The 63,793-nt window shown below is 43.6% G+C and overlaps 1 protein-coding gene across 1 annotated transcript; it reads right to left on the minus strand.

Moving 5' to 3' along the window:
• Positions 1-39,008: 39,008 nt before the first annotated feature.
• On the minus strand, positions 39,009-50,828 carry LOC126232132 (uncharacterized). Its single transcript, XM_049942440.1, has 2 exons — positions 50,286-50,828; positions 39,009-39,526 (listed from the first exon to the last, which is right to left on the minus strand). Exons 1-2 carry the CDS (start codon positions 50,685-50,687, stop codon positions 39,494-39,496), a joined length of 435 nt encoding a protein of 144 aa, XP_049798397.1. The 5' UTR covers positions 50,688-50,828; the 3' UTR covers positions 39,009-39,493.
• Between the last annotated feature and the right edge of the window lie 12,965 nt (positions 50,829-63,793).

Consider the following 63,793-nt stretch of genomic DNA (forward strand, 5'->3'; position numbering starts at 1 on the left):
CGATAGTGAATCCCTAATTGCCACAGCGACTTAATTTTTAATATTTAGGAACAGCAGAATCTTGCGTTGCAGCCAATTGCGAGATGCGTGTCCATTCCCACACGTGAATCACACTCCTAGTCGCTGGCAGTTGTACCTTTGTAATGCATTCGGAGTGTGCTGTTTCGCACTCCGCACCTACATGGATAACCTCCTGTCTCAGCTGATCTTACCCTACACCCCCGAGAAGGAGGAGATTCTGTGAGTAAATCTTCCGGAAAACACGTATACTAATCGTAAAAAAGTACCGTCGAAACGTTTTTATCCAAGCCAATTACCGCATGTGATACTTTTATTATGCTCACTTGCATGACATGCGTTGTGTGGAGTATGCGTAGCGATAAGGGATGGAGCTCCACGGTTTTGAAGACGTACGATGGCTAGAAAAATTCCTCTCGAGTCAAGGCGAAACCTTAAACACGTACATAGGATTAGCAGATATGTAGTCACCACCCATCGATTGTCAAGACATAATAAAGAAGTTGACAGCGTCGTGTGTTTCGTATCGACGCGGATTATAATCGCAGTGTCAGAACGTGTTTTACTTCGTACAATGTGTCCAGCTATTGTCCTTCCGTTTCTACAGATTGCGTTCGTAACTAGTAACGGATAAGAAAAAAGATCTATCGTCGGCTTTTACACACTGCATATGTGAAGACGAGAACCGCAGTGAGGGTCACAACTGATTTACTGGAAAGGCGATAAAAACAAAAAACAAAAAAATCTTCTGTCCGCGATATTACTCTGTCATGTCGCCGGAGAGCAATGATCGCGAGAACAAAAGTCACCAAGGCTTTATTTTACGGTGCCTGACTGCGTTATACGCTGCTCTTTGGCGCATGCGGACACACACCACGTTTCAAAATGGTTCAAGTGGCTCTGAGCACTATGGGACTCAACTGCTGAGGTCATAAGTCCCCTAGAACTTAGAACTACTTAAACCTAAGTAACCTAAGGACATTACACACATCCATGCCCGCGGCAGGATTCGAACCTGCGACCGTAGCGGTCGCGCGGTTCCAGTCTGTAGCGCCTAGAACCGCTCGGCCACTCCGGCCGGCACACCACGTTTCATACCTTAGGCCATAGAGATACACATATTAAGGCACGTGCATCTATCCTTACTGTGTTGAGGTTCGAAACCAAGGCAGTTGCAGTATTTATAAAAACTTCATTCTGCAGTATTTATAGGTAGAATCAAGGACTGATTTCAACAACTGATCTCCTTGTTGTATTAGTATCACACACGTAGTAATGAAGTTGAGCTAATTTCCCCAAGATTCGCAGTGTTAATCCGATAACTGTCCTTATTGCAGTTGGCCACGTGAAACGACATCAAACGTTCCAAACACTGCCCTGACAATTCTTTGTTTTCACAAACGACAGAATACAGTAATACGACGAATTCCTCTTCTTGTTGGAATGTGGCTCATTTAGCTGGCCGCTTCCACAGAATCGGTTTGGCGGGGAGCATATAGTTTTCTGGCCGTTTCATCGGGAGTACGTGTGAGGTGTGTTATTAAGCTTTAAGAACATCCGTGATGTCCGAATTTACACAGAATACGAGGCTATGATCCCTGCATAATCCAGTACAGATACCGACACAGTATCGAGATATGAAGCGTGATCTACCGAATATGTCACTCATGGAAGACATTAATATACCGAGTTAGAGATCAACATCCTGTCGTCTCATAATCTTCGCCATTCGTAGCGTTTTAGACCTGACGACACGCATCACAACGATTTTGAAACATGTTTGGTGCGTAGCTTGTGGAGTCAGTTGGGTTAAAATTCTCCCTATTTAAAGAGTGTGTCCAAACATTCCTCAGTGTTCCGCCACCGGGTAGACTGCAACGACTTTTGTTTCACGTGTGTTTGAGACGGTCTGCAAGCACTTGCATAGTAAGCAGTGCTGATAATTCACTGCCGCCCATCCATCCCGGGAAACGCACAATATGCAGATGTAGAGACACCTACTTTGGAAAGTGTACGCACATTCTGTACCCATCGCGGCAGGCCTCGTTACGTGGTACACAACCGTGACGTCACAACACGGACACACTCGCCCTGTTTATTACGGCCGACTCTGCAGCGCCACACGTGCAGCCCCTGCCTTCCACAGAGCTCGGCCTTACAGTATTCTTACTAAGACGATGCGTTTAGTATTGCAAAATATTTGTCCTATTATGAAGTTTTAGCATCTAAATGGTGTACTGCTACTGCTTTAATATACTATCAAAACATATAAATGGCGTACATCTAATCGATCGCTGGGAAAACAGAGATTACAAGTTCCAAACGCACAAATTACCATAGCTTTGTTTTCTGCATCGACAATCGAATCGCATAGCCTTTGTTACCAAAGAGTTTTCCTTGTAGTTTGCTTCTTCCTCTGCGAAGTAGTACTGTGATTTCTTACACATTCCAGCCACGTATCAGCTCAGTCGCCTTGATGACAATAGAGAAGAAATTTTTCATTTCAGGGTTCTCGTACGAAGTTTGGTGTCCGCTACTCGACGTGTCCGAAATGTCCATACTACTAGGAATCTGTACTACAAATTGGCACACGCCGTATATGTAATGCAATTCTTTGGAAACCATGTCCCAATTAGGGCAAACGGAGTCACTGAGTCGAAACTACTGTGCACTGTTAGAATCTTTCATCTGCCTGACCCTACATAGGTAGCGTCACAGGTACTCTGAACATTTCAGGGAATGTCGCCTACTACTTTTGTTTCGTTCAGAACGATGCTTCGAAGTAAATATCAAAACTTGCAGGATGAAAGAGCACAGTGTTGTACTTAATCCACAGAAAACACGATAAGAAATGTTACGCTCCTCCGATTACGCCGCAGCTAAGAGAAGCCTGCAGCTCATCATTGTAATCGCATTTCTCTCCGCGTCACACCTCTGTCATTCGTCAGTACGAGATAAACGAACAACTAAAATGACGCGGTGTTTATAAATTGCCACGAAACCTGCTGTGGGCAGAGAATTCCGTTACAACTGGGAAGGGAGTTGCTCGCAACGGCATTCCTGCGTCGGACGCTGTCCGTGTTCATGGGAACGGCTGGTTAACTGTAGCCATTGTACGAGGTGGAACAGGTGTATCAAGTGTGTCTGGATTGGAAAGCTTTGTGGACAGAGACATCATAGCTTGTAAAACCTATCACCTTACGGAATTAGCAAATAAGGATTTCGGCAAATCAGCATACATGTCACCTTCACCTTTCGTCCTGTATACTCGTAATTGACGTAAGATTAATGTAAATGAAAGTGTGTATATTTGGTGTAAAGGAAAAGGAGTTTGTGAGTATGTTAAATTTGTTGGAGATTGTACACTGTATTTTCATAAATAAATTGACCTGTAGCGTAGCCCGGGCGAACGCGTTATGCAGGAAGTTTTTTTTTGGCAGGGGGGGTCAGGGGGGGGCTGCGCCCCCCCCTGCAACGCATAGAGTTTGCTACGTTAATGGCGGCCGCGCGCTTTCCGCGCCAGCCGCGCGGTTGCGCAACGCACTTGGCAGCGCCTCACGAGCACGGCCCTTAATATTACTAGGGCCGTGCCGGCGAGTTTGCCATGTAGTTATAACATGGAGATAACACAGGCCGGCGAGCGCTGTGTTAACGAGACAAACAATATACAAGGCAGTGGAAGACGTCGAAATGACAACATCCGCTGCGGACAAGAAGAAGAATACTATGAAACCTGTTTCAGCACACGCACTGCTGGATGGACCATCTGTGTTTTGTGGATGCAGACTGAATTTCAGCATTGATGTGAATGACACATTTACACATGGGAACGGTTGGTTAACTGTAGCTATCGTCCGAGGAGGTACAGGTGTATCAACAGTGTCTGGATTGGAAAGCTTCGCGGACAGAGACATCGTAGCCTATAAAACCTATCGTGTTACTGCCGTCGTTCTGCCAGGGAACATGCCGATGTCCACGACTCTGTTTCCCCGCGCCGGGACGTAAATGATTCGACGAGTTGCTCTGGACTACAGCTGCCGTCCAGGTTGTAATTACTGTCGCAAAATCTGACCTGTGCGGCCCCTTTGAAGGCAGAATACGTAAAGCCTTTGTATGAAATAAAAAAGTTTGCATCCCTCATTTTAGCGTTGATAACAGTACTTTAATTATTTTTGCCTAAAACACAAGTGCGAAATATTGTACAGAGTTGTTGCTGGTCTTCAGTTATGAGACTGGTTTCATGCAGCTCTCCATGCTACCCTATCCTGGGCAAGCTTCTTCATCTCCCAGTACTTATTGCAACATATGTCCTTCTGAATCTGCTTAGTGTATTCATCTCTTGGTCTCCCTCTACGATTTTTACCCTCCACGCTGCCCTCCAATGCTAAATTTGTGATCCCCTGATGCCTCAGAATATGTCCTACCAACCGGTCCCCTCTTCTTGTCAAGTTGTGCCACAAATTCCTCTTCTCCCCAATTCTATTCAGTACCTCATTAGTTATGTGATCTACCCATCTAAGCTTGAGCATTCTTCTGTAGCACCACATTTCGAAAGCTTCTATTCTCTTCTTGTCCAAACTGTTTATCGTCCATGTTTCACTTCCATACATGGCTACACTCCATACAAATACTTTCAGAAACGACTTCCTGACATTTAAATCTAAACTCGATGTTAACAAATTTCTCTTCTTCAGAAACGCTTTCCTTGCCATTGCCAGTCTACATTTTATATCTTCTCTACTTCGATCTTCATCAGTTATTTTGCTCCCTAAATAGCAAAACTCCTTTACTACTTTAAGTGTCTCATTTCCTAATCTAATACCCTCAGCATCACCCGACTTAATTCGACTACATTCCATTACCCTCGTTTTGCTTTTGTTGACATTCATCTTATATTCTCCTTTAAAGACACTGTCCATTCCGCTCAAGTGCTCTTCCAAGTTCTTTGCTGTCTCTGACAGAATTACACTGTCATCGGCGAACCCCAAAGTTTTTATTTCTTCTCCATGGATTTTAATACCTACTCCGAATTTTTCTTTTGTTTCCTTCACTGGTTGCTCAATATACAGATTGAATAACATCGGGGATAGGCTACAACCCTGTCTCACTCCCTTCCCAACCACTGCTTCCCTTTCATTCCCCTCGACTCTTATAACTGCCATCTGGTTTCTGTACAAACTGTAAATAGATTTCGCTCCCTGTATTTTACCCCTGCCACTCTTCTATACACAAGCCGAATACATTTTTCCGTCAGTTCTCCGTCCCTGCGGCCGACAGAGCTTTGCCACTGCCTCAGCTGCTGACTGTCGCTGCTGGCGCTCCTAAATGTCGGCAGTTCCACTCCCTCGCGAGTGACGGCGGTTTCCTGGCCTAAAGGAAAGCGGGAAAAGTTTTTCGAAAATGCCCACAGAAGAACGTCGCGTCGCCTGCCATTTACGAGATGCGTAACCATTCCCACATGCCATAATCACACTCCTAGTCGCTGGCTAGTTGCACTGTTTTAATGCATCCGGACACTGCTATTTCGCAGTCCGCACTTTCATGGGTGGCCTTCTGTCACAGCTGCCTCCAGCTGATGGTATCCCAAACTTGTGAGGAGGGGGGGGGAGGAGGTTTTGTGAGAAAATCTTCAAGAAAACACGGATGGAAATCGTCAAAAAATACCGTCAAAACATATTTATCCGTGCCAGGTAACGCATGTGATTCTGCTTTATTATGCTCACCTAGATGACACGCGATGCGTGGTAAGAGGTGTAACGTATTTTTACGCTCCAAGATTATGAAGACTTGCAACCGCTAGAAAGATTCGTCTTGAGTCGAGGCGAAATCTTAATCATATATGTATTATCAACGTGTATTTTATAAACAGGCATCGATTGTGAAAATGTAATAAAAACAAATATCATGTGTTTTGTGCCGATGCGGAATTTAAACGCCGTATGAGAAACTGTTTCCTTCCTTGGGGCAATGTGTCCAGCAGTTGCTTCTCTGCTTATACATGTTCCATTAGTAACTGGCAACTGAAAAAAAAGATCTATCCAGGACCTTCGCACACTGCATCTATGAGAACAAAGATCACGTTCAAGACAAACGGCGGTAGAAAATTAGAATAAAAACTTTGTGTCATCCATATTCTTTTGTCCTTTTGCTGGGCAGAGCCGGTCGCGTGATCGAACGCCACCAAAGCTTCATTCACGGTGCCTGAATGCGTTATTTGCCGCTCGTTGGCCAGTGTAAAACTTTGGACTCACACTATTTTCCGTACCTTCGGCCGACCTCGAAATTCTGCCGTAGTGCCCTCATATTCCTGCCATTTATTAAAGCACTCTGACATTTTTTTTTTGTTATCACGTGAAACAAAAGTTACCATTTTGATTTCCTCTTATTGAATTAGCTGTCCCACAAGTCAGTGCGATTTGTATACCTATGTACTCTTTCTAAATCATTCCCCAGTGTGGGACAAGCACATCTACTGTTTGAATCTCTGATTTGTTGGTAATATACATATTTAGGGATGTGCGTGAGGTCTTCAAATCGTCTCTTTGACAGTAAAATAGTAGGACTGTTAATACATTCCACATAGGGCCGTCATTGCAAATCGATCGGCCAGTAGCAGTTCTGTCTTATCACGGAAACACTGCAATATCGATGCTGCAAATGTCCTTATAACCACAGCCAACCTCTCGCTTAGGGGCATAGGCCCCATCACACAACACTGATTGATTATCACAAGTTTTCTGGCCATCCCTAAACGCCTAATCTTTTCAGGTGCAAAACGCTTCCACCAGTGCCCGCCTCGTATTTCTTTCGACAACGAGCGTAATTCCGGCCTACTAATGAAGCAGCCACGAACGCTTTAATGGGCCTGGATAAGACTTCTGGACATCCCTTTACGTGTGATCTGCTCCTCACACTTCTCCATCTTATATTTTCACTGACCTCCGTAAGGAAGTCGTACTCTACATTACATGTTGACGTCTTCCTTTCACAATACGAAAACACCACTAAGTTCGTTTCATTGTCGATAGTTTGCTCAGCGGAGACCATGGGTCTGAAACGTATGAATCTTGGAACGTGCTGCAGACGTTCGTTCCGGCTAGTAGAATCGATTAAGGTTTAACATGTAAACACGACTATCGAAAAGTGGTTTCCGAAATTTTGGTCATCCCAATGTTGTGTCCCGCGTGGTCGCCGTCTGTGTCGCGCCGTTCGTCTTGACTGCTCAGTACAAACATGGAAACTCGCAGCAGGTATCCGATTCTGTTAGCCCACCTTGATGCAGGGCTACAAGCAATATTCACCACATTTCAGTACTGTCAAAACAGTTAATAAGTAGAATGGTGTTTGCCTCTGGTCGGGAGAAGGAGTAGGGGCTACTTGGTTCCATAGAGTATCGTTCTTGTGTCGTAGATATATATCGAACTAAGAAAGAGTAATCAATTTCACCGTATTCATGCTGCTCCGAAACATGACTTCAACATCATAGACGGTATAAATGTATTTCGTCTTTAATTTTAAACGCTTTGGCAACCGACCAACGGTGCTTGCTTTCACTAATGTGTTCTGTGGGGCCTCACGCGTTGCCCTACAATAGCGTGACAGACACTCTTGTCACGACATTTCTGCGTCCACCACTCTACTAGAGGACTTTTTGTAATCACGAAACGTATTTCACGTCTAATTCAGTAGTGCTTCGTTATAAGTGTCACATTTCCTTTTACGTAGTTACTGTCTACTGAATTTTAAAGTTACTAGTCGCTACCAACGTATTCCCGCCATTTTGCCGTTCTTAGCACTTCCTACCAAAGATTAAGTGCACTGGACTCGTGAGAATTCGAACAACAGAGTGTAATGCATCGTCTGGCGTACACAGGACGCGGAAAACCAGTCTGACGAAGACAGTATCAAATGAAGGAATCTGAGTATAGAAAATACAGGTCGCAATTAAATCTTTGAACCACTATGCCAGCATGAAAACGGTGGTCAGTTTGAACATTTTCTATACATACTCATGTTAACTAAGTGGTGCCTCATTTTTCACTAATTTTGACCTTTTTGAGATATATGACATGGACATGTGGGTGTCCTCATTCCTGAAGAAGTACTAGACGTGTTAGTGATGTTTTAAATTTATCTTGTTCCCATCGTGATGACTGGTTAGTCCGAACGTTCTGTTTATGTATACATTTTCTGTAAATTACCTATCATTTTGAACAAGGATCTCCGTATGTCAGATTTCAATTACGTTCCCGTAGCACTGAAAATATGAATTTACGACTTTTAGTTCCCATATACAAATTCATATGTTACATACTGTCCTTCCGCCCTGCAATCTTGGTCAAATGGTTTCTCCACGCCCTGTATATCGGTGCTGGATGGCAAAACTAGCTCAAACAGCACTGTTTAAGTTATTCACTTCATACGTTCGTTACAAGTATGTCACTGAATGACACCCAGCCAGGTTGTCCCCTTATGTTCCGCCACGTCTCTGGAAAGCCTGCACGCGATCCACAAAACCACGAAACCAGTTCCGGATTCGCATACTGACACTGTACTGATTGTAAGCACATTCAGACATTAATCGCAAATGCAGATCATAGTAATGTAGAAGCCGAGTTTATCTTTCCGTTAATTCTCCGTCTACTGCAGTCCACAGAGCTCTGTCGCTGCATCAGCGGTCGATTGTTGCTGTTGGCGCCACAGAATGAAGGCAGTTACGTCCAGAGTTACTCCGGAGTAACTGGGCTTCTATTAAAGCAATGAAAACAAAGAAGTAACGGACGGGGCCACTAGGAATCAAACAGTACGTTTCTCTTAGTTTAATGCGGTGACAATTTTGAACGATGAGCTTCGTGATGCGATTCTGTTAACAGCAATTACACAAGCCCAAGTTTTAAGTTGGGCCCTCCACAGACTAACTCACTATAGTTATCGTCCTTGCCAAGTTTCATTTTACACGCAACTAAATTACACTATTTCTTATGAACTACACATAACCGAGCCAGTAATTCATGACGAAGCTGACTATTTCTACTACCACTCTCGTATTTTTCTTAGGGAAGGAATGAGCAAAATGCTCACACGAGACAGCAGTCTTGCAATCATCCAGGAAATAATTCCTCCAGCCACAGCAATTCCTTTTGCGACACAGGAATGACTTTACAATTACCTTTGCATGTAATTCATAGTTTACTGTATAAACTGAATATTTAGTAAAAGGGCGAACCGAATTACGTACTGCATAGTGTGAATGAATGCTGCAATTTTGGCGGCAACAAAGAACAACGAGCACAAAATACTAAGACTCGGCTACAGATGTCTGCCATCATAGAGCCGTAGTGCCAGCTGAGACGTCCGTCAAGTCTTAATGGCGGCCACAGCGGCTGATGTCCGCTACAGACGTAGCGGCAGCCCAGACGGACATGTGACGTCACACGGCACCCCTGTCTCCCTGGAGCACGCGCGACGTGTCTCGCTGTATCTAATCATTTATTTCGCCTTATCGAGCATATCGTCACATTCGAACACCAGTATATTTTGTAGGTATCAATATAACCAATTTAAACCATCTTTATAATACCTTGTTACGACCAGAATGATTATTAACAATTTTACATTCGTTTTTTGTCGGGTACTTATTCGTTAGTTCCTGTCTTTCCTCATTCTACGATGATGAGCCTACAAACCAATTAGCTTTGGAAAGAGAACGATTATGTAGATTATTGTGCCTTTTATCAGTTAATATCATTTTCTAGTGATCAATACGGTAGGTAGTTTCTGTTGAAACAAACGACGACTTTTGCGATTCACTTTCCACGTCTGCAATCGAGTTTTAACCGCTATTTCACAGCAATAAAACGTTATCACCGCATGTTAACAAACCGGTGCTCGAAGCTCACATTACGTATGAGAATGCCGACATGATAATTAAGAAGCGATAAATCTTTATAGTTCGCCCATTACTACTGCGAAATATTGAAGTGCTTTTATGTGCGGACAGAGTGTGTAAAGTAGTACACAATCGTTTGCTGTCGAAAGGTGGAAGTGTTATGCAAGTATGACACCACAAGTCATTAGTAGAAGTCAGTAGCATTTTACATTGAAGAATACGACGCGTAATTTCGATTGGACAGAACGATACCTTTTCGAGTTTGTGTGTAGAACCAGGTTTTAAACCTGGTTTGCGATGATAGAATTATTATCTAGTATTCGAATCTCCGTTTTCTCAGTAAAATAAAGACGTAGGGAAGCGTATCTGGTACTCAGTCTGTTTCTGTGACAGTCAAATAGTAGCTTCCTGGCAGATGAAAACTGTGTGCCCGACCGAGACACGAACTCGCGACCTTTGTCTTTCGTGGAAGGCAAAGGTCCCGAGTTCGAGTCTCGGTCGGGCACACAGTTTTAATCTGCCAGGAAGTTTCATATCAGCGCACACGCCGCTGCAGAGTGAAAATCTCATTCTGTCAAATAGTAGGACTGCTACTGCGTGGCACATAGGGCCGTCTTAGCAAACCGATCTGCCAATAGCTGTTCTGTCTTATTACGCAAACTCTGTGATATCGATCCTGGAAATGTGCTAATGACCACAGCCAGCCTCTCGCTTAGGGCCAAGAGCTCCGGCAAACAGTGGCCGTTGACGAGACACCCCCTAACTCTGAGCACAGCGGTCTGAATGGGTCTTTGGTCTTTGAGAAGTTTTGTCGCCGTGCCTAAACGCCTAACGCCTTTTGGTGAAATGTGTCTGCAGCAGTGCCCATCGCGCACTTCTTTCCACAACGAGCGTAATCTTGATCGCTTAATAAGTCAGCTATGAACGCTTCACGAGGCTTTTGAACATCGATCTACCCGCAGTCCCTTCCTCGCCTTCCACCACACCATGACTCCACTGGCGTCTGTCAGTAATCCGTACTCTGCACTATTTGTTGATGTCTCCTGTTCATATTACACAGAGACTGATAAGTTCGCTTCGTCAAGGACAGCTGGACTGCAGAAACCATGCGTGTAAAAATTATGAAGCTCGGGACGTCGACGTTTGTTGACCCTAGCAAAGACGATTAATGTTTAACATGTAAGTACATGATTAGTGAAAAACGGTTTCCAAAATTTCATCTGAACGTTGAGATTCGCGTTTGCCGTACCGTTCATTTTGACTGCTCAATACAAACATGGAAGCTTGCAGCAGGTGTTAGATACCTACACAGAGGACTTCAGCTAAATTTCAGTACAGTTAAAACCGCCAGAAATAGAGTAAATGAGAGCAGCTGGGCTCCGTAGGTTACTGTGTCGCAGGTATACATCGAGATACAGAGAGCAGCTGATATCACACAATTCATCGGTCTCTGAGTCGTCACTTTCACATCACAGACGCCATAAAATTATTTCGTCTCTAGTCACGATGATAGGAGCAATGCAACCGCGCCAATAAAAGTTGTGTTTCATTGTCAGTGCATTGGGAACTGCCCAGTCGTGCATTGTCTCTCGTTTCATTAATACCGATGCTGTAGGGGCTCATAATATGTTGCCCCATAATACTGTGACAGACGCTTTTGTCACGACATTTATACATTCACTACTTCGGTCGAGGACTTTTTGTAATCAAGAAACGTATTTCACATCTTACATAGTAGCACCTTGGTTAAACGTACCGCATTTTCTTTCACGTACTTACCGTGTACTAAATTTTAAAGTTGTATATCGCGCTACCAACGCATTCCGCCATTTTGCCGTTTCCAGCGCGTTCTATGGACTGGTGATAAGTCGACTATCGTTATTTGCTACGACATACTTACGTTAAGTAGTGGCTCATTTTTCATTTACTTTGACCTTTCTTAGACATCTTGAAACATTAAACATGGACATATTACTGTCTTCATTTCTAAAGAAGTACTGTCTGGTAGGTCGGCTAAGTATGATAAACGTATATGTGGTGTTTTAACTTTTTCTTGTCCTCATCCTGAAGACTGGTTAGTCGAAAGTCTGTGTTCCTGGTAGATTTTCTGTCAATTACCATTCATTTTGAGTGAAGACGTCCCTATGTCAGATTTTAATTACGTTCCTGTAGCGCGGAAAATACGCTTTTGCGACCCTTAGTTGCGTTACTCAAATTTATATGTTTCCCACTGTCACTCCACCCTGCACGTTTGGTCAAATTGTTTTCTTTCACCCCGTGTAACGTTGCTGGAAGGCAAACGTCGCTCAGCCAACACCGCTTAAATTATTCACTTTTTCACATACGCTACACACATGTCATTGAGCGACTCCAACGTCCATCGTCCGCCTATATTCCGACACGTCACTGGAACGCAACCACGCGACACATAAAATCACGAAACCAGCATCAGATCCGCATAACTTAACTGTACTGATTACGAGCACATTTCGACGGCCGGCCGGTGTGGCCGTGCGGTTCTAGGCGCTTCAGTCTGGAACCGCGTGACCGCTACGGTCGCAGGTTCGAATCCTGCCTCGGGCATGGGTGTGTGTCATGTCCTTAGGTTAGTTAGGTTTAAGTAGTTCTATGTTGTAGGGGACTGATGGCCACAGAAGTTAAGTCTCATAGTGCTCAGAGCCATTTGAACCATTTTTGAACCACATTTCGACGTTAATCACAAATGCAGATAGTGGTAATGTTCAAGCTGCATTTATTTTTTCGTTAATCTTCCGCCTCCTGCAACTGAGAGAGCCTTGGCGCTGCCCGAGCGACTGTTGCTGTTACTGTCAGCATCGCGGGACGTTGGCGGTTTTAGCTCTCCCGCGAGATTTGACGGTTTCTGAAGTAAATGAAAACGGGAAACAAATGTTCATCGTCGAAATCAGAGTGAATCCGTACTTGATGCACCGATTTAATTTTTAATTTCTACCCGCAGCAGAACCTCGCGTATCCCTCCAGTTGCGAGAAATACGTGTCCTTTCCCACGTGTGACTCACTCTCCTGGTCGCTGGCCAGTTGTGCCATTGTAAGCACCCGGACTGTGTTGTTTCGCACTCCGCACATTCATGGATGGCCTGGCCTTCTTGCCACAGCTGCCTCCAGCCGATGTTACCCTACACTACTGAGAAGGAGGCGATTGTGTGAGAAATACTTCCGGAAAACACGCATAGAAATCGTCTAAAAATACCGTCGAAACGTTTTTATCCAAGCCAGTTAACTCGTGTGATGCCGTTTTATTATGCTCATCTGGGCATGCGTTTTGCGGAATAGGCGTAGCGGAAAGGGGTGGGACGTGTCTACACTCCATGGTTTTGAAGACGTGTAATGCCTAGAAGAATACCTCTAGAGTCAAGGCGAACTCTTAATCGTGTACTTAGAATTATCGGATATGTTACCAGCCACTGGCTTGTAAACATGTAATAAAACAGTTGACAGCATCGTTTCTTTTTTATCAGTGTGAAATTTAAACCCAGTGTGAGAATCTGTGTTACTTCGTCGCAATGTGTCCAGCCGTTCATCTTCTGTTCCTACAAACTGCATTCGTTAAATGGTAACAGATGGAAAACGATCCGCTGAGGGCCTTTACACACTGCACATGAGAGGAGACACAGCGCATTCAAGTCAACAGTCAATCCACCGAAGAGGCGGTAAACAGGAAAAAGCTTGCGTCAGCGATGTTATTGTGTCTTGCCGCTGATCAGCGCCGATCGCGACATCGAAGACAGTGAAAGCTTCATTTTACGGTGCTCGACTGCGCCGTCCGCTCCCCGCTGGCGAGTGTGAAGCTGTGGACACACACCACGTTCCATACGTTCGACCATACAGATACACACATGCTCGGCGCCTGCCTCTACCCCTGCTGTGCTGATGTTCGAAACCCAGTGGACTAGACAATTACATTATCAATGCCTGCAATCAAACACTGACTTCAACATCTCCTCTTGTTGTATTTCAGTTAACCTAATTTTCCCAAGATTCGCAGTGTTAATGCGATAACTATCCTTGTTACGTTTGGCCAGGTGGAACGACAGCAAACTTTTCAAACACTGTCCTGACAACTCTTTATTTTAACAAACGACACAACTGCAACAATTCGAGGAATTCCTGTTCTCGCTGCACTGCGTCTCATTTAGCTGGCCGCTTCCGCGGAAGACTGAATATCGGTTTGGCGGGAAGCACATAGCCACCTCACGTGTGGCATTATTCTTCAAGAAGTAGCATCCGTAATCTCCAATTTTTACACGGAATAAAGAGCTATGACTTGTGTTTCATCCAGTACAGATATCGACACAATATCGAGATAATAAGCGAGATGTACCAGAAAACGTTACTTGTAAATTCATAAAAGTGGGTCAGAGGTTAACTTTCTGTCGTGCCAAATATCTTCGCCATTCGTAGAGTTTTAGATGTGACGACCGACATAGCCTACATCCCTACTTCCATCCAATCCAAGGATTTTGGAATACGTTGGCCGCGTAGCGTGTGCGGTCGTTTGGCTTGAAATTCTCTCTCTGGAAAGAGACTGTCCAGACATTCCTCAGCGCTCCGTCAGTGGGCAAACTGCAACGACTTTTGTTTCACGTGTGTCTGTCGTGGTCGGCAAGCACTTGCATCTTAAGCAGTACCGACAACTCACCACTGTCAACCGAGCCGTGAAAACGCGTATGCAGGTGTAGACACCTACTTTAGGGAATTTAGTTGTGTTCCATGCGCATCGCGTTCCACGACAGACAACCGGGCCGTTACAACATTGGCACTCGCGTCCTGTTTGTTACGACCAACTCTCAAACCCCACGTGTTCAGCCCATACTGTCGCCAGATCTTGCCCTTATACTCTCCTCACTAAGATGATACGTTTAGTGTTTTGAAAGATTCCTCCTGTTGTCAAGTTTACGTGTTTAAAAAGCGTACTTCTTGTTCTGCTACAGCTTTAATAAACTTTTATAACAAATAAACTAGCCGGTCGTTTGGAACACGGCGGGTTACAAGTGCCAAACCCACAAATTTCCATCGCCTCGTTTTCTACCACAACAATCGTATCGCGCAACTTCTGCTGCCAAAGTGTTAACTTTGTAGTTGCACCTTCATCCGCGATGCGGTGCTGCAATATCTTACACATTTCGGCCACGTATCAGTATTAAAGTTGCCTTGATGACGACCCAGAAGAAATATAAAATTAATATCTGCTTTTACCAAAAGTGTTCTCCACTCTCTGCTGCGGTTAGTCCATACTAGAAAACTGTACTAGCATTGGCGGGAATCGTACATGTACGTAATCTTTGAAAACTGTGACCCAACTACGGGAAACAAGAGTTATTCTGTTCTATTAGAATTATTAATTCTTTAGTGATACAATGAATTTTTGTAGTAAAGCGTTTCCCGTACTCAGAACATTTCTATACTACGACTCTTGTTTCGTTCAGATCGATGCTTCGATGTAAACATCGAAACATCCAGCTGCTATTAAAGATTTGGAGCCAGTGCAGATACGGTTATGGAGACAGTATTTCGGTGCTTCCAGTTTACTCAGAATTGGTAACATTTGAAGCCACCTTCTCTTCTGGTCAGGAGAAACTATAGCACCTCTTTGTTCCGACAGATTATACTTCACCGTTCCTGCATGTGGAACCACCACGAAAGAATAAGAGTCGCTTCGTGTCAGTATATTTAACGACGGCATTCGTTTCTGTGTATGTCATTCACCTCTCGCAATGTGTACTTCTTTGTCTCAGAATTAAGGAAGCGTCTCTAGTTAGTAACGGTAGCAAACTTTTCTCGACGGCTAAATCTCCGTTTTCAACCCGGAGGTCTCCCTACTAGCGACACGATGAAGTGATTTGCCAACTCGTGTTACATCTTCTGTTTTTTAAATATACTTCCACTGCTTAGGGGAATAGACTGAAACAACATTCACAGCAAACACGACAAGAAATGTTACTTTTTTACGATGAAACTACACCTACGAAAAGCCTTCACCTCATCATCGTAATAGCAGTTCTTTCCAGTTTACCGCTCTGTAATACGTCAGTATTATATAAATGGACAATTGCAATGACGCTGTGCTTATAAATTGCCGCGGAAACAGCTTTGGACCGAAAATTCCGTTACAACTGGGAACGGAGTTGCTCGCGACGGCATTCTTGCGTCAGACTCTGCCCGTGTTCTTGGGAGTTAAGCTTTACTTAACAGGTCTAGATTATTTTGAAAATGTCCATCGCCTTTTTTTCGGCACCGTATCACTATCCTCATGCTGCCAGAGAAGGTGTCGACATGTGCGACGCTGTTTCCCCACGTCGGGACCCAAATGATTCGACAAATTGCCCTGTACAACAGCATCTGTACAGCTTGAAATTATTTTTGCGAAATCTGATCTTTGCGGCCTCTCTGATAACAGAGAAATGTGAAGCCCCTTTTTTATGTAAAAGAATGTCTGTATTCCTCGATTTTTCGTTGATAACAGTACTCTAAAGATTTTTGCGTAAAACGCTTGGCTAAGTATTACACTTAGATGAGGCAAGTAGAATACTACGGAAAAAGTTGTAACTGTGGCTCGCTTGGCAGAATTAACTGTTCCCTTCGCTTCAGGTGTGTTACACATCTTCAGGTCTCGGGAGGGCGTCTCTTGCTGATACACTACGGAGACGTCGCAACATCGACACTCGCGACTCACTCACTACGAACGAACCTGCACTGCCAAACACGCCACCCCTGTAATCGAGTGACCCTGGCCTCACATTCTTATTATTTTTTAAGTCTCCTGCGAGTAATGGCGGTTTTCCGAAATAAACGAAAACGGCAGAGAAATTTATATGCACGTGTGCGTCGTGGAAACCATAGTGAAGTCCTAATTGACGCAGCGCCTTAGTTTTTAATAGTTACGCACAGCACAACCTCGCGTAGCCCTCCAGTTGCGAGATGCGTGTCCATTCCCACACGTGAATCACACTCCTAGTCGCTAGTAGTTGTACCTTTGTAAAGCATTCGAATTGTTCTGTTTCGCACTCCGCACGTTCGTCGGTGGCTTTCGGTCACAGCTGTCTCCAGCTGATGTTACTCTACATTCCTGAGGAGTCGATTCTGTGAGAAAATCTACACGTATTGATATCGTCAAAAAATACCATCAAAACGTTCTTATCCAAGCCACTTATGCTCCTTGGATGACACGCGTCGTGCGGAATATGCGTTGCAGTAAGGCGTGGAACGTATTTACTCTCCATGGTTTTGAAGACGTATGATGGCTAGAAAAATTCCTTCGCGTCAAGGCGAAACCTTAAGCAAGTACATAGGATTAGCCGATTTGTTGTCACCACCCATCGATTGTGAAGCTATAATAAAGAAGTTGACAGCGTCGTCTGTTTCGTATCGATGCGCAATATAATCGCAGTGTGAGAACCTGTCTTACATGTGTCCAGCTGCTGTCTTTGTGTTTCTACAAACTGCATTCGTATCTGGTAACGGATAAGGAAAAAGATCTATCGTCGGCCTTTACACACTGCACATGTGGAATACCTCATTGAGAGTAACAACTAATTTACTGGAAAGGCAATAAAAATAAAAAATCAACTTACGTCACCGATATTGTTGTGTCTTGTCGCCGGGCAGCGCCGAACGCGAGAACGAGGGCCACCAAAGCTTTATTTTACGGCGCCTGATTGCGTTGTACGCAGCTCGTTGGCGCGTGTGAAACTTTGGAGACACAACACGTTTCATACCTTAGACCATAGAGATACACTTGTAGACGGCACATGCATCTATCCTTGCCGTGATGAGGTTCGAAACCAAGTGGTTCACACAGTTGCAGTATCAAGCAGTGATTTCAACATGTGATCTCTTTGTCGTATTAGTGTCACACGTGTAGCAATTCAGATAAGCTAATTTCCCCAAGACTCGCAGTGCTAATCCGGTATCTATCCTTGTCGCGTTTAGCCAGGTGGAACGACAGCAGACGTTTCACACACTGTCCCGACAATTCTTTATTTTCACAAACGATGGAATTCCTGTTCTTGTTGGACTGTGGCTCATTTAACTCGCCGCTTCTACAGAAGAACAAATATCGGCCTGGCGGGAAGCATACAGTTTTCCGGCCGTTCTCTCTGGAGTACGTGTGACGTGTGTTTTTATGCTCTAGGAAGTAACATCCGTGATGTGCGTATTATGACCTCTGCTTAATCCAATGCAGACGTCGACACAGCATCGACTTATGAAGCGTGATGTGCCGAATACGTTACTCATGGAGTTAGAGATTAACAACCTGTCGTCTCAAAATCATTTTAGATCTGACGACCGACGCGAATTCCTACTATAAACCAATACAAGGATTTTGAAACAGGTTTGCTGCGTAGCTTGTGGAGTCGTTCGGGTTACAATTCTCCCTTTCCAAAGAGAGGTTTCAAACGTTCCTCAGTGCTCCGTCACTGGGCCAACTCTAACGACTTTTGTTCCACGTGCGTTGTGACGGTCTGCAATCACTTGCATACCAAGCGGTGCCGATACTTCACTGCCGTCAGCGCAGCCCTGGAAACATAATATGCGGATGTAGACACCTGCTTTAGAAAATTTCCACATATTCTATACCCATCGCGGCAGGCCTCGTTGCGCGAGACACAACCGTGACGTCATAACATGGACACTCTCGCCCTGTTTATTACGGCCGACTCTGCAGCGCCACACGTGCAGCCCGTGCCGTCGACAGAGCTCGGCCTTACAGTCTTCATACTGAAGATGATGTGATTAGTATTGCAAAATATTTGTCTCATTATTATGTTTTAGTAATTAAATGATGTACTTCTTTTTCTGTTAAGCTTTAATATACTCTCAAAATCATATATATATATGGAGTACATCTTATTGATCGTTAGGGAAACGGGGGTTACAAGTGCCAAACGCACAAATTTCCTTCGCTTTATTTTATGCATCGACAGTCGAATCGCACATCCTTTGTTGCCAAAGACTTTTCGTCGTGGTTTGCTTCCTCCTCTGCGATGTAGTGCTGTGATGTCTTACGCAATCCACCCACGTATCAAATCAGCATGAAAGTTGCCTTGATGACAATACAGAAGAGATTTATCAGTACTAGGTGCTCGTACGAACTTTGGTGATCGCTCTCCGACGTGTCCGAAAAGTCCATACTAGGAAACTGTACTACAAATTGGCACGCATTGTCTAGTAGCTAATCTTTGAAAAACTTGTCCCACTTGCGGCAAACAGACTTACTAAGCTAAAACTACTGTGTACTAATAAAATGTTTAATTTATCTTTAATACACTGACTTTACATAGGAAAGCGTCCCATCTACTCAGAATATTTCTGTGAATGACGTATCCTACTTTTGTTTCGTTCTGAATGATACTTAGAAGCAAATATGAGACTTGCAGTTACTGTTTTGGAGTTTATCCACATACGATTCCCGAGGCAATATGTAGGAGCTTTCAGTCTACTCAAGGTGGGTAACAAATGAAGATGCGCAGTCTTCTGGTCTTAAGAATAGCACCCCTTTGTTCCGACAGATTATCCTTAACCGTTCCTCCACGTGGATCACGACGTCACACATGGTTTGCTAGTCTTGTGCCGCAGTTATTCATTGAGACCAGAAAGGAAAAAAATAATACGATTAAATCATTATATATGAGGTCCTCTCATTCATTTCTGTGCACGTTATTCACTTATCGCCTTACGCAATGCTTCATTTTGGAAGTAAGGAGCGTCTCTAGTTAGTGTCGGTAGCAAACTTTTGCCCACAACTGAAACTCTGTTTCCAAACCACAGCTGCCATGAAATGAGGTCGCCTTTACTAGTGAGGCGATGAAGCGATTTCCCAGTTGTGGGTAAATCTTCTGTTTTTCTACTTTCATTGCTTAGGGGAATTCACTGAAAGAGCATAGTGTTGTCTCCCTTAACCCATAGGAAACACGATAAGAAATATTACGGTCTTCCGAGTAAACTACAGTTAAGAAAAGCCTTCAATTGATCATCGTAATCGCAATTCTTTCTCGTTCACCGGTTTGTAGTTCTTCAGCATGAGATAAACGGACAATTAAAATGACGTGGTGTTTATAAATTGCCGCGAAATCTGCCGTGGGCCGCAAATTCCGTTACACCTGCGGACGGAGTTGCTCGCGACGACATTGTTACGTCTGACGCCGTCCATGTTCTTGCCGAGTTAACTTCAGTAGCAGTTCGAGATTATTTTAAAAAGGTCCGTCGCCCTTTTTTTCGAGACCGTATCGCTGTCGTCGTGGTGTCACGGAACATGTCGATGTCTGCGACGCTGGTTCCCCACATAGGGACGTATATGCTTGGACGAATTGCTCTGGAGAAACGCCGCTGTCCAGGCTGAAATCACTGATCTGTGCGGTCTCTCTGGTAACAGAAAACGTAAGGCCATAATTATGATATAAAAAAGTCTGTGTCCCTCGGTTTTGCGTTCATAACAGTACCGTAAATATTTTTGTCTAAATTGTAAGTGCGAGATACTATACATAGATAAGCGGGGTGTATTTTCGCGCCACTTCTCCGTCTGCTGCGGCCCACACAGCTTTGCCACTGCCTCAGCGACTGACTGTTGCTGTTGGCGCTCCTAAACGTCGGCCGCTCGACTCTCTCGAGTAATGGCTGTTTCCTGGCGTAAACGAAAACGGGAAATTTTTTTGAAATCTACCCACAGCAGACGGTCACGTCGCCCGCCATTTACGAAATGCGTGTCCATTCCCACGTGTGAATCACACTTGTAGTCGCTGGCCAGTTGCACCATTTTAATGCATCCGGACAGTGCTATTTCGCACTTCACACATTCATGGATAGCCTTTGTCACAGCTGCCTCCAGCTGATGTTAACCTAAACTCCTGAAAAGGAGGTTCTGTGAGAAAATCTTCCAGAAAACAGGTATAGAAATCGTCAATAAATGCCGTCAAAACGTTTTTATCGGCACCGATTAACGCATGTGATACTGTTTTATTATGCTCACCTGCATCACACGTGTTGTGTGGTAAGAGGTGTAACGTATTTACGCTCCAAGGTTATGAAGACTATAGTTCAATTCTTTTATCTTGGCGGCTCGCGCATGCCCGCCCAGACGCGGGAGATTGATGCGTTGCCACTTGCACACGACGCACGCACCAATAGAAGCAGCGCCGTAGTATAGCATAGTTCGCAAGCTTACGTGTAGGGGGGAGCGCGCAGTTCATGAAGTAAAGCAACCGAGGCCGCATTAACCCTTTCGCTGCTACAAAGACGTGCTCCCTGCATTCCGCGCTGTGCGCGATTTTGTCACTGCACTGCTCGCCTGTGCAGACACATCGAGTTCCGACTGCTTTGACACTCTTATCAATCGATTCCACAAAAACTATTTGGCCCAAAAATTAGATTTTTACACATCTTGTTGACTGATACCTTCCCCCCATAAATGACTTAATTTTGTTTCGATGTTCAACGCAGTTATTATGCAGCATTAAATATAGTAAACCATTGCACGAAATTTTGAAGAGTTTGCAGAGGTAAAAGCCCATAGAGTATATTTTTCCGTATGGTCGATTTTAGTTGCCACAATGTTGAGAATGAAATGTGGACAAGATACCTAAATTTCATATAAAATTTACTGTATAACAATAGCTCATTTACGTACCACATAGGGGTCGTATGTAATATTGAGAAATATTCCGTCTTTCGCGACTGTAACAAAAGTTTTATTTACACTGAGCACGTTTGGCTATATTTTAAAGCACTTCAATCAATCAGAAGGAAGTAGACGAAATACATTAAACAAAACTGTGGACTTACAAAAACATTAGGACTTGAATATACCGTCTATCAGTGAAGTGCTCTGAGCTATGTCAAATATAATTTTTGTGTGTGGCACACACAAACATCATTTATTTGCTAAAACACTGATCTGCCAACACAAACGTTGAATATTGTGTTACCGCAGCACAAAACTACGAAAGGTGACTTGGCAATGGAGGAGACAAAATACTGTCCACTGAAGATGCTCCAAAAGAGAGAAACGGGTCTGGTCTAAATAAGTCCCTTATTACAGTTGCAGAAGAGGAATATATTTCAGTACCATTGGTAAAACTGCGACTGTGGAACAAAAACGAGAAAGAGAACATGAGTACCATTGTGTATGTGCCATACCTCTCCTTGATTGAAGTGCTTTAAAATAAAGCCAATCGCGTCCGGTGTAAATAATACTTTTATTACAGTCGCGAAAGACGGAATATTTCTCAGTATTACATACGACACCTATGTTGTACTTAAATTAAATGAGATATTGTTATACAGTAAATTTTACATGAAATTTAGGTATCTTGTCCACATTTCATTCTGAACATTGTGGCAACTAAATTCGACCATATGGAAAATATACGCTATGGACTTCTACCTCTGCAAACTGTTCAAAATTTCGTGCAATGGTTTACTACATTTAATGCTGCATAATAACTGCGTTGAACATCTAAACAAAATTAAGTCATTTATGGGGGGAAGGTATCAGTCAAGAAGACGTGTAAAAATCAAATTTTTGGGCCAAATAGTTTTTGTGAAATCGAATGAGAAGTGTGTCAAAGCAGTGGGAACACCATGTGTCTGCACAGGCGAGCAGTGCAGTGATGACAAAATCGTGCACAGCGCGGAATGCGGGGAGCGCGTGTCTGCAGCAGCAAAAGGGTTAATGATGAGACAAAGCACTAGAAATTTCAAAAAATTGCATTCAAACAAATATAATTCGTGAAGTAAGGCACTTCGATATTGTTTTTAAATAATGAAAATATTAAGCACCGCATAAGGCTCGAACTCATAACCTTTCACGTAGCAGCCTAATACCTTAACCGTTACGCTAACGCACCTCGTGTGACTACCTGATGCCATGAGGAGAATAACACGTGAAGCAAAATACCGACAAACACTGTTGGTATGACTATGAATTACTCACGCTTCGTCGAAATACAGTAGGAAATAAACAATTATTGCGAAAAAGCGGTTCTTTGCTATCGCCCGAATTAGGAGTCTTATTGCTTGTTTGGTTTAATTAATTAATAGAATATGAAGCAATTGGTATAAAGAATGCTTTTTCCAAACTTTCTATAAAAGAATGTCTATCAAGACATTGCTTTTGTTCTATTACTTTATTTACGACTGAACGTTTCTAAAACTGAAGACACTCGTCCATGCTCTGCACTGCAGTCGAGATGTGGCAACGTCGTTCTCTGTTCATTGGCTGACTGTGTTTTGTGACGACAGATGCGCAGAACGAACCTAAACTCGGCCGCCAACATAAATGACGCGCACTTTAGAGTCAAGGCGCAATCTTACTCCCATACACATTATCAGCATATATTTTGTCAACAGGCATCGATTGTCAAGATCTAATAAAAATAGTCGACAATATCAGCTGTTTTGTGCAGATGCGGAATTTAAATGAAGTGTGAGAAACTGTTTCCTTTGATGGGGCAATGTGTCCACCTGTTGCTTCTTGGCTTCGTCATATTCCAATCGTAGCTGGCAAGTGATAAAAAAGGTTTATCAAGGACGTTCACACACTGCATCTGTGAGGACAAAGAACACGTTCAAGACACACAGTAACTGACTGACAAGGCGCTAGAAAATTAAAACATAAACCCTGTGTCATCCATGTTCTTTTGTGTGTTGCTGGGTAGAGCCGGTCGCGAGAACGAAGGCCACCAAAACTCTATTTTACGGTGCCTGATTGCGTTATATGCTAATCGTTGGGGCGTGTAAAACTTTGGACACACATCATGTTTCGTACCTTCGGCCAACCTCGAAATTCTGCCTCAGTGTCCTTCATATTCTTTCCATATATTAAAACAATCTGACAATTTTTTTGTTTATCACGTGAAGCAAAAGTTATCACATTGATTTCCTGTCATCGAATGAGCTATCCGTCCTGTTTCAATAGTCGACATCGCAAAGTCAGTGAGATTTGTGTATTAGCGTACTCTTTCTAAATCGTAGCCCAGCGTGCGACAAACATATGTGCGGGAAATTTGTTATGATATAACTATTATCTAGTATTCGAATATCTGATTTGTCGGTAATGTACATACTCAGAGAGGTGTGTGTGGTCTTCGTATCGTTTCTGTGACAGTAAAATAGTAGGACTGCTAATACATTCCATATAGGGCCTTCTTTGCAAATCGATCTACCAACAGCACTTCTGTCTTATTGCGTAAACACTGCGATATCGATACTGGAAATGTCCTTACAACCACAGCCAACGTCTCGCTAAGTGGCAGAGGCTTCGGCACACAACAGTGACTGGTGACAAAAACATGCCCTAAGCCTTCGTACAGCGGTGTGAATGTGTCTTTACTGGACCAGAAGTCTTCCTGCCTTCCCTAAACGCTTAACCTCTTGAGGTGCAAAACGCTTCCACCAGTGCCCACCTCTCACTTCTTTCTACTACGAGCGAAATCCTGGTCGGTTAATAAAGCAGCCACGAACGCTTTAATGGGCCTGGATAAGACTTTTGAACTTGGCTTTACGTGTGATCTGCTCATCACACTGCTCCACCTTACATTTTCACTGGCGTCCGTAAGGAATTCGTACCCTACATTATTCTACATTACTTGTGGACTTCTTCCTTTCACAACACAAAAACACTGCCAAGTTCGTTTGATCGTCCACAGTGGTTCTGCAGAGACCACGGGTGTAAAACGTATGAAGCATGGAACGTCCGGCTAGTAGAATCGACTAAGGTTTAACGTATAAACATAACTACAGAAAATTTGTTTCCGAAATTTTGGTCATCTCAATGTTGTGTCCCGTGTAGTCGTCGTCTCCGTCGCGCCGTTCATCTCGACTGCTCAGTACAAACATGGAAACTCGCAGCAGGTACCAGATTCTCTTAGCCCACCTCGATCGAGGGCGAGAAGCAACATTGACCACATTTCAGTATAATCAAAACAGTTAATAAGTAGAATAGTGTTTGCCTCTGGTCAGGAGAATAAATAAGGGCTACTTGGTTGCATAGAGTATCGTCTTTGTGTCTTAGATATATATCGAACTAACAAGGAGGAATTAATTTCACCATATTGATCAGTCACTGAAACATCACTTCCACATCATAGACGCTATAAATTTATTTCGTCTTCATTCACGATGATAGATGCTATGTGATCGACACAGTTAAACGTTTTGTTTAATTTTAAACGCTTTGGAAACTGACCAACGGTGCATGCTTTCACTAATACCTGTTCTGTGGGGTCTCATACGTTGCCCCATAATAGCGTGACAGACACTCTTGTCACGACATTTCTGCGTCCACCGCTCTACTAGAGGACTTTTTGTAATCGAGTAACGTATTTCACGTCTAATTGCTTAGTGCTTCGTTATACGTGTCACATTTCCTTTTACGTAGTTACTGTCAACCAAATTTTAAATTTACAAATCGCTACCAACGCATTCCGCCATTTTGCTGTTTTTAGCACCTTCATCCAAAGATTAAGTGTACTGGATTCCTGAGAATTCGAACAACATAACGCATCGTCTGGCATCTACAGGGTACGGAAAAACAATTTGACCAAAAGTGTAAGGCACAAAGACAGTATCAAATAAAGGAATCTGAGTATAGAAACTAGAGGTTACAGTTGAATATTTAAGGTGCTATGCCAGTATGAAAACGGTGGCCCTTTTGAATGTTTTCTATACATACGCATTTAAGTGGTGGCTCATTTTTCACTAATTTTGACTTTTTTAAAGATATATCAAAACAAGAACTATGGACATGTGATTGGCCTCATTTCTGAAGAAGTACTATCTGGCTCGTCAGCTAAATACAATACATGTGTTAGTGATGCTTTAAATTTATCTTGTTCTCACCGTGACGATTGCTTAGTCCAAAAACATACTAGTTTCCACAGTGGAATGAAAGGAGAGTAACGGAAAGTGTTTAATTTGTAACTACATAAGACGAAAAAGTAGCCGATTCCCGAGTTTGTGTAATCCACTCGAACACCATCTCGGGTTACTCAAAATCGGAATACCAGCGTCGGACTCCCATTATGACACGGTACTCACTTTGAGCACATTTAATCGCGCTTGCAAATCATAGAAATATAGAAACTGAGTTTCCGTTTATTCTCTGTCTCCTGCGGCCCACAGGGCTTTGTCGCTGTCTCAGGGAGTGATTGTTACCGCTGGCGCTCCACAATATCGGCAGTTTAGAACTTTCTCGCGAATAATGGCGATTTTATGGAGAAAATGAAAACGGAAAAAATTATAGTAAATGCACAACCACCAGTCAAACTTTACAATTTTCGGCGTTAGAAACGGGTAAACCTTTAAACGATAAATAACGTCAGTGGGGTACCCGTAACTGTATTTCGTCTGTATAAGACCACATTTAAAGTTAGGCCTTCCACACAAACTCGCAAAAGTTATCGTTCTGTCGAATCGAAATTACGCATCGTAATCTTCAATGAAAAATGCTACTGACTTGCACTAATCACTTCTGCCGTCGTGCTTGCATAACAGTTCCACCTCCCTACAGCAAACGATAGTGTGCTGTATTAAACACGTCCGCATATTAAAGCATTTCAGTAAATCCGCAATAGTAGTGGGCGAGATATAAAAGATTATCGTCTTCTTACTTGTCAATTATCATGTCGGCAGTCACATACGTTATGTGAGCTTCGAGCAGCGGTTTGTTAACATGGAGTGGTAATGTTTTATTGCAGTGAAACAGCGGTTAAAACTCGAATGCAGACGTGGAAAGCGAATCATATTTAAATTCATTTTATTATTATGTGTGGGGAGGTTACAACGTGTCGCATCTTTCCCAGCCATAGTTTACGCAGGATAAGGTTAAGAAGAAAATCAGCATTCTACGCACAACACGCAGTAAAATAAAAAGTCGAAATTCTTCCAAGGGCGATGTAGGCTTCACGTTCCCACATTGTGGTACCTTAATAATCTGTCATAGAATACCAAGTAGAAGAGAATAAATCTTCTCATACTTGTGTCTTCTTTTTCAATGTGAGCGGGAAGGTGCTCCAAACAAGTTATTCGAAGTTTCCCTGTCCATTCGCAGAAAGCTGACGTAGCCGTCACGTTCCGAGTGTAACATTTCCCTTTAACAGGTTACAGCTCGTGTATTTCTCATTCTAAATCACCTCTCGACCAGCATCTTGTTTTCTTCTTCTTTAAAGACAGTACCAGAGTATGTTAGAAATGTTTTACCTGCATTTGGAGCATAGACAAACAGCGTCTGCTCCAAAAGTGAGATTAAATTAACAGACTCGTCGGTTCACGATTGACAAATAAGTGCGCGGGCCTTATATCGACACGGCAGCCGCTTCGTGTTCTCCTGTCGGCCGGTCACAGCACGGGACACGTGACGCCACACGGACGTGCTTCTGGCGGTACGACACAGCACCGAGGACGTTCACCGCAGTATTCGTGCGGTATTATTTTCACTGTTCTGTCAAATGAAGTTTCTGGTGACGGCCTGATGTGTGGCAAACCGCGGCTGGCTGAAAGAAGCAAAGCGACGCGCCGCCACGTTTGTTTAAGTGTTTGCATAGCTAAAGTACCTTATTTGGTGGACCTATACTTGCATACTACGAAAATATGCAGTTTAATTAATGCACCGCACTAGAGACCTGTCCAGAAAGCGACGTTTTTTCTGCGATTTGTCGTACTGTAGGGTGAGGAAAGTGTGTTCAGCAGTTGTCGCCACATCACTTTTATAAACTGAAAGTGAAAACCACTTTAATCGCAAAATTTAAAGTGTTCGTCTTATGATCCATCAAATTCGGATGACGTGGGACCACTACGGAACGTTTAGACTCGCACTCAATTTTAAATATGCAACAGTCTTGTAGCAATAAAGTAGACACTGTTGATTAACGTGCGGTGTTGTGTGCACTGCTTACTATTACTGTCGAGAAAAATGTGCGAAAAGTCCGCACCTGGACGTTTTAGCGGGTCGCTATCGACTTTTCTGTCACGTCTGCTATGAATTGACGCATTTCATCATATTTTCTTTTCTAAGGTGTAATCTGTTAATTACACTCCTGGAAATTGAAATAAGAACACCGTGAATTCATTGTCCCAGGAAGGGGAAACTTTATTGACACATTCCTGGGGTCAGATACATCACATGATCACACTGACAGAACCACAGGCACATAGACACAGGCAACAGAGCATGCACAATGTCGGCACTAGTACAGTGTATATCCACCTTTCGCAGCAATGCAGGCTGCTATTCTCCCATGGAGACGATCGTAGAGATGCTGGATGTAGTCCTGTGGAACGGCTTGCCATGCCATTTCCACCTGGCGCCTCAGTTGGACCAGCGTTCGTGCTGGACGTGCAGACCGCGTGAGACGACGCTTCATCCAGTCCCAAACATGCTCAATGGGGGACAGATCCGGAGATCTTGCTGGCCAGGGTAGTTGACTTACACCTTCTAGAGCACGTTGGGTGGCACGGGATACATGCGGACGTGCATTGTCCTGTTGGAACAGCAAGTTCCCTTGCCGGTCTAGGAATGGTAGAACGATGGGTTCGATGACGGTTTGGATGTACCGTGCACTATTCAGTGTCCCCTCGACGATCACCAGTGGTGTACGGCCAGTGTAGGAGATCGCTCCCCACACCATGATGCCGGGTGTTGGCCCTGTGTGCCTCGGTCGTAGGCAGTCCTGATTGTGGCGCTCACCTGCACGGCGCCAAACACGCATACGACCATCATTGGCACCGAGGCAGAAGCGACTCTCATCGCTGAAGACGACACGTCTCCATTCGTCCCTCCATTCACGCCTGTCGCGACACCACTGGAGGCGGGCTACACGATGTTGGGGCGTGAGCGGAAGACGGCCTAACGGTGTGCGGGACCGTAGCCCAGCTTCATCGAGACGGTTGCGAATGGTCCTCGCCGATACCCCAGGAGCAACAGTGTCCCTAATTTGCTGGGAAGTGGCGGTGCGGTCCCGTACGGCACTGCGTAGGATCCTACGGTCTTGGCGTGCATCCGTGCGTCGCTGCGGTCCGGTCCTAGGTCGACGGGCACGTGCACCTTCCGCCGACCACTGGCGACAACATCGATGTACTGTGGAGACCTCACGCCCCACGTGTTGAGCAATTCGGCGGTACGTCCACCAGGCCTCCCGCATGCCCACTATACGCCCTCGCTCAAAGTCCGTCAACTGCACATACGGTTCACGTCCACGCTGTCGCGGCATGCTACCAGTGTTAAAGACTGCGATGGAGCTCCGTATGCCACGGCAAACTGGCTGACACTGACGGCGGCGGTGCACAAATGCTGCGCAGCTAGCGCCATTCGACGGCCAACACCGCGGTTCCTGGTGTGTCCGCTGTGCCGTGCGTGTGATCATTGCTTGTACAGCCCTCTCGCAGTGTCCGGAGCAAGTATGGTGGGTCTGACACACCGGTGTCAATGTGTTCTTTTTTCCATTTCCAGGAGTGTATAATGTCTCAAACAGAAAACCGTCCCCAGTTGTCGAAAGAGAGCGCAGGTAAGGTGGGCAGCAGAAGCGATTCATAAAACTGCCGCCAAATATCCTCCACATCGATTTGTTGTGCAATTTTAGCAGATAATCTGAGTTAAAACATAGTGAGATGCCTCTAACAGAATGAGGTCCTCTACGTCAAGTAGCACGCATTTCGGAAACGTCGATCTCGTGAAACCCATCTCACTTATTTCTCTCACGGCATACTAAAAGCCACGAGTGGAGGCAGTCAGGTAGTCCCAGTACTTCTCGATGTCCTAAAGTCATTTGAATCAGTACCACATCTACTCTTAATATCAAAAGTATAATTGTACGGTGTATCGAGCGAAATTTGTGACTGGATCGAGCATTTTGTGGTAGGGAAGACGAAGAAAGCTGTCACGCATTGGAGATTCATCGGCGGATGTAGAAGTAACTTCTTGCCTTAGGAAACTGTGTTGAGATCGTAGCTGTTCGTGATGTACCATTAATGACCATGCAGGCAGTATTAATAGTAACCTCAAACATTTTGCAGATGATGCAATTCTTTGTATGGAAGTAGTGTTTGACAAAAGATGCATAAAATACTCAGTCAGGTTTTTAAAAGATTTCAAGGTGTACAAAGATCGGTAACTTGCTTTAAATGTTCGGAAATGTAGTATTATGTACTTCACAAAACGAAAAAAACGTAGTATCCTGTGAGTGTATTATCGATGAGTCACAGCTGGAATCGTTTACAAATGGCTGCTTGTCACACGTTGTAGCGATACGGAATGGAATGAGCACGCAGGCTCTGCAGTGAGTGAAGCAGGTGGTGGGCATCGATTTGTTGGTAGAATACTGAGGAAGTGCAGCCGGTCCGAGACTGGTTTACGAATCACACGTGCGACGCATCCTGGAGTGGAGCGTGGCCGCCCTGGTAGCGTCTGTGCTACCCGCCGATCGAGAGCTCCTCCGCGAAAGGGTCGCCTCAAAGAGCGGCGTCAGCATCTCAGTGTTCAGAACAAAAATCCAGCACTATCGGACTTAACTGCAGCGGTCATCAGTCCCCTAGAACTTAAAACTACTTAAACCTAACTAACCTAAGGACATGACACACATCCATGCCCGAGGCAGGATTCGAACCTGCTACCGTAGCGGTCGCGCGGCTCCAGAACGTAGCGCCTAGAACCGCTCGGCCACTCCGGCCGGCCCGTGAAGAGGAATCCACAAAGTGTCACGAAATAAGCAATGCCACCAACTTACCTTGGTTTATACTATATACGATACGCCACCCTTTTGACTCGAATAAATTGTTTTTGGAGGTTATGATCTATGCCTAATATTTCCAATAAAGATTTTGCTACCTACGAATAAACCTGCGATTGCAGTCCATATATTCCGGATTATATCCCGATATATTTTGATCCTCAGGATGCCAGAAACTCATCCTTATCAGTTTCTGACGCTCCATATTTAGAGCGTGAGAACATCAGTCGGTTTGACCGAAGAAAACCAGCTCATCTGAACTTCACCGATTGTCGTCCGAAGTCTGTACGTTCGGGAGAGAAGACGTGCCGTAGTGTGACGGCGCACGCAGCGGCGGACTGATTTGAAAAGATCGGCCGGCCGCCTCCGGCCGACGTCGGTCGTCGGCGGAGTCCACCGACACCGGAGCCACCGCGGGCGCCGCCTGACAAGGTACGCGGGTGCGTGCGGTGCGTAGCGGGGCCCGCCCCCGCACGGCCTGCGCGGCGGTGCCTCGCACTGCCGATGGCACCAGCGCCGCTCTGGAAACATGTTTTCGAGGTGACGTAAAATACTGTCCAACTTCCAGCGTGCTGGAGCAGCTCGGGTCAGCAACTTCCGTTACTCAGTAGAACCAGAAAAACCAGTCCGAGTTGCAAATTTTTACCCCTCACTCATTCGATGAATCATCATTACCATTTTCAAATCATAACACATCCGAAAATTGTATTTCCGAAAACGCCAAAAATATGCAATGGTCAGTGCATACAGATAACTTATCTGTACGCACTGTAAATGTTCATTGCACATTTTTTTTACTTCTTCGGAAATGCCATTTTCGACTATGTTATGGTGATTTAAAAATGAGTCTCGGCCCGAAACTAGTCATCGAATGAGTAAGAAGTAAAAATTTGCAACTTGGACTCGTTTTTCCATTCCACTGGTAAAATGTTTTCCGAAGTGACACAGCACTGACCTGCAATGCTTTACGTGCTTTAAGGGATTAAATATTTGTCTGCTATAAAAGAGTAATAAATTAGAAACTTAACGGGCCGGCCGGAGTAGCCAAGCGGTTCTAGGCGCTACAGTTTGGAGCCGCGCGAGCGCTGCAGTCGCAGCTTCGAATCCTGCCTCGAGCATGGATGTGTGTGATGTCATTAGGTTAGTTAGGTTTACGTAGTTCTAAGTTCTAGGGGACTGATGACCTTAGAAGTTAAGTCCCGTAGTGCTCAGAGACATTTGAACCATTTTTTAAAAACTTAACAATTCATTCATAGCATTCAGTAAAAATACAAGGTAGCTGATCTTTTCCCAGTGTCTACATAACACGCCTCCATCTGTTTGTAACCCTCGCGCGATCCTAGATTTTTGAGCGGAGTTTCTAAAACTTTGAATCGTTAGGCGAATACTGATGTCTTTTGGAATTCAACCACCCATCACTTTTCGATAAAAGCAGGGAACGGTTGACGCTCGGTGTTTTCTTTTGTTTGCTTATTTCATTGTTTTGATTCTATGTATCACGAAACTAAGAGAGAAAAATTTTTCAGTGTTTGTTCGATTTCTACTTTATTACAGGACGTAATAGGAACGATAAACCGACAATCGGTTACTTCAGAAACAGGTTAGTTTGAGCGCTTTTCAAATTCAGGTTAAACTGGAGTGGAAAAAATTTATACAGCCGCAAACCGGTTGTTTCAGCGATACACGTCCACCTGCTCGATACAATTTGAAACGAAACTCGTCCGACCAGGCAACATGCTTCCAGCCATAAACAGTCCAAAGGCCTTCGGCTCCGGAAGCCCATATCGATGACGTTTCGCTGAATGATTCGCACGCTGACACTTGCTGCTGGCCCAGCATTGAAATCTGCGGCAATTTGCGGAAGAGTCGGACGTCTGTCACGTTGAACGATTCTCTTCAGTCGTCGTCGGTCCCGTTCCTGCATGATCTTTTTCCGGCCGCAGCGATGTCGGAGATCTGACGTTTTACCGGAGTCCTCATATTCACAGTACACTCCTGAAATGGTCGTACGGGAAAATCCGCACTTCACCATTACCTCGGAGATGCTGTGTCCCATCGCTCGTGCGCCGACTGTAACCACGTACAAACTCACTTAAATATTGATAATCTGCAATTGTAGCAGCAGTACCCGGTCTAATACATGCGGTAGACACTTGTTACTTATATAAGCGTTGCCGACCGCACCGCCGTATTCTGCCTGTTTACATATCTCTGTATTTGAATACGCATGCCTATACTAGTGACTTTGGCGCCTCAGTCTAAGACAACAGGTGTCTGGCGCACTTGTCAAATAGGTTACTACTGCTAGAATGGCAGTTTATCAAGATGTAAGTGAGTTTGAACGTCGTGTTATAGTCGGCCTACTTGCGTCTCCGAGGTAGCGATGGAGTGGAGATCTGCGCGTACGACAATTTCACAAGTATACTGTATCAGGAATCCGGTAAAACATCAAACGGAGCCGTGACGCATGTGGCCTTCCACAACAGAAACCGCGAGCGACCGTAGGAACTATTCGAGACGAGCGATCGTCGTTTAATGACCGTGTCGGCAGACGGTGGAACGAACACAGCACAGTTCAGAGCAACAGCGTTCTACGATTATCGTTCCACGATCATTGTTGAACGATAATGGCAACAGTCGCAACAAGGAGAACGTACCTTAAGGAAGAACAATCGTTTACACACCGTGGGCAAGTCGATCTTCGCAACACGCTGTAATCGTCAGTTGAAAATTTCATATTACTCGAGGAAGTCGACAAAAGCGACACCATCGGTATATTGTCATTCAGTGCGTGTTTTCGAGACCCGCATCGTGGTTTGCGGTCTACTGACGGCAACCTAAACACACCCGGGCATCTCGAGTTCCTCAGATGTGCTGCCGCCGCAGCTACTGGGGGACATACGGCAACCAGTGTTTCATCATCGTGACCCCCGCTTTCTCACGTCTGGCGGCGGAGCCTCTGGAGAGAACACTTGGAAAGCACTGGAACGGTCGTTCAGAAAACGCGAAATGGTCTGCTCACTCGCCAAACTTAACACTACCATGATATCATCTGTGGCAAAAATTAAAACAAGCATTCTATTAGGAAACAGCAATGACTGCCAAAGGCACGAAATGCCTTACAACACGGGCCTGTGCTGGCAATAAATGACATACCTCAAATGTTACCACTCTCATTGTTACGTCGGATACGTAATGCACGTAGTACGTTCGTCATATTCATGATTTTTTCTTGAAAGTAACATAACCGTACTTATTATTTAACGCAAAATGGCATTAAAAATTTAAGTTATTCACGAGCAGCTAGTTGAGAATATCTATGGACTTCAAATGACACGACGAACCGTCTCGTTCTGCATATGGATTCAAACCCAGGTCATGTAGACTAAGCAAAGATTTCGTGACTGACGGAAACTAACAGTCATTCCTGACTAGGCGTACAGAGAGTGATATACCTCGATTTTAGACAGCATCAGTTAGCAAATTTCAACTATAAATTACATAACGTAAACATTTTTAATGGACGCGGATTCCTACCCAGCATGTGTTGTCCTTGTTAACGAACTACGAGAGATGTTAAATATTGCTTCTTCACATGCAACTTATTTGAAATGTCGTGACGTGAAGCTTTGTGTAGGACTAGGGTTCGAACCCAGAACCTATTCTCAACAACATTTCTCCTCATACTGTCACCCGTCTACTCCTGTTCCGCTCGCGAATGTCGCGTGGTTGGGGCGATCGTCGGCAAGGCCTCTTATATTGGCTGCAATTCCTCAATTGTTCTCGTCGTGGCCATTTCGCTGCAAGCCTGAAAGCCTCGAGGAGACGCGTTGGCACGCCACTTTTTCAATTACATGCCACACGTCCTGTGGATACATTCAGTCGAGACCGTTCGTAGCGACATCACTTTTAACGACTTATTGGCTATAACATCGAAATCTAATGGTTCTATCTAAACCGTACATGAATGCTGCATTTAGGCTATATCACAGGAATCTAATGGTCTCATCTAAACCCTATATGAACGCTGTATTTATAAAGTCCCTTAGGACGTCCCTTTTTCCGACTTACCGAATAAAACTACGTATTTTTGTTCCATTTTCGGACAAATGTATCGGCTGTAAGATCCAATGTTAGTTTTTTTTTGTCGCTTATTTGGGGAGGTAACTCTTATTTTCAAACATTCGATTTCTGCAGATTGTTCGTTTCAAATCAGGCGTCACAACGAATACATCGTCAAATGCAAAGTGAGTACGTACACCTTAGATGCTAAAAGCAAACTAATGTAACATAGTACGTTAAGTAGGGCAGTATATTGTAGTATGTGTTATTGTACAGCGTATAGTTCAGAATTGCTAACAAGAGATCCATTTTTTGCATTCACATGATACAATTGTATCGTCAGTTACTTTCCTAACCATTTCAGGAGTGAAAAGTTTTTTTGATTGATTCAGATACTGCTTTCCCAGCTGTACTTCTTCGCTGAGGTTTATGGGCCAAGTTCGCAGAACCACTTTTACGTATTCTTGGAGCTGCTTCTGGATACACTCTACCAGAACTTGTAGCATATTGGGAGTGTTGTCGTGTGCATTGTTTCTTCATTGCCCCCACTCCTCCCCGTATCTTCTTTATTTTTATTCTCTTCAATGTCTATATAATTCGACTCGAAATCCGTTAACTCTGATACTTGTTCGTCTATTAGATGTTAAGCGAAAATTTCCGCCTCGTTCAGGTCTCTATGACTCATTGTAGAAAATCTTCCTGAAAAGAAACACGTTTGCTCAACCGTGACAAACTGCTAATAATAGTGTGTAGTCTATAAATCAACCATGAAAATGAAACCAAGCAACTAGACATTCAACAATGCGCCATCAAACTTGCATTCTGGGTTGCCAAATGAGATTTAGACCGAATTAGAATTGCGGTCGCAGGTGACGTCAACCCAGTGCAAAATATGCCCTTGGGCACAAAAGGGATGATGGGCGATCTGTTATGTTAAAATGTGTGGATAAAAGTCGTATTTCAAGATCGCTAAAACTCCTCTACTGATTACTAGTTTCAGATCATTGACGAGACTTCCTCAGATATAAAATACAAAAAGGTAGCATAAAAGAGGGCAACTATAGCATAACACGTTTTATTTTTAAAATTCCTGCATCATTTTCAGTTTCGTGCAGGCCTATGAAATTCTTTTAAAAAAGTGAACAATTTTTTTTTTACTTTATTCAGAATGGGTTCAATGTGCGGAAGCCCATTCTGAACAATTAAATTGAGTGTGTGCGCAAAGCAGGCGATGTGTTTCCAGGCTGTGAGTCTTATAGCTGCCACAATATTAGCAGCATTGTCACTAACAACACACACGACTTTTTCTTGAATGCCCCATTTCCTTGTGACATGTCGCAGTTCTTCGGAGAGTTTTTCTGACGTGTGCCTTTCGTCGTATTTAAAGCACTCTAGGAGGGAAGATGCCAGCTCCAGGTCTTTAACGTAGTGTGCTGTCACCGACAAATAACTCTCATTTGTGGTTGAGGTCCACCCATCAATTGTCAGCACAACCACTTCCGCAGAATTTATTTTTCCTCTTACAATTTCTTTCATCATGGTGTACTGTTGTTTTAGTAGTGTATTGGAAATGGTCTTCCGAGCTGGCATTCTGTAAGCACCATTTAGTTTGCCTACAAAACTTTGGAAATGTTTGCTTTCCACTATGTTGAAGGGCAAATAATCCTTTACAACAATCTCCAGAAGTGTGAAATCTATCTCCTGATTTCTTTTGTTCGAAAGAGGTTTCGAAAAATACGTAGGTAATGTCCTGTGTTATTGATGCCTGCTGTCTGATGATGAAGTGATACTGTTATTTTCTGGCACCGACTGCTGTTAGCTTCTGACAGTTGCTGGTGTTGGTTCCGGATTGTCCGGGTTATTTGTCCAAGAAATATCGGAAGATGCAGGAGCAGGGGGCGCTAAGCGCCTGACTGACAATGACACTGTTGGATGCAGCACTCGAACATGACGCGCTAGATTAAATGTATTTCCTCCTTTATATGAAACACACTTAGAACAACAGCTGCACTTTGCTTTCCCATCACCTAAATCGGCGAAGAAACCCCAAATATCCCTACTTTTACGCGATCGCGAGTTGCTAGCCATAGTATAAGAGAGTGTTGGGACGAGACGACGCCACCACTCGGCTGAAAACCCGAGGAGAATTCGTCGAGCGACCCCTCGGTTTCCGGGCGCGCGCCCCTCCGCCTGGCCCACCAGACTCAACTGTCTCAGCAAGCTGGAGAGAGCCTTTAATCTCCCCTGCACAGCCGACACAGCTGTAAGACCAGGCGACAGTGGTAAATGGTAGAATGGCGATGTTGAACAGCTGAAAAAAAATTTTTTTGCCATAGTCTCTTTCATGGTTTCAGACCACTCTTTCTCACTTCTCTTTCGCGCTGCATCTGTCATTTCCTCACTGACGCAAAATTTCCACTCTAGTTTCCTGTTGCACTTTCTCGCTCTTTGACCAGCTTGTGTCACAATTCATTCACAGGACTGCAGACTTCTGATCATTCCAAGATGAGGTGCCACTTCCCCTTGCGCTGTTCTCATTTATGCCCTTATTTATCTAAGATTGCTGTAATTTTTCAGGGAATCCAGCGTAACTGGACTGTCTGTGCATGTTTCTCGTGAGTCGTCCTGAGCTTCTGTGCCTATATCTGGAACAAGCAGCATTTTCTAAAACATATTTTCCAGTTCCTAAAATTATTCTCTGTTCCACGGCTCGAAATGCCTCGATAATGCCCACGCGTAGCTCATACATGTCAACAGTCACAGTTACTTTCATCATTTCCACCGGAAGATAGCGATGGATTTGCAGGTATGTGTGCAAACTGAGGAAGTAACTTAATGAACCACGATCGCTGCACCTCAGAACTCTAACGATGCTGAAATGACGGTCGAGCGAAGGATGATTAAACTTTACTTTCAGCACACAAGTGACTGGCCTTTTCCACAACTATAGACACAAAGAACGAAATACAAAAGGACTGACACGTCAAAAAGAGTCAGAGGTAAACTATTTAGTGCTCGTTCCACAGGATCGAACGTGAAAAAGTGCTCATAGCTCATAAGGTATGCGTTTTAGAACTTCGTTTACTGGACCGTTTCTCTCTGATCGCCCTTTATAGGTGTCCTTCTTATTCTACTGAACTGGCTAATGCGCTATATTGCAGTATCAGTAGCTTCAGAGACATTTAAGCTTGCCTCTCCATTACTTAGTACTTACGTATTCCACTTTTTTGCGTATTGTTTCTTCCTGACTAATGTTTCAAACTTCAGTCTACTCTTCACCACTATTAAATTGTGAGCTGAGTCTATAACTGCTCCTGGGTATGCGCTACAATCCAATACCTGATTTCGGAACCTCTGCTTGACTATAACGTAATGTAACTGGAATCCTCCTGTATCTCACGGCCTGCATGTTCTCCAGACATAAACCCTATCGAACATGGCTGGGATAGATTGTAAAGGGCTGTTTATGGACGACGTGACCCACCAACCACTCTGAAGGATTTACGCCGAATCGCTGTTGAGGAGTGGGACAATCTGGACCAACAGTGCCTTGATGAACTTGTGGATAGTATGCCACGATGAAAACAGGCATGCATCATTGCAAGAGGACGTGCTACTGCGAATTAGAGATACCATTGTGCACAGCAATCTAGACCACCACCTCTGAAGGTCTCGCTGTATGGTGGAACAATATGCAATGTGTGGTTTTCATGACCAATATATAGAGTGGAAATGATGTTTATCTTGATTCTATTCCAGTTTTCTGTACAGGTTCTGAATCTCTCGGAACCGAGGTGATGTAATACATTTTGATGTGTGTATCTACAGGCAGATCAGATTTCCAAACCTTTTTAGCAACAAATGCTAAGCATTGTCCTAACAGAAAGCCTGATGGTAGTACTATTGGACCTCCACTTACAAAGTCAATACCGTCTTCAGTTGCTCATATCTCTGTTTTAAGTATGTGGGTATTTGCAAGTAACTTGAACCCTTTATAAGCTGTTTTAAATGTGTGTTTATATCGTCGAAATTTATTGACACTGTACCATGCTGGCTCTATTCACTCAATGAGTGAATATATTTACTGTATGTATGATTGAGGGTTTGTGGAATAGTATGACGTATTTATCATATCTGTAAATATCTTGCATAATATTTGTTTTGCACTGGTGCTCTTACAATGAAAGACAAGTACACGTTGTAAATAACTTTGTTTATTAACGTTTTGTACATGCAGAAAATAAAATAACAATTGTTGACACATTTCTTATTATTCATTATATCTTATATCCCTACATTAACTGTTCTTTTTACGCTATAAGTTCTGCTTCCATTGTGTTCAAACCAACAGGAGCAACGACGTATTTCCGTTCTCTGTCTGTAAACCAGGCTCTACAGTTTCAATATTTATAGGAGTTACAGTAGCAGCCATCGGTGCTGCAAGCATGCATATATTTACATATTGTTCTAAATCATCTTGTATGCAACATTCACTTACATAACATACAACATCGTTTAATAACGCTTTCACATATACTTGCCACCGTATTTGTCTGTTGCAATGCGTAGAGCACTGCATAACCAATACAACTTGACGACACTTCAAAGTTTTAAATAAACACACTGTGAAGAGTCCTCTGTTGACGATGAGAACCTTAATTAGGAGTTTTATACAGGTCGATGATGGTTGCCTTATTGCTACAGATGTTCATGTGAAGAGGAAGTTGAAATGGATCGTAGTGTGTTGTCATCAACTTCTCAGTGTGCTTCATCGGCCAACGTTGCTCGCCCTAATACATACCTGTAAATTGTGTTTTACATTACGACGGACATCCACAGTTTCTACTATAGCTCTACACTCACAATCACAACTTAATCCTATATTTACATGTTTTGAACCATAAGCTAACATGTATGTACTGGTAAAGAGTAGCATTCTGAAATGAACTGACAATATAAGAGAGCTGTATGGTTTATATACCTCTCTGCAATCTAGATGACCGCGAAATCGCAAGTCTTAATGCAATTAAATGTAAAAATAATGTAGCACAATGGCAGGGGAGTTAACACACTTTCTGAGCAGTGAAGAGATAGTGAAAATGACACTGTGCAACGACTCTCGTCGGTAAGTACTATTTCAGTATCCACGGCCCAGTTCACCTCAGGATACAGAGACCAAGACCATGGGAGAAGCATAATTGATAAAAACATATGTAATTATTTGATGAAATTATGATATACATCTCAGGATCCAGCGACAGCCCCAGGGTAATTACATATCTTGATGATTAAGCATGCATATAATCGAATCAGCACGTTTGATGATAAAGAGATCTCTGAAATTAGCACGATTTGATCATCATGTGACGTCACAGCAGCGGGCAGGGCATGCAGCTGCCTCAAGGGTGTTGCAACATGTGACCCTGTTTCTGTTGTGATAATACTGAGGTCATTGAAACTGGAATATTTAGAAGGCGACATTGAATTGTCTGTAAAAAGAACACTTACCCCATACTTAAGATAAGCACATCAGCGTTCTCCGCTGCTAATCCAGTTCAATATCCTCTACTGATGTCTGGGGAGACGTGGGTCCTTGACTAGATGCTTATTGACTATTATGTCGGATCCCACTGAATTTTCCGTAAATGGTTGACAATCAAAGAGGACACAACGAGGATTTCTGCTGTGCATGATGAGGGTTTCCTTGATCTCAAGTGTTGATGTTCTGCCTGTGTAGCATCTCAATGACTGACTAGCTGAGGATTCTTCGGAATGTTTTTCCAGGCCTTTAGGAGAGCTGGTCTTCTTAGAGCTGGGGGTGGGATGATGCTGAGAACAGGAAGTGTTAGGGTGATTGTACTCTGAATACATCTCGTATGGCCCAATTCAGTTGGGCATCTATGTTCTTAGTATGAGCACTATTGATCCTGATCGAATAGTAATCTTCAGCAACAGAGCACCTATGATAGGGTTAAAGCTACGGATCTCAAAATACGAGCATTAGCTCCGCATAAGATAGCATCAAATTTTTGAAGACTGTGGTTTCTCGTTTTGACTTTAGGTGCTACTTGTAAGTCAAGAGTTCTATCTAGCGCTGTTCCTATGTATTATGGTGTAACGCAGTACAACGAGACTTGGTCTCTGAATCTGTCTTCTGGTGTGCACTCTGATTGTCTTCTGCATAGAAGTAATGTAGATACAATTCTTTTCTGTTGATTTAGGTGGAGCCACTATTTCTTGATTTATACATCTAAGACTTCCATATCAGTGGATAAAGAGGTTTCAGCATCATAAACGTTGAGGCTCTGAGCCACCAAGCAAATGTCATCAGGATAAATCAATTTTTTTGAAGGCTTTTGGTAAGCTGTGCATGTACAGACCAAAGTGGTAGTGGACTCAGAACAGACATTTGAAGTAAACTATCATTTGGTTTAAGTACCCTGCATCTGTCATTGTGAGAATGGATATGAAATGCTCTATTGCTTAGCATGTTGTTAAGTAAGTCCTTAAATTTACGACACAATCGTGAATTTCTAAAGAAGTGCTTCTCACCAAGCAGTGTCGAGAACAGCTGATAGGGCCAAAAAGGCAGCTACACTTACTAATTTCTGCTCATACTCATTTTCGATATACGTAAATAGAGAGAGTGTCTCTTCCTTAAATTACTTTCGCTTCTTAAGCCTTTATTTTTAACGAAAGAGTGTGTTTTGATTGTTACTATATGTTGTGAGTTGCACTCTGTAACTTCGTTGGTGTGACCAACAGTCTATAGAAAACATGCCTCATTAGTCAGAATGGTATGTTTTCATTATTTCTATTTGCTTATTTCTTTAATATCTGAAAACAGTTTACTATTCACATTCACCCGATAGGTACTTTCCAATTACTTACACAGCTCCAGGAAATGCTATTAGATGATGGGGCTCAAGCCTACAGAATTCTTAGCCAGGTAGTATTTACCATGATTGGCAAATAATCACGCAATACTAAGTAACTTTATTAAATTTGGTTAAATCTAAGGCAATTCCCTGTTTCTTGTTTGTTTTACATGTCTGACAATAGTTGATTGGCAACCAAAACGTGTAATGAATGGTAAAGCAATGTGTTTTTGCGATCAAGAAAATGAAAAGGTTTCATAATTTAGTTTTAATCTTTTAGTAATACATAAGATCACTTATCTCCAGCACCTGATAAATCAGGTCTTAATAACATGTGATTATGGTCAAGATCATTCGTCGACTACTTCAGACTGACTTTGTTAAAAAATGTCTGATTCTGATTTTCTGATCCCAGTTACAGTCACAGTTGACAGGAGAGGTGAAAATGAAAATGTTTTAGTAGAAGCAGTAATGTGGCTTACCAAACGTGTTACTCTTTGAACGGAAATGTGCTTAATGATGTGGTGACGGTGTTCATCTTTAATCTGAGGCTCTTATTTGGTTTTGACGCAGCGTGTAATCCTGGCGGATTGGAGGACGATGTTATTCTTACAGCTGAGTCCTGGCATTCGCCTTATGAGTGGGTTAAAACCTTCCGTTAAAAAAGCAGCACCTGCGTTTATTTGTACATCGTTAAGGCACTTTGTTTCCTGTTACATTGTATTGGTAGTCTTTAAGACAAATGCTTAGGAACTAATCTCTGGTATGATACGAAGGGATTTGTAAGATAACTTTGTAAGTCGGAGGTAAGTGCTATGTTATGTGGGAGAAACTGCTGTGTGAATGGTGCAGTGATCTATGTCTTTGTATAGTCAATATCATAGCTACATCATATTTATAATTTCTGCTGTCATGACATCAGATAGGTTTGTTTTTTGCTAATGTAGTTATGTCAGATATATATCTCACTGAAGGTAATATTACAGATAGGGAAGTGGTCATGGATGTAAATGAGGTGGGAGACGTAAGTACGAGATCAAATTTGACAGTGTTCTGAAATATCCAAGTCGGGAGAGCCGGCCACGGCGGAGCTCTCCCACCTGTTGTGCCAGGCGTATGAGACAGGCGAAGAATGTAATGTTATCAATTCCAAAGAAAGCAGTTGCTGGTAGGTGTGAAAATTACTGAAATATCGGTTTAATAACTCATCGTTCTAAAATACTAACACAGATTCTTTACAGAAAAATGAAAAAACTGGTAGACGCTGACCTCAGGGAAGGTAAGTTTGGATTACCGAGAAACGTGGGAACATGCGAGGCGCAACCTGACCAAATGGAGGGTCGGTTGGTAGGACATGTTCCGAGACGTCGACAGGTAACCAATTTAGTTTTGAAGTGAAGTGTGGGTGAAAATTGTAGAGGAAGACCAGGTGGTGAATACAGTAAGGAGATTGGGATGGATGTGGGCTGCAGTATGTACTTGGAGATGAAGAGGCCTGCAAGTTATACAGTAGAATGGAGAGCTATTTTTAAAACCAGTCTTCACACTGAGGGGCGGAACAACATCTCACTGTGTTATAACATCTTATTTTCCAGTTGGTGTATTTCTTCATTGTTTATAACTGACTGTCAAAGTACCTCTGAAGATGACGTGAGGAATACATATTTAGTTAAAGTAGGAGTAGTTGAAGATCACAGGTTGGTGCTGAAGGATAGATTTCGTGGATCCACTGTATTTTAATCTACTCGACTTGCTTAGCGATGATTCCTGCTTGTTTGTGAAGGGGCTGACCTGCTCGTTAATTCTGCCACATGTCGGGCCGTGACTACAGTAGGCAGTGTCGTCTGTGTACAGGGCTCTTCTTTCGATCCTCGACCTTTAGCGATGTCAGCCGTGTTGTTGGTGTGTAGCAGTGGAGACGTGACTGTCCCACGTGACGTCGCTGCGGCTGGCACAATACTTGTCGAATGGTCATCGCCAAGCAGCGCTTGTACTTACCTGTTTCCAGCAACGGTTTTAGTAAACTGCACACTTTGGCATGCGAAGTTCAAAAGTAACGTTTCGAAGAGCAGCCCAGCAGGCCACAACCAATGGAAGGCGCGTTCGCCGTCCACGAGAAAGCGTGCTGGCGTTGCGCCTGCCGTGTTGCGTTCAGCCTGCGTCGCTCTGCTGCTCAGTCCTGGGACCGGGTCGCCTGTGCCGTGGTTGCCGCTGAACCCGGCTTGTTCTTGTGCGATTATGTTGCTCTATTCCCTGAATAATTTTAGTCTGTCTCGAAAGCTTTCCCTGTCACTGAGAGCACGGTAACCTATGATTTGGTGTTGCTTTTTGGTCTTTCGGGTTGGGAAATCATCTTGATTTTAGCTTGCTTCTATTTTAGAGAGACTATTCTCAGTTTCATGGCCGCGATGAAGAAACGTCTGATGTGTTTGAGGCAGGTGTCTTGTGAAAGGAGTGATTTATTTTGTTATCTTCCAGTGCCCCCAGTCTCTGAGCTGCTTTCTTTCCATTTCATATTCGTCAATCTTATAAAGTAGTGGATGTTAAGCAGTTGCATTCGGATTTTCGAGTATTATTTCTTCGTCGGTTTCATCGAATTTTGGATACCGTGGATGACCGTGAATGTTTTTGTAGCACTTTGAGGAACTTTCTTGAGGTCGTCAGTAATGAATGACATTCTCATCTACTATTAAGGATGGCTGTTCGCAAATGGTGTGTTATGACCTGTTGGAACTTTTTTCCAAAAACTACTGATATTGTGGGACCTAATTCTTGTGATTACCTCGCGCATCATTTAGTGGGTTTTTCTTCTTATTAGGTCATTGAAAACGTTCAAGCCAATCGTAGCATATCCATTTGGTTAGTGCCGTATGGTCTACAGAATTTCCCTACTGTTTAATTTTGTTTCTTATGTACGTCAGGAGCCTTAAGGTGTGGTTTGAATAGTTGATTCTTTAGGTTTTGTGTTAAAACGTATCAATCTGAATTTTTCGACTATCCGATTTCGTGATTTTATGATCATTTTAAGTTTTTTCCTAGTTTTTGTGGTTCACAGCACCATAAATGTGAGGTATTCGTTAGCTATGCAGTCACCAAATTCAGTGTAGCTTCAGAATCTGGGTAGCTATGTTGTACGTAGTATATGTTCTAAGATAGAAGTGCCATAGTGATTGGTAAAAGGCGGAGAGTCATTTCTGAGTCTTGCGTGATTCAAAATGGCTGCAACAAGTTTAATATCTTTCTTGTTCAATTTTTCAGCAAATATCGCAGATCTAGTACTGAGTCTCCTGTTCCTTTAGCTGGGCAAAATGAGAGTATATAATTAACGAGATCAGTTGGCGGTTTCTCGGCAGGATACATCATTGTGGTGTTTTATATGAAAGATGCTGAAGCATCTATCTCAGATTCTACTACGGTCTGGATTGGATTAATCAGGTCGGTGACAGATACAGTTATCTAGATTGATTTCTCTACCTGCTCATGAGGTATGTGCTGCGACTATAATACCAACTTCTTTTTCTCTTACTATGCCTTTAGGGAGTTTGTTTTTAGAGCAGAAACCCAGTGTGTTGACAATGAAGATAGTGGTAATATCTTTCTTAGGCTTGAATGTGAAGGTTAATTCTTGTTTCCTGGTGTCTCAGGCAAGGTTGGGCATAGGCCTCCTTGTCTATCAATATGGCGATATAGACGTGGATCCCAGTTCGCCAAAGAACGTAGTAGGAGCTTTTTAGAAGCTGCTGTTATTATTTCCCTTCTTTCAAATATCATGTTGAGAAGGGCTGTAGTGAAGGGCATAGGCCTCCTTGTCTATCAATATGGCGATATAGACGTGGATCCGTGTTCGCCAGAGAACGTAGTAGGAGCTTTTTAGAAGCTGCTGTTATTATTTCCCTTCTTTCAAATATCATGTTGAGAAGGGCTGTAGTGAAGACTCAGAGTATGTTTTCCGTTTGATTGTTTTCGTGACATTCTTGGACGAAGACCGTGATAGTTTGATCAGTGCGCTTAATGTTTTCAGTTTTGTTTTCTGAGGCTGTTTTGGTCTTTCTTTGCAACTCTCATCACTATTAACGTTATCAGTGTTGCAGCTCCTGCATTTTGGTGCTTCTTGTTTCGGATCTATTTTGCAATTAAAAATTGGATGTGCTCGACTCCGTTCTTCACATTTCAATTTATATCGCAGCTTTTCGTGGCTTATTGGAAAGTGTTGCAATATGGACGTTGCTGTTATTGAGGAGGTAGTCCAACCTTGTGAGGTACACAGTGCATTCTGAAATGGTGAACAAGTAGATCGTTAGTTGGTTCTTTGTAACTATAGATGACTGGAAGGAATAGGGGGGAATTTTGATTTAGTTTCCCGGTACCTTTAGGTCCCCTTCAGTTTTTTCGTTTGTTGTATCACGGTCAAAATTGGTTATCACAAAGGCGAGCGTGAGTCTGTGTGGTTTCTCTTTTGCTTAGTGTTTGGCGTGCGGTGTGATTTCTGTTACTGTTGCTTCAGATCGGTAAGTAACTGAAACTATTCTCTCGGGTTTCGATATCTGATGGGTGTGTTGTGATGTTGGCAAATTTTTTCGGATTTTTTTGTGAACGACTTGGTGGCCCAGGCAACTGTTTTAGTGCAGGTTACAACGATTTGGCGGTTTCTTTGCCACCTTCTTAGTTTATAGTAGGGTTTGCTAAAGTGCCGTAAGTTGTATTAGATGTGCTTTAATTCCATCTGCACCCAACCAGTTGTAAATCTTGTCCTTCGTGAGATGTCTTTGCATGAGTGTAAACTTTTTGTAATTGGAGTACCGTGTTTGTGGCGGCTTTGCCTGTTTACTTCGGGTTTCTTGTCCGGGTCTTCGGCTAGTTCGCGTAGCGTTGCGTTTCTGGAGATCTGGTTTAGACAGAGTTCCCTGCTTCAGTCTGGTGCGCTGAAAACTGTTGTTGCATATCGGAAACAGGACGCCCTGCTTGAGAACGCTCGCAGTCAGCGTTGAGTTCTGTGCCTTTAGCCTCGGCAGATGCGAGTTCGTCGTCCCTGTCTCAAAGTGTGGCGGTTTTGCAGACTGCTGATCCCAAGTCTGAGTCGCTCTGACAATGCTGCATTTGGCGACAGTGGCGCGAGTTACGCATGATGCACTTTGCAGGGGACATCGTCTGAGTAACACGTGTGCTGTCGAACATCTACGTACATGTAACAACAGTTCAAGCAGTTTCGGCTGCGAGAATGCTTGTCTCCAGATATATCAGAGGGAAGCCCTTAATAGGTATATCGGTTGCAGAAGTTAATGCTTGATACCCCACGAGTGAAAGGGTTGTAACAGGTGATTCCCTGACCACCGATATCTGCTCGCTGGTTCGCCTTTTTGAAGACCAGAACGTGACAGCAGCGGCTGTAAGCAGCAGCAGGGAGTGGCCAGTGGTGGGGCTTGCAGTCCTCTGCTGCTCCTGATTGGCTGAAAGGCCCACGTGTAGAAGGATTTCGTGGAGAGGCTCGGAGCTCGGGGAATCGAAAGCTGGCCGTCGGCGCCCGTGTGGCCGACGTGGCGGGTCGCGGGCGCTCTGGAGCGGAGTTCTGTGTCGCGACGCACAGCGTTCTCGAGTTTCCAAACGCCTTCTCGTTTGCGAGCATCCATTACCGCTTAAGAACTTTCCTGTCGTTATCTGCGAATGTTGAAATAGTAATTAGTGTGGGCGTTTACGGCGAATTGTAGCTCAGGGAAAACTCGGTGATGTTAGCGAAGTGGTAGTGGACCTCCGACTCAGACTGACTTGGCTGGGGTAATTGGATAGCGATAATCTCAGTTTGTTATCCAAATTTGGGAGTAATGTTTTTTGAGTGACCGTCTTCCTGTTGAGTTTGAACTGTGTATTTCGTACAGCCAGTGGAAAGTAATTTCCTGGACTTGGCTGTGAATGTCCCCAGTACTGCGGTCGTAACTCGGGATCTTGCCTGGGGGTAAGTAGGTAGCACGAGGGCCGTTAACTACTGGCTTTCGAGCGATGAGGTTCGATACTTTCCAGCGGGTCGAGGCTCGGCTGGCGACCACTGTGTCGGGCTGACTTCACGCGTGTCCCGGTGGTGCAGGACGCTTGTCTGGGTGGGCCCCGTGTCGGCTCTGCCCACCACCACCTAAAGAGGAGGCCGCGACGCGCTCTTGTGACGTCACGCAAAGCGGGCCAGGGTTGGCTTGGCGCTGCGCTGACAGAATCGAGGTGCACGGCCTGCAAATCTTCGTCAAACGGTTTTACAGAACGTGTTGAGCTGCCGGCGCCCCCCTGCGGCCAGGCGGGCTGCACCAGGCACCTGCCTCCCTCGTGGCGCTGCGGCCTCTGGTTCCACTGCGTCCAGCACGGAGATCGCGGTTAACACTGCGGGTGCCTGCTAAGTGCGCGATGATGCCTGTAGTTTCACAATTCACGAAAATCACTTCACGTAGTACTATTTATCACAGGATTATCAGTTGGGCTGGACACTAAATTCACACAGACACTCCTTTACTTTACTCACTCAGGTTTTATTTGAACAAATGGGAGATCTTCTATTGATTACGAATCACAACAATTTAGGCGTACTGTGTGCTTCTAGTGAAGCTACTATGGCACAAGTTTATCCTTCCACAGTACTGCTTCTGTAAATACGCCTTTAAGTAATGTTCTTCCTTGCTCAAGAGTGGCACATGGAACATTAACTTTTAACATCTGCCATAGTACCCTTACAAACCACTAGCTTAACAAATCACCATCTTGTCTCACAAACCCAATAATGCTAATCTCATTTAACTCTGCCATTCGACACTTTGCGTTCACTTCAAGCCACATTTCACACAACAAGTCATGTGTTACTTTATTACTATACCTGTTTGAGCCACTCTCTGTAATCGAACCACTAATAAGCTCAACAAACCCATTTACACTTTCATGCACACACCACTTCAGTCATTGGCCCCTCTCTTTTGATTGTATAAGTATCTGAATGTCTCTTGTCATGGTACGTGAATTACAAATCGTGTAAAAGTACATCTTTCACACACATATGGAAAATTTCCTCGTTTCAGACATAATGTTATATACTAATATCATACATTATACAGTAATAAAATCGACATACTGCAAAGACAGATCCTCGAAGGAAAACGGAGAAAAAACGTCCTACGGACATGTGTCCAGAAATGCACCATCGCCACGGTAGATGACACTGACGAACGGGAATTCCTCCGACAACGTGCTGCGTTTTCCTTGTATATAACAGGCCGTGTGATTGACGCAGCCTATTGTATACACGAAGCATTTCCCAACAATTTTAGTAAATAGTCTCAGTGCATTAGAATAGGTAGACAGGGGCTACCACTCACAAATAAGCACACAGTTATAAATGAAGGAGACGTTAGGAAAGAGAAGTACTGGCTGTACGATATCAGATTTAATGAAATTTGATATTGTCATACCAGGTAGAGTCCATTTTTATTGCTGGGTGGTGTGGAGACAGTTATTTGCGAAAAATACTGAAGGAGGCTACAGCGAGGATTCTGAAAAGGGAGACTGTTCATTGTTTCTCCTGGCCAGATTCCTCTCGGCTGCCGAACACAGCTCTAGACCTGCAGGGATGTCGGTTGGGTTCCACCAAACAAGTATCCTGTTCTTCAGTAGGGGGAGCGTCGTTCCATTGCAAACGAAACAGACGAAGAGCACTGGTCCTTGCACCATCGTAACTAGATGCATATAGTACACAAACTGCGCCATTCCCTGAGCCTGGTGGAACCCAATTCTAATAATAATTCCTGTTCCACTTATTATAATGGCCTTAACTGACATAAAAAGACATTGCTTCTTTGAGGCAAATTTCTTGTTATCAACAATTTCGAGTTGCCGCATGGAGCACCGATTACGTAGGTACATGTATCCAATCAGTCCCAGACAAACCAAGTTGAATGCCACAGACAGTGAAATCCCTGCAAGGACTACTATGCGACTGTGGATCAGGTGATATTTACTCGTCTTTTCCAAAGCAACAGCTGCCACACATACTATACTCCACGGTATAAACACATACAGCACCTCACGACAGAATAACTGGCTTAGTTCAGCAGGTAGTAGCTGGTCAGGAAGCCTGAGATGGCGAACACAAGCATACATCTGGTAGCAGAATGAGTTCAGCCAGATACAGCTGAGAAGTGTGAGGGCGCTGTCTATCAGCACTGCTGTAGGTAAGTCAGGGACGCCTGCCATACGATACACGACCTCAGAACACAGGATCTGGGTTATGCACGTGATCTGAAAGGACAAGAATATCTTTCCAGGCAAGTTGCGTAACTGGGGAAGGTACAAGTATACTCCGGCAGTCGAAAAACGGAAAATTATATTTACCAGTACAAATGAGATTTCTAAAGGCTTCAAGCTGTCGATTTTGAATTCCTTGTATTTCAAGGTGGCGTTGTTCAAACTGTTTTTGTAGTTCAGTGTTTGTTCTGTTACCTTTTGATACAGTACACTGCGACTACTATGGTATAATCCAGAAACGGAATTAGTGAACGTACAATTTTGGGAAATCCTAATGGAGGAAAAGTCGCGACACTTTAGCAACAGAATAGCTCTGGAAACAGAGCAGATGGCGTCTGTAGCGTTCGACTGCAGACATGATTGATCGTCGGGACTATCGAAATAGCAGCGAGCATCGTGCACGGACTGTACCATGCTAAACGGGACGTCCTGACAAATGCTGTACGAGTTGACCGCCATCCAGGCCAGCAGACAGAGGTTGACGTTTATCCTCTGCGTGTAGGCCAGGTAGCTGGTGACGGGTATGTGGGGCGACCTCTGCACCACGTCGTCCCACAGCTGCTCGCGGCACCGCTCGCGCTGCTTCACGGTTTCCTGTGGCAGGTCTTCCAGCGGACACCTGGGGTGGTCCAGGGCGTTCACCAACAGCTGCACGCAGTCAGTGTCCACGGAGAGCGTGTCGTGGCTTCTGTCCTCCAGCTGCCACTCCTCGTCTGCAAGAAAACGACAGCAAGTAGGTAGTGGCCGTACACTGCAGGCAGCTGAATCCAAAGTCTTCTCTGGATGACGAGCCTGGGCGTCGTTTACCCACATTACCCAGGTTCAGTTACCCAGAAGTATGTAAGGCGGCATGTCAACACAAAGTAAGAGTATTAACAAAGACAGGTATCATTGTTACTATGCACGTCTATTTCATCTACAGGGTGCCCAAGAAGTCCCTGCATCGCTCTTGACATAGTAAAAATAAGGAAGTAAATAGGTTTTATTGATAGTCCTGCATGGAAAAAAACAATGTTATCAGAATTATATTTTTCTTTCAGCACTGCAGTCTTTGAGTTCCGAATCCATCTTGTAAAGGAGGGATTAGTGGAAGATTCGTGGGTTCATGAACGTCCGCAGATAGGAAAAACTATGTAACGTATGATGAGACCATTTGCCTCAGTCCCCCTCGTAAAGTAGCCATGCCTGATTGAGATAAATGTCCTGTATTTTTAGGCTGTCTCAAAGACAGACCAGATATTGGAGGCAATAAAAAGTGACAGGAAACGTGTGTCACCCACTCTCAATCAGATGAGCAGTCTCCAATGAAAATCATTTGCAAAAGAATAGTTGGACTTCAAGCATCTTCTTCAACAATGCACGACCACACTGAAAAAATACGAATACGAAAGGATTTAGGCCCATGTTTGTTACTGAATTATCTGACATTAGTGTGGAGCAACGATTTGTAACCTACTGTACTTTGTTGTGGCGACTTCTGCCATGTCTCGCTCAAGAGTGTTGTTTATGTATAAATGTGCCATATACCACTATTTGATCAGGAAAAAATTGTTTTATTGTCTAAGGAAAGTACCCATTATCAGCAAGAGTTGGAAAGGAACCTACCTCACCTTATGTGGGCCATTGTGTGATCAGAATACCTGTTAGGACCACATTCTTTTGAAGCTTACATGAATGGGAACTTCCATTTCTCTGTACAACAGAAGTTTTCAGTATCTCAGCTCCATGAAAAGGCAATCACGGATCTTGTGTGGTTGTAGAAGCAAGGAGCTTGAGTCTCATTTTGTTGTTCAGATGTGTGGGTTTCTTAATGAACAACTTATTCTCGGATTGTATTTGGTTCTGCCGCATTTAAAGCTACATTAAAATGGTTACCACGAAATCCCAACATTACCACCTCAACAACCTTTTGAAATCGTCATGACAAACTTTTGATCTTACCATGCAAATAACTGAATATGAAGAATAATAAAGTCTCATGTGGCACAACGTTGAAAGATTAATGGAAAATTGACACAAGTGTTGAGGAAGTCTTTCTAAGCAGATTTACTAGAACGATCGGCAATAAAGCAAGGGGGACAGCGAGGAAGGTGTGATCGTCCATACACTGATCCGTTGGATACGTTATATATATATATATATATATATATATATATATATATATATATATATATATATATATATAACTACGTCCATATAGAATATACTCTTTTGACATAACTCCATAGGCGTCCTGTACAAAGAAATAGGATGTAGGCTGAATTCTCGTCTTTGTGATATTTCACTTTCCTCCGTGAACTTAGTGACCCCATCACGCAGCGTAAAAAAAAGTGATGGAGCATATTTGTCACCAGTTTGTTTCGTTAGCACGAGATAGTCGAGAAATAGCACAACAAAATACAGTAACTGACGATTTTGGAAGTACCTTTACCACAATGAACGATTTAGTGTTAATACTCTGTTTGCATACATTCAAAAACACGCAAAAAATGTAATTACTTCGTCTCATTCGTACCTTGTGTAATGATAATGATGCAGCAATAAATGCAATTGGGACATATATGCCTCAGCTGCTGAGTGGATGAATGTGGGATTACAACTCCAGAGATTTGGGATTGAGGCATTGCTCCCGAGATTCCTTCTGTCACTTATCTCTTCTTTCACCTCTGATTTATGGAAATCGAAAATTTTGCAACTGTAGAATTGTTCGGAGACCGAATAATTAACTGTGTCCCACAATTATTAACTGGGTAAGTTAGTTCAAAAGTAGGAAGACGGCGAGTGACCACAACCTGCAGTAGGAGAGTGGCTCGCGAAGCACTGTGGTGACCAAACCAGGCCTCAGCTTGATGACGGCTTTACCTACTGCATTCTGAGAAGTCCTGATAGTCGTTTTCCTCGAGCACTATCCCTGTTCAGAGTACAAATCATAGGAGAATGATATTGATATGGTACACATCATCCAATGTATACAGAGTGAGTCACCTAACGTTACCGCTGGATATATTTCGTAAACCACATCAAATACTGGCGAACCGATTCCACAGACCGAACGTGAGGAGAGGGGCTAGTGTAATTGTTTAATACAAATCACACAAAAATGCACGGAAGTATGTTTTTTAACACAAACCTACGTTTTTTTTTAAAAATGGGACCACGTTAGTTTTGTTAGCACATCTGAACATATAAACAAATACGTAATCAGTGCCGTTTGTTGCATTGTAAAATGTTAATTACATCCGGAGATATTGTAACCTAAAGTTGACGCTTGAAACCTCCGACATTCAGTTGCGTCTTGTAACAAACACGGGCCACTGTTGGCGAGCAGCATCTGCAGGGACATGTTTACGATGACGACCGTGTTTACGAGTGTGGCTGTAGTGCACTGTTGTGGTTTGGTCTAGCTGTCGCAGTGTCCGCATGTAGCGCTTGCTGCTATTGTTATTCTGCATTCGTCTTCGCACGCAGACCAACTGTAGTACACCGTGTTACCAGACGTCTGTGATAGTGTAGTAGGAACTGTGACCATGGTGTATTCGAATTCTGAAAAGGCGGAGATGATACTCATCTATGGCGAGTGTCGACGAAATGCAGCTGAAGCCTGCAGGGTGTATGCAGAACGGTACCCGGACAGAGAGCATCCAACGTGCCGCACATTGCAAAACAGCTACCGCCAACTGTATGCAACAGGTATGGTCGTAGCACGCAAACGGGTCTGTAACAGGCCCGTCACAGGAGAAGCGGCTGCAGTTGGTGTGTTAGCTGCTGTTGCCATGAACCCACACATGAGTACACGGGACATTGCGAGAGCCGGTCGACTGAGTCAAAGTAGTGTCATGAGCATACTGCATCGTCACCGCTTTCACCCGTTTCATGTGTCGCTACATCAGCAATTACATGGTGATGACTTTAATCATCGAGTGCAATTCTGTCAATGGGCATTAACAGAGAATGCGTTGCAGTTCTACCTGTTTACCGATGAAGCGGGTTTCACAAACCACGGGGCAGTGAATCTACGGAACATGCATTACTGGTCCGTGGACAATCCTCGCTGGCTCAGACAGGTAGAGCGACAGCGACCGTGGACTGTAAATGTATGGTGCGGAATCATTGGCGACCACCTTATTGCTCCTCACTTCATTGCAGGGGCCCAAACAGCTGCAACATACATCGCGTTTCTACAGAATGATCTGCCAACGTTGCTCGAAAATGTCCCACTGGAAACGCGTCGACGTATGTGGTATCAGCATGATGGTGCACCTGCACATTCCGCAATTAACACAAGGCTGACCCTCGACAGGATGTTCGATGGGCGTTTCATAGGACGTGGAGGACGCATAAATTGGCCAGCCCGTTCTCCTGATCTTACACCTCTGGACTTCTTTCTGTGGGGTACGTTAAAGGAGAATGTGTACCGTGATGTGCCTGCAACCGCAGAGGATATGAAACAACGTATTTTGGCAGCCAGCGGCGACATTACACCAGATGTACTGCGGCGTGAACAACATTCTTTACGCCAAAGATTGCAATTGTGTGCAGCAAATGATGGCCACCACATTGTACATCTATTGGCCTGACATGTCGGGACACACTCTATTCCATTCCGTAATTGAAAACGGAAACCACGTGTGTACGTGTACCTCACCCCTCATTGTAATGTACATGTGCTTCAGTGAAAGAGACCAATAAAAAGGTGTTAGCATGTGGACGTAATGTGCTGTTCCAGTCTCTTCTGTACCTAAGGTCCATCACCGTTCCCTTTGGATCCCTACATAATTCGGTGCTCTCCGCTACACACGATCGAATAGCGGAGGAGTGGTACTCAAGCGTCAACTTTAGGTTACAATATCTCCGGATGTAATTAACATTTTACAATGCAACAAACGGCATTGATTACGTATTTGTTTATATGTTCAGATGTGCTAACAACACTAACGGGGTTCCATTTAAAAAAACGTAGGTTTGTGTTAAAAAACATACTTCCGTGCATTTTTTTGTGGTTTGTATTAACCAATTACACTAGCCCCTCTCCTCACGTTCGGTCTGTGGGATCGATTCGTCCGTATTTGATGTGGTTTACGAAATATATCAAGCGGTAATGTTAGGTGACTCAGCCTGTAAGGTTCATTGGCGTGTTGAGCGCAAATGTATACCCAGTAAGACGAATAAGTTGTGAAAGATTCTTATACACAGGCACATTCTGTGAAAGGCCGAATGCACGACTTTGTCGTAGACACTCCATTTTCTTTGTTATTCATTCCACTCCCACCACATTATCGTGTGGTGCGCAAGCTTCGGACACTTTGCTCCTCTTCAGCCTATCGAAGTTAGACCAGTATAGCTTTTATGGGAGAAAGAATAAAATGACAGGTTTCAAAAAAATAAAAGCCGTAGCGTCTCTACATAAACACACGTACATTGAAGCTGATGATGGTGCTATGGTGAAGATAAGGCTCGTGCTTCTGGCAAGTCACTGGCAGTCAGTTCCCAATAACTGCTACGAGGGTAATACAGTATGATGCAGGTGCCGGCCAGAAAGGGTGTATGTATTGAAGGTGTTGGAGTGGGCTGGGAAGTATGATTGACAAGTTGATGTGGGTAGAGGGAGGTGTGAGGGAGGGATGACAGTGGTCAGGAGGCTGGAAGCGGGATCATCTACATATTGAAGAGGCGTAGACGCTAGGATTATAGCTGGTTGGAGGAGTAGCTGTCTACATACTATTCTGGAACAGGAAGAACCAGCCAGCTGAAGTTCCGCTCGAATAGGATACAGAAGGGTGGCAAGTGGAGGGTGGATATGACATGTTGGTATAGGCGCACCAGAAGCCTAGGTATCCAGAGGATAGGCGAGAAATATTGCTTTTGTTTCCCACGTTTATGGAACGTTTGCAATTTGTGACAAAGTCTGAGGAACCTCAGAAGAGAGGGCAATGTAATCAGCTGGTAGAGGTTGCGTCTGAGACGGGAAAGATGATACTGAGTGCAAGGTGTTCTAAGACTGTAAGGAATAGTAAATTTTTGAGAGTGCTGAGATCCAAGCTATATTGGCGGAAGTAACACTGGGGAAATTAAGGTTTTTGGAAAGACGAAGGAAGAAACAAGATCAGGGGTTAACGTCCTGTTGGTGAAACAGCTATTAGAGCATAACCCAGAATTGTGAAGAACAGGGAAGCAGGACAGCTGCGTCCATCCATAGGAACCCTCGTGTCATTCACCTTAAGCTGTGTAGGGACATCACAGAGAAACTAAATATGGTCGAAAATAAAGTTTGTAGCCACCAGCTTACCTCAGCATCGCCTTGTTCAGTGGGTTTTTTCCAAGTACGGAGGATGGCTGGATGATGGAATCCCCACATTGTCGAGTTTGCTGTTTTCTTAATTTGAGTTTGTTGTAAGCTGGGGATGCGTCATTATTCCAAGATATGAGAAAGTGAGAGTCCTCTGCCCATGTCAGCAAAGAGGAATGGAGCAGCAGGTCCACCGCCTTACTGCGAGCGCTTATCTTCCTCCACGTAATTGGGCACTGTCCTTGCATTGTGAGAGAACTGTGACTCGGAGTTATCTGTTGAATGTACGTGACTGTAATGGATGCGTTAAGAGCTTAACATCCACATCTGACACACATGTTGTTGTGTCAAGCTTTTAATAAATTTACAAGTAGATAAATGAAACAGTCAATGATCAGAACGCCTTATTGTTTGGAAAGCAATACACTTATTTTTAGCTCCTCGTGGCTGTGGCTGCGTGAGCACGTGTGGTATTAATTGGAGTCCAAATACACTGGAGCTGCTGAAAACACTGAGCGGCATCACAGTGCAAGTCTGCAGATGATGAGCTCTGAACGTTTACTACAACTGTGCCAAATATGTGTCTGTTGTCGGCCCTCGACTCTCTGTACGTGCATGCTTGGCCTAGGCTTGACTGAGTGACGTTACGCCGACACTGCACTCTGAAGGCAGAAATTCGTCGTTTCTCTGCAGTCGTCATGGAACTGTTGATACCCTCGTAGACAGAACAGAACTGAGGCTGGACTCTGGGAGAACTCGTACCAGGCACTGGCAGCGCTGGAAATACTTGTCGTGTGTGGCGCCTCGAAGCTACAGGGGGAGTGGCTTACTGCTTCCTTCTCATAGGCGGTGGCGATGCTGCTTAGGTGTACAGCATCTCTGCGTTCGATTGACGATTTGCTGCAGGCGAGTATCGTCGACACCACATGTGTCACCCTCAACAGTGTCACAGGCCTCATCAGTGTATCATGATACACTGAGGAGAGGTAATTTAATGTAGAACACTGACACGTGGTCTGGTGATGAGAAACTTTATGCTTCAATTCCCCCTCCCATTACTGGGGATATACCAGCAATGCAAATTACTTCCATCACCTGGATTCGAATCAGCTCACCTTTGAAGAGAGTACCACCACACAGTCACGTTTATGTGTGCCATGGTGGAAGTTAGGGAGAAAGAAATGATTGGTGGTATTTATTGTAATAATTCCTTGGGTTTTTAACATAAGTGATTTTGATGTAGCAGAGGCTACACTAAGAGGTGAAGTTACCGAGGCAGATGGAGATATGCTCTTGAGTAAGATTTACAGTGACAAAAGAGGCATGGTGTGCCAGACAAGGAGCTATACAGTAAACATAATTCATTGGGACACCTGGCACTTGCCAGTTTCCTCCCGGAGATCCGAATGTGCGACTAGTGCGGAGTATTTCGCTAATGGAGGAGTCATCATACCACTTTTCAATATCAGGCCACATGTCCTGTGGACAGACACCAGTGGTTCCCATTACCTTCTGCATTCTCATGCCTTTGAGCACTGCTGACTCTTCAGGGTTTTAGGAGCAGTGGAAAAAAGTTCCTTGAAGCTCTATCCGCCCATCCATCATTACTGATGATTTTTATTCTAAATTTAAGCAGTAGCGAGGTTCGAACCTGGGTTCCATGACGTTTTGATTAGTATACAAAGACACTACCCTTAAATCATTGGTGAGCTGTGGGATATAAACTTGCATACAGTATAATATCACACAACTTGACTAGAGCTAGTAGGAAATAAGAGTTTTTTTTTCTTTTGTCATGAGCAGCCTCTCATAAGAATTTCCTGAAATTGTAAGGCGTCGTGGTCTCCTTCATTGCTTACATATTCCGCCCTCACAATCATATTCTGCACATCAAGGCGCTTCTTTCGAGCCCAAACTCGATAAGATAAAGTCAGTATTGTATGAATTCATGTAAACGATATGCAAATAACTAATAAATCGCAAGTGCGCACCGTGGTTGAAATACTCGAGGCTGGCGTACACACATACATTCCAGACTCGACGGTCACAGGAGCTTTTAGCTCGAGAGAGGCAACTGCACCCCAGGAGGCCGGTCCCAAGCTATCTACGTCGGCCAGTGAGCGCCTATAGAGCAGACAGCATTAGCCCGATTGAAAGGACGACCCCGTGTTCGGCTTAAAAGCAAATTCCGCTACATTGTGTGGGGGCGGTTAGCCTACGCATTCTTTACACATAGCACGCAGTTTCAGATATTTTCACAGGGAGACAGCAAACGCCAAACACCGATACTACAGATTTCCGGATTGGTCGCCTTAAACAAAACGTCATTCTCCCGTTTTAGAAGAGCAATGCTGATTGGCAGACGATATTTCTGACGCCTTGAGCTGAAGGAGTAATGGAAGAGATCGAAAGATATACCCCTTCACGTCTGGCGTGCAGAGGGGCCATTCCGTTGTCGCTCTTGGAGCGAGAACACGTAACGAGAGCGTGCGCGCTCGTACATGTGCTCAAAGAGCGAGGAACAAGTCTCTCCTCAGTACTTCACTGGGAGAGCACCTCTGCCGAGAGCGAATCGAAGTGCAACTGTATATTGAGTCCTTGCGATTAAGCGTTGTTCACTGTGTTGGCCGCCACACTTATTGTGCAGTGTGAATGGACTGAGTAATAGTCAAACGCCTGCGAGCGAATTTTTGAGTGGCATCGCGGTGGACTGGTTATCTGACCGGTGTACCACGCCAATAGACTAGGGGCGAATAGGAGTCCTTGACTTCACCAAGGCGTAGGGAGAGTTTGATTGGCGAAGGTCAATCCAGATAGAACGAGAGTTATCTCATTTGTCGGCAGCGAGCGGCGCAGACAGCAGTCATCACAGCTACAGCCCTTGCGACCCCCACATTTCCTCCACAACAGTACCCTTCACTGCACATCACACGTGACAGCCTCGACTGTACCTAGCAACATTCTAACCGATAATTATTCAAGTTGAGTAGGTGCGGCTCTCAGCCATTCTGCCAAGTCAATAACAATCTGAAACTTTGTATAGAAATTTCATTAGCGAATCCTATCCTTAAGAGGTAACTTCACATTCTGAAAAGAACCCGCAAATAACGTGTTCAATTCATAACTAAAAGTGCTATTGTGATTTCTCAGAATTTTTGCAAAATAAATAATAATTTTCGTTACTTTCATGTTTTTCTTACACTAACTAGCACTACTCCAGTACCCAAGTATCCCACTAGTTAAGTAAGAAATTTTGTGAATTTTATGTGTCATTTCCTTACAGTGGACGACTCCAGAAGATATTTATTGCTGAAAGTTTTTCAGGCATTTCTCTTTAGAACGTTAGGAGTGTCTGTCTGACTTCTGTAGTAGTGTGGGGATGGAAATTGCATCTTGCAGGGGCCAAAGGGTAAAGGGTACATCTCGGATTAATCTGTTGCGCAGAATGACAGAATAGCACCAACCCACACACTCACAAAATGTGTGACTTTATAGTCTTGTGTTGTAAATGCTATATTTAATTCGTTTTGTGGCGTTATAGACAAGTATTTTAAACTGGGACCAAGAGATATGGTGGTCGTATTTGTGTGACACTGTATGTACGGAATTGTCGAGCAGTCATTAGATAGAGTGAGTATATCTTTAAGATATGAAGCACTGAGTCTGGCTTGTTGAGGTTGTTTGGTAACCTGTGCTTGTTATGGATGAGAGGAGAATGAATCCTTTTTCAACAGATTGTTCAGTTTATGGAAAATGTGGCAGTGTTTCTGTTCATGTGTACCACCATTCCCAGGGTTTCTGATCTGCAGAATGAGGTGCTGGTATCAGGATGTCTCACAAGGACCCATTGGCAGTACCATCTGATTGTATGTTGTAGCAATTATCTGTGCTTTGTAGAGTGTAGAGTGACGGACTGTGTTACGATACTGTAACAATTTTCATTAAAGTATAGTTGTAGCATTGAGATAACATGTGAGTGATGAAGATCTCGTTGGAGCTGATGGAACAGACATATGGATGGAATGCTATGCTGCTGCTTTGTCTTGATGTTTTATGCGGCGAAACAAGGTTAGGTATAGGTTTTAAGCTGATGTTTTGGTGTGGCTGAAGATAAAGTTGGATTGCTTTTTGGAATAGGTGACTCGGATGTTAAAATGGTAGGTGGCTGTGGCTGTTATCGTCATCTGCTGGACGATGTGTGGACGTTGAAAGAGAGTGAATGTTGTGGAAAACAGTGGTTCTAAACTGGATGTCTTTCATGTTAGGGACGCGACACAAGAAACTCTTGAGATGGTGACGGTGAGCTCGACTGACGGTGTAGAACACTGTGGATCTGAACTCAATATCTTTGATGGTGAGGATGCAATGCATGTAGTTGCGGAATGTAAGTTTAGTGTCGTGAATAATGCGTTTACTTTATACTTATTAGATCATTCGAATTGAGGCTGTGTAGATGATGCAGTTGTGCAAGGATTGTACATTTGGCACAGTTAACATGGGTGGTTTTACGAACTTCCAGTATGCTGCAGTAGTTTGGGTCAGCAACTTCTGGTAATCAGTGAACGAAAAACAGTTCCAAGTTTTTGTTCATTCGATGAGTTATCTGTATGCGCTGTAAATATTCATTACACGTTATTGACATCTTCGGAAATGCCGTTTTCGACTATGTTATGGTGATTTAAAAATGGGTCTCGGTCCGAAACAAGTCATCGAACGAATAAAAAATAAAAATTTGCAACTTGGACGGGTTTTTCGTCCTACTGATGGGTGGTCTCGTTTGTAACTGGGATAGGTCAGGTGGTTCTGCGATACTGGGTCAGATAGTCGTCACACTGGAAGTATTTGTGAGATCTGTAGCCTCGGATTTGCGATTTAGTTGATTTTACACAATGGTAGCGACAACAGATCAGGGCTCAGTTCCTGATACGTTGGTCTGTTGTGGGCAAGCATCTAGTTCTGCTGGACAGTGATGCGTAAAGAAGCCGGCAGAGAAGCTCCACGGTTTTAATAGTGGCGATGGCAACTCTTTCAGACAGGGGCGTTGTAGCAGCCTGCTGGATGGTGCAAAACATTTCGAACATCGCCACGTGCTCAGAAGAGATTCGCACCAGTTTCTTCTTTCCCTCCCCCTCCCCCCCCCCCATCTCGACCGAACTGCCACGACCTCTCCGATCTCTCTGGATTATCACGACCACTTTCCCCTGAAGATAAAATGGCTCTGAGCACGATGGGTCATCAGTCCCCTAGAAGTTTTTTTTTATTTAATTTATTTATTTATTTATTCTTCCGTGGGACCAAATTAAGGAGAAGTCTCCATAGTCATGGAACGAGTCAATACATGAAATTATAACACGATATTAGAAACAGATAAAATGAAATATATAAAAAAAAAACATATTCAGGTGACAAGTCGTAAACTTAAATAAAGAAAATCAACAATGTAACACTGGAATTTGCTTAATTTTTTAGCTCTTCCAGGAGCTGCTCGACAGAATAGAAGGAGTGAGCCATGAGGAAACTTCAGTTTAGACTTAAAATTGTTTGGGATACTGCTAAGATTTTTGAGTTCTTGTACTAGCTTATTGAAAATGGATGCAGCAGAATACTGCACTCCTTTCTGCACAAGAGTCAAGGAAGTGCATTCCATATGCAGATTGGATTTCTGCCTAGTATTAACTGAGTGAAAGCTGCTAACTCTTGGGAATAGGCTAATATTGGTAACAACAAACGACATTAAAGAAAATATATACTGTGAGGGCAATGTCAGAATTCCCAGACTATTGAATAGGGGTCGACAAGAGGTTCTCGAACTTACACCACATATAGCTCGAACAGCCAAAAATACCCTTTTTGAATCAGAAGAATTACCCCAAAAAATAATACCATACGACACAAGCGTATGGAAATATGCGAAGTAGACTACTTTTCGTGTTGAAGTGTCACTTATTTCAGATACTGTTCTAATGGTAAATAAAGCAGCATTTAGTTTCTGAACAAGATCCTGAACATGGGCTTTCCACAACAGCTTACTATCTATCCGAACTCCTAGGAACTTGAACTGTTCCGTCTCGCTTATAATATGCCCATTCTGTCTGATCAAAATATCGGTTCTTGTTGAATTGTGTGTCAGAAACTGAAAAAACTGAGTCTTACCGTGATTTAGCATCAAATTATTTTCCACAAGCCACGAACTTATTTCATGAACTACGTTATTTGATACTGTTTCAATATTACACACAAGATCCTTCACTATCAACCTGGTGTCATCAGCAAACAGAAATATTTTTGAATCACCTGTAATACTAGAAGGCATATCATTTATATAAATAAGAAACAGCAGTGGCCCCAGCACCGACCCTTGGGGAACGCCCCACTTAACAGTGCCCCATTGGGACTGAACATCACTACCACTCTCAGTATTGCGGGGAATTACCTTCTGCTTTCTGTTCTTAAGGTCAGAGGCGAACCAATTGTAAGCTACTTCCCTTACTCCATAATGGTCCAACTTCTGCAGTAACATTTTGTGGTCAATACAGTCAAAAGCCTTCGTTAAATCAAAGAAAACACCTAGCGTTCGCAACCTTTTATTTAATCCGTCCAAAACCTCACATAGAAAAGAGAATATAGCATTTTCAGTTGTTAAACCATTTCTAAAACCAAACTGAACATTTGACAGCAAATTATGTGAATTTAAATGCTCCAGTAACCTTGCATATACAACCTTCTCGATAACTTTAGCAAACACCGATGGCATAGAAATAGGTATATAATTGTCAACATTATCCCTGTCTCCCTTTTTATAAAGTGGCTTCACTACCGAGTACTTTAATCGGTCAGGAAACCGACCACTCCTAAAGGAAAAGTTACATATATGGCTAAGTACTGGGCTAACATACATAGAACAATACTTCAGTATTCTGCTAGATACCCCGTCATATCCATGAGAGTTCTTGGTCTTTAGTGATTTAATTATTAACTCAATCTCCCTCTTGTCAGTATCATGGAGGAGCATTTCAGGTAACAGTCTCGGAACACTTTTTTCTAAGAGCGCTATATGATTCCTTGTTGGGACTAGGTTTCTATTTAGTTCACCTTCTATATTCAGAAAGTGATTATTAAATACTGTACATATATGCGACTTATCAGTAACACGGACATTCCCACTACGCACTGATTCTATATCCTCGACCTGTCTCTGCAGACTAGCCACTTCCTTTACGACTGACCATGTGGTTTTAATTTTATCCTGAGACTTAGCTATTCTATCTGCATACCACATACTTTTTGCCTTCCTAATAACATTTTTAAGCACCTTACAATACTGTTTGTAATGGGCTGCTGCATTTAGATTTTGATGGTTTCTAACGTTTTGATATAATTGCCACTTTGTTCTACAAGATATTCTTATCCCTCTAGTCAGCCACCCAGGCTGCCTGTTTGTGCTAGTACCCTGTTTTGAACGTTCTAACGGAAGGCAACTTTCAAAGAGCACGAGAAAAGTCTTGAGAAAAGCATTATATTTATCGTCTACTGTATCAGCGCTATAAACATCTTGCCACTCTTGTTCCTTGATAAGGTTTACAAAGGTCTCTACAGCAACTGGATCAGCTTTCCTAAACAGCTGATGACTATT

The sequence above is a fragment of the Schistocerca nitens genome, unplaced genomic scaffold, assembly GCF_023898315.1.
Source record: "Schistocerca nitens isolate TAMUIC-IGC-003100 unplaced genomic scaffold, iqSchNite1.1 HiC_scaffold_447, whole genome shotgun sequence".
In the NCBI taxonomy this organism is placed as follows: Eukaryota; Metazoa; Arthropoda; class Insecta; order Orthoptera; family Acrididae; genus Schistocerca; species Schistocerca nitens.

What these genes read in the sequence shown, in the direction of transcription:
- LOC126232132 (XM_049942440.1), bottom strand. Translation starts at nt 50,687, where the DNA reads ATGTGGGTAAACGACGCCCAGGCTCGTCATCCAGAGAAGACTTTGGAT. An exon ending in AGGACGTCCCGTTTAGCATG is followed by an intron (nt 39,527 to 50,285) that starts GTACAGTCCGTG and finishes CACAATTTACAG; the next exon opens with GTATGTATTAGGGCGAGCAA.